The sequence below is a fragment of the Acomys minous genome (assembly GCF_964271855.1).
Source record: "Acomys minous genome assembly, chromosome: 11".
NCBI classification, from domain to species: Eukaryota; Metazoa; Chordata; class Mammalia; order Rodentia; family Muridae; genus Acomys; species Acomys minous.
In genome coordinates, this window is record NC_140492.1 from 61,317,870 (window position 1) to 61,389,261 (window position 71,392).

Consider the following 71,392-nt stretch of genomic DNA (forward strand, 5'->3'; position numbering starts at 1 on the left):
CCACCTTTGGGCCTGAGAAGTGAGGCTATGTACCCCACCTACTCTTTACAGATGTACGAAGGCTCATGTCCCAGTGTAGGGAGAGGCAGAGGGTGCCCACCCTGCAAGATAAGCTTCCAAATGGATTCCTTGCCTGCAGGGAGGGAGGGGGGCTCTAGAGCAGGCTGGAAAGAGAGGACCCTGGTGACCCCTGTGCTTGCCTGTGGAGAGGACTCAGCTGAGTCTCTACCTGGGCAGCCATGACTGTGGTGATTCTATCTTCCTATGACCCATTTTCACCATTGGAAGTGTCCATTCAATTCCTGTTAGAAGCCCCGTGAGCATCAGGACCAGGGATGATGGAAGGATGACCCGGTACCTTTCTCTGAGGGATGCGCGTGGAAACAACTACTATAAAATCTGTCTTCCCATTTGTCTTCTGAGTGGCTGCTGGATCCAGGCAGTAAGTAGAGGCCCGCTGTGGTCATGGGGCTCCCCAGAGTTAAAACCAAGCTGAGTTGCTGGCCCTTGCTCACAGTGGACGGTCCCCTCCCTCTCCCTCCACATAAGAAGCTCTGGGATGGGCCATTGGGGGTGGCTGGAGGGCAGGGGTTTTAACTTAGGCTTTTCAAGTCAGAGGGGCCCCGAGTTTGAATGCCAGCCCTGGAGTCAAGGAAATGTTCCCTCAGGGAAATATCTGCCCAGAAGGGGCTGCTGTGTTCAACCTCAGAAGATGTTTTCAGGGCGCCTGAGTCCCAGCACTTCCACTCCATCATAGTAGGAGAGGAGGATAAAAAATCTGTAGCCGGGCGTGGTAGCGCACGCCTTTAATCCCAGCACTCGGGAGGCAGAGGCAGGCAGATCGCTGTGAGTTCGAGGCCAGCCTGGTCTACAAAGGGAGTCCAGGACAACCAAGGTAACATAGAGAAACCCTGTCTCGAAAAATCAAAATAGAGAAATAAATACAATTTTAAAAATCATCTTTAAGGACTAGGAGGCAGCTGTTCATTCACCCTGCTTCCCAGTGAGGCTTCTGTGAGGTCCCAGGCCAAAAGGAAAGTGCTCTGTGGGAAGATGGGCAGTCCCCCTCCCCCCACCCTTCCTCTCCCTCCCCTCTGCTCCCCTCCCTCTGAGACCTTATGTGGCCTCAGGGAAGCTTCAGGGGAGAGGAGAGCAAAGGGTAGTACTGTGTTCCAGGTCCTGACTCTCTGGCCAGCACTGTGGGATTTTGGAAGGTCCCGATTTCCTTGTACAAAACTGGCGAATCTGGCAAAGGTCCATCTGAACGGTGTAGACACTGGGACCATTGTCATTGTCATTTACAGCATTTTCCTAAAAACATTTAAAAAGCTTAGCTGAATATCTTGCAACCCCCTTTTTACTAGCGGGGGCCAGGGGTGTGTGTGGGGAGGGGGAGGGGGAAATGGTGAGGGAAAGGTTAAATAGAAAAAGGGGCTCTGAGCCAGTAGCTCCAACTTGCTGCAGGCCAATGGGAGGGGAGGATGAGCAGCAGGGATTTCTTTCCAGAGAAGAGTGTATGTGTGTGTGTGTGTGTGTGTGTGTGTGTGTGTGTGTGTGTGTGTTGGGGCCAACTGAGCTGCTGCCAACCCTGCTGGGCCAGCAGCCAAGAGCTCAGGGAGGGGAGGCGACTGCTCTGTGCCCTCCAGGCCCTATGTCTCCCACTGTGTGCTGAGCAAGGATGCCCCTCTGCTGGGGGGGGGGGGCAAGGTGCCAGCGTTCCCCCTTGGGGCCTGGCTTCTTGAGGTTGGGTCAAGTTCTGCTTCTCCCTGGATACTCTCAGGGGAAAGACAGAGAGAGGGATATATAAGTCTTAATCAAGGACGATCCAGCAATGGCCAGCTGTTTGTCACTGTTGGGGTGAATGGGTAGCCAAGAGGAGGCCTTCATCTTGAAGGCAGGAGGCTTTATTTTATTTTATTTTAATATAATTTAATTTAATTTAATTTATTTGCTTTCTTGTCTGCCACAGAACTTGCAAGTGTTTCTTAATCCATCCTGTCTTTGTCTTTCTTGACTAGCCTTTATTTGTGACAGTTCTCAGCTGTCCCTGATGACAAAGGGGAAGTCTCTCAGCAGCTCCTCTCCCCCTCCCAGTGACCCATGTAGGCCCAGGCCATGACACCTGAAATCCTCCCATCCCTTATCCCCCACTGTGCATGGCAGAGGGGGCTCTGTCTGGTTAGAGTGGACTTCTGTATCTTCCTCGGGTTGCAGAGGTGCAAAGGGAGGGGGGCCTTGGCTGTGGGCATCCTGCCTTGTCAGGAAGTCCTGAGAGCCATCCAAGGCCAGCAAGGAAGGGAAGAGGCGGTGGGATTGGCGAGGTCTCCTGCCAGCCAGCCAACACTGTGAGCTCCTGGCAGTTGCTGATACTGTGCCTGGCCCAGTGAGCAGCATTGACAGGCAGGGCTGGCAGGAAGGGGCCTTCTCCCATCAAATACTCCCAGGTTCTCACCGATGAGCTCAGTGTCAGACACTGTCGCCTTCTTCTCCTCCCCCTCCTCCTCCTCCTCCCCCTCCTCCTCCTCCTCCTCCTTCTTCTTCAGTATGATATAAAGAGATGCATGGGGCTGTCAAAATGCCTGGCTCTGTAAGAGCAGGATGGTAGGAAGGCAGAGATAGGTTCCCACATGGCTGCAAGGAAAAGGTCAGAGGGACAAGGTTCCTTAAAACCAGCCATTCGTCCCCTTATTTGTACAGTTAGGAAACAGCCCGAGAGAGGAGGTGAAGACAACCCCCCCAGAGGCAGAGTCTGACCAGCCCCCAACCTTGAGCTCCTCTGTCAACTCTGCCATCCAGCCAAGCAAGGCCATGGGCATCTGCTGTAATTAGGACCCAGATCAAACCATTCAGCTGCTTGGAGAGAGGGTGCAGTTTCCCAAAGGAAGAAATGTATTCCTTGGTCAACTGTACCTCCCAGGGTAACAAGGGTCTTTTCCGTCCTTGGCTATTTAAGGGAAAGCAAGATGAGTGTCTCTTTAGAAGATTCTCTTGTCCAGTCAGTGTCCGGATGGAAGAATTCTGGGTGAAGGGATGGAGTCATTCTGGGCCTCCAGTAAGTGTGCGAATAGGCAGAGGAGGGAGGAATCTGTGTTCTAGGTGGGCTGCTCTGACACCCCTGTGTGTCACACACATACACACATGTGCACACCCACACATACCCACACATGCACACACACATACCAATAACCACACATACACACATACCCACACATGCACACATACACACACACACACACACACACACACACACACACACACACACACACACACGCACAGAGAGAGACAGACAGAGATAGAAACAGAGAGGAAAAGAGACAAAGAGACAGACAGACAGACAGACAGAAAGACAGACAGAAGCAAGCTCTCTGGCCTGACAACAATCTTAGTGGAAGTATGAATGGAGCTGATGATGATCTAGGCTTGGGAGAGCATGGGGAATTGGTCACAGAAGGGATTTGAAATGGGAGCTTTACAGTTCAGGGAGAGAGGCCTGGAAACAGCATTCCTCTATTACCATAGTTCCCAAGGCTGCCCCACCCTGACACTCTGCTCTAGCCCTTGGCACCTGTCCCTTCTCCTGGCACCAGCCCCCAAACTGGGTTTTCCCCTTGCCAACCTCTCCTTTCAGCCCAAGGATCTTCTGGCTCCCTAGCGCTTGCAGGGTCAAGTCTAAACTATAAATTCCAGCTCACCCTTGTCCCTAGCTGCCTGTTAGGACAGACCACTGCCCAGTCTGTGAGTACTCACCCAACCTTCTGCCTGCTGGCCCTGCCTGCCACATGCCACCTCACAGGTCTCCTTCTTCTGTTTCTCACTTACACAGCCTCCTTGCAGTCCTTGGGGCCTGGCAGCTCACATGCACCTCTATGCTGCTTGAAAACCCCTTCTGCCTGCGATCCCTTTCTCTTTTGCCCTAGCCTACCCTGCTTCTCCCTCCAGCTCTCCCCACTATTGCTGCCCACCTTGGCCCTCACCTGCCCCAGGCCCTTCACAAGACCTAACACAGAGCATCAAAACTGTCAGTAATTTATCCCTCATTCACAGTAGGGCTCCTAGGGTTTAGCATTTAGTAGAGACTTCATAAAACATCTACTTAGTCAAAATGATGTTTCTTACTGGCCTGAGGAGAGTTACTCAGAGGCAGGGCCCACCCCCGCATCGCAGGCATGCCTGGCACGGTGCCTGGCACACAGGCTCTGTCCATAAATACTCAATTGACAGGATCTCAGCAACACTCAATTGGGAAGTCATCTGTATTTTCTTCTCTCTAAAGAAGACCCTGCTTTGGGAAAAAAAAATCTCACAAGTTGTCTTGCTTAGGGATCATTTTTGCTTTTCATATTTGAAATGTCACCTGTGAAAGCCGAGATTGCTAGGAGCAGAGAGGTTGCCGGGGTGGGACAGGAAGCAAGGCGGCGGGAACAGCGGTAGGAGGGGGAAGGGCAGCATATTTCTGAGCAGGCTTTCTGTAGTGGGACAGTAAACACGGCCTGGGTTGGGGGTGTGGGGATGGCTGATCTTTCAGGGACCAGAGCAGTACTTTCGTCTTCCTGTCCTTGGCAGGGTCTGTGAGCATGGGCGAGTTTAGGTCATTCTGGGAGAACCCACGGCATTCCAATGGAAGGACTGACATCTCTATCAATACTCATTACCAACCCTCGTGGTTTGCAACTGAAATAAGGGGGGGGGGGGGAGAGGGGAAGAACATAAAGTTGGGTGGGTAAGCAGGCTCTGGGAGGAGCCGGGGGGAGGGCAAACATGATCAAAATAATTTATGTGAAAATGTTTTTCAGTTAAAAAAAAAAATTAAAATGGCAGAACACAGCCCATAGAATCAAGTGATCAGGGCTCATGGGGACTTGCAAAGATCGGGGAGCCTGCGGGAGCCTGGCCTAGGTCCTCTGCTTATGTGTTCTGGGTGTGTTCTTATGGGATTCCTAACAGTGGGAGTAGGGGGGCTGTCTCTGACTCTATTGCCTACTTGTGGGACCCCTTTTTCTCTTGCTGGGTTGTGGCGGTATGTGCCGGGTCTTATTGTAGCTTGTTCTGATGTGTTTGATTGAAGTCCCGAAGAGGCCTGCTCTTCTCTGAGGGGAGGGGCGGAGTTGGGTCTTGGGGAGAAGGAGTGAGGGGAGGGAAAGGAAACTGCAGTCAGGATGTAATAATATATGAACAAAGTGTTAAAAAAAAGTATTTAAAAATTAAAATCGAAATAAGAAAAATCTCACTCTTTGCCAGTTGTATTTGTTGAGTCCCAACCACAGTCTGTTTTTACTGACATTTAAATGTTAAAAGGAAGAAACAGAAACATATGTATGTGTGCACAGACACACATGTGTACCCTACACACACACACACACACACACACACACACACACACACACACACGATGACACTATAAGGGAATACACTAGGTAATGACACAGAAAGTAGGGAAGGCCTCCCGGTGATTACCCTGGAGCTGAGGAAAGACTCACAGCCTGACTGAAGAAGGAAGAAAAAGGAGGCTAGCTAGAGGGATAGCATGAACAATCACATCTTTCCTTGTTGCCAAGCAACAGGATTGCTGGGTCGAGCAGCACTGGAAGAGAGAAAGAGAAGGCTATGCCAGGTGGGTCCGCATAACAGCAGGTGGCACGCCATGCCTATCTCACCTGTGAAGTGGGGCTTTGTGGGGAGATTCCTGTGATGGAAGGGTGTTGATCTAGTCTGACCTGCTACAGGTCAGGCCTCAGACAAGATGCTTTCCGCCTCTGGGAAGCTACTTCCTGTCTGGCTCTCTGCTGCTCCTCTTCTGCGTGATGTCCGATCACCACAGCCTCTAAAAAGCATGGCCACTCCAATGCCTGGCCATTATGAGTTAGATGAAAACAAGATACAGCATATTCTGGCTGTCGAGATTAATTTGCCTGAAGGAACCCAGTGCCTTTTTCTATGTGAGCTGCACTTTCCTGGGGGGGTCTGGGCCTGGCCCCCCTCTTAGACGAAGACTGTGTTTCCATGTCACGGCTCTTGCTCGCTGGTTTTCCGCACGCCAACAGCTGGACTGCAGCTGCCCATCTGCCTGGTTCCAGGCTGATAGGGATGGCTTGAGGATAGACATCCCCGCCGCAGCCATGGGATTGTAGCCTCCCCCAAATCCCACAGTGTCTCCCCAGAAACCGACCACCACTTCGCACCTTCCCTCACTGATGTAACATGACTGGAGTGTGGATTTTGGCAGGTGAGCACCATGCCTCAAACTCATGTGTGGCAACCAGGGGACCACCCAGTCCTGGAAAGCTGGCCCTGCCACACTTCAGGGTGAGTTCTCTTCATGCGTGGACTTGTTTTTCCTGGCACTGTGAGGGTCACATGCTTTGTGGCCTTAAGCGTGAGGCGCCTACGTGGGCTCCTTTTACACAGCAAGGGGAGAGAGATAGACAGAGGGCTACGTGGGAACAGAACCATTTATAACCCATTAAACTGCCTGTCCTGATAGATACCCGGCCCCTCCCACACAGAATAATGTGTACAAGATGTGTAACGCTTCAGGCGGTCCCGGCAGTGGGATCTGGCCAAGCGCTCGTGTTCCGAATAACCTCTTAGGCAGTGCTTGCTAATTAATAACAGGGATGGCCTCTCAACGCATGGAGAACAGAGAAGCCAGGAGTCTCCCGGACAAGGGGAGGATTCGTTAACGCCCTTGACTCACCATCTCTTTGCCAACGCACCCCACCACCATCATCACAGATCCAGACAGACGCTCCTAGTGACTGGAAGTGCACTGCCTATGAACTCCCTCTAGTCTGTGGGAAATGAGCTTCTAGAAAGTTCTTCTCCTGAGGACTCCAGACCTGGCCTCTCTACAAATCTTCACTTTACAGCTTTTGCCATGTCAGCCATAGTGTAGTCCCTCTTACACGAGACCCCTTTGCAGTTGGAAGACAGTCCTCCTGAGCTGGCTCTAACTACTTGAGACCCTCAAACCTTCATCTCCTGAGACCTTCATAAATAAGTAACTTGTGCGTGCTGAGTGGCCCAGTGAAGAATCCAGGTGAATTCCAAAAGACTCACCCATGCTGTGTCCTTAGTGGTTAAGGACACCTGCTAGGGCAGCTACCAGGAACTGGGAGGTCTCCTCCTCCACTTCCTCCTCCTCCTTTTCCTCCTCTTCCTCCTTGTCAGGGTCCCATACAAGTACCTGCCAAGAGCCCAAGCCTGTGTTTGGGAGCTCACACCCATCTTTATCTTCATTTCCCCTAATGGGCTAATAAAACATCATTAAATTCTTTGACAATAAGAAACTGCAGCTCTCACAGAACTGTGCTTCAGGGGCATCAAGGTACATTGCATTGTAGGCTCTTACCAGGAAGGTGAGCACATCCGGGAAACTGAGGCTGGGATTAGGAGAAATGACATATGCTCACGAGTGCACAGCATATTATCTTTTTTATTTTGAGACAGGGTTTCCCTGTGTAGCCCTGACTGTCCTTCCTGGAACTCACTCTGTAGACCAGGCTGGCCTCGAACTCACAGAGACCCACCTGCCTCTGCCTCCCGAGTGCTGGGATTAAAGGCGTGCGCAGCTACCACCATCCTGCTCTGAGGCCAAAACAAAAGCGTCTTCCTTGCCCTCAGACAGCTCAGCCAGGCAAAGGAGATAGGATTCACTCAGGATCGGCCAGCAAAGACCTACACTTGGTGTGTTCTGTGCTGGCTGGCGTGGCTCTGCGCCTTCATCGGTGTCCCTCCTCCCCTTGAGAGCAAGGAGCTGGGCGTTTATGGACCTCTGCGGAGGCTCCCTGGCACCAAACGCAGGGTGTGCCCCCACTCAGCCTGGACTCGAGGGAGCTGAGGCGGCCAGTGCCGGCTCTACCACTCTCCTCAGTGCCCGGAAGCCTGAGGGCACAAGGACTGGCTGACTTCCCAGAAAACACAGCTCTCTGACTGCCTGTTCTGTCCTTGAGCTCAGGCCCAGTGCTACCCCGCGACGGGATCCCAGTTGGGGATGGTGGGCAGCGGACCTTCTTCCCTCTGTGGTTTCTAAGAGCCTCCAAGCTAGAGTCTCCATCCCAGACCTCCTGGGCTGGTCCCCAGGACACAGACCTGCAGGGCAGCACGCGTCTTCACTCAGTTTGGGAGGCCTGTTTCTGGAAGACAGGACAAAGGTCATGTGCCCTCCTTGATAAGGCAGTTACTCCAAAATGCCCTCTCTCCAGTATGAGGCAGTAGTGTTGTGTGTGTGTGTGTGTGTGTGTGTGTGTGTGTGTGTGTGTGTGTGTGTGTGTGTGTGTGTGTGTGTGTTACTTGGAGGCTTTCCATTGGACAGCCTGAAGCTGGAGGGAGGGCTGGACGTAGTCCCCGCTCACCGTTGCATGTGAGCCAGGCTTAGTAGCCGGTGTGTGGTAGAGTTATTCAGGGGCAACTTTTTGAACTACTGTCCTTATAGTGAGCAGAAAGCCCCTTTGCCGCTGAGAGGTGGGATGGGGCCCCGCTGGTGTTGCCATCCATCACTTATCACGTAAGCCTGGACCTTTCCCTTGACTCTAGCTGCCCAGAGGAGGGCCGTAAGCCCGGGTCGCTCATCTTTCCTTCCCCACTAGGAGGAGCACTCGGCACTTGCTGAGATGCTTGTGCGTGGCCTGTTAGGAGGGCGGGAGGAGCGCCCGGGCCCGCTGCCCGGTCCTGCCCTCCCCGCGGAGCTGGACCTCGCGTCTCCAGGGCCTGCTCTCCTCCCGGGTGCTGGCAGGCTTTCAGAGAAGGAGGAGGAGGAGGTCTGGCTGCCAGGAAGGGTGGGGCTGCCAGACACTGCAGAGCCACACTGTGACCCAGCCGTCCCGGAAACGCTCCCAACCTTGGCCCTGAGCGCGCACATCCGGCCGGGAGGGGTGTCGGCCAGGCTGTCAGCGGACAGAGGGTGCGCGTGGGATGCCTCCGAGGTCAGGCTGCTGAAGATCGCCAAAATGGGAACGAACAGGCTTTTTTTTTTTTTTTTAAATCTTATTCTGGGGTGAGGGGCTTTGCTTGGTGTTAACAGAAGCAGTTCTTTACACTCTGGAGGCTTTCCCAGGCTTGTGTGCGTCCTCAATTTATTAACTAAAAGAAAATAGACAATGAATATTAAAGTGTTCATTCTGTGCCAAGTTGGTTACCTACATGAAACCTTTATCAATTTTGCTGTTTATTTTGTGCATTTTATGCACGAGACTGCAGAGACGGCAAGAGTCACATGACCAAAGTCATAGCAGTCTGGGCTGCTGGATGCAGGATTCTTAGACACCCCCCTACCAGGCCCCCACCCCCACCCCCAGAAAGCAGAACCTAAGGTTACCCACCTCTGCAAGCTGCTAGCAACTGGAAGGCATGCAGTACGAAGTACAGATGTGCTGACCATGAACCCATGGGCACGTGGGAGTGTCTCTTTAGCACTATAAAAGGGGGAAATTACGTGACACACAATAGCTTAGTGGCGGCCATGTCATGGGGGCCACATGAACCTTCACCTAGGGACTAGCTTTCTTCTTTTGATGTGCTTTTCCTTTTTCTACAGACCATGCCATGACAAGGCTGTTCCCAAGCAGACCCCCTCACCCTGGTGAGGAAAGGGGGTACCTTGCTGTGGGAGAGGAGGAGGCAGAACTGGGAGTCCCTTCTGTGTCCCTGATACTCCAGGCTTGGGGGAAAGGGTTGAGTGGAAAGACACCTGTTTCCTTTGCTGGCATCACTGTGGGAGGCTTTCTCACCAACTCCTGATGGAGGAGGTGACGTGGACCTGGAAGCTTGGCTTGCCCAGAGCCCTGAGTCACAGGGTCTGGCCTACGTACTGAGAATCTTGTGTCATAGCTTCCAAGGATGCCAGGGCTGGCTCAGCCTTATGCAGCTAGGTGTGAGAGGGGAGCGGGTACGAGTGGGGCTGATAGTGAGGATCCTGACTCCAACATACACCTCACCTACAAGCTACAAGGGTAGCCTCAACTTTCCCTCTCCTGCCCTCCCCGTCCCCGCCCTGTGCTTATCTTTTTGTCAAGCCGGAATAGCCCCCCTTCTTCCCATCCTCTCGCCTCTTTCTGAGCTGGGGTTCAACAGGCCACATGGGTTTAGATCCAGAAGGGATCCATGTGGAAAACATAGCCCATCCCAGAAACCCTAGCCCAGGGAGAGAAGTCATGCAGGTGTGGGAAGTGATGAAGGGTACACGTGGGCACAGCAGCCCGAAGACAGAAAAGGCAGGAAGTTGTTGTCACTCCAGGATACTGGCCAGAGAGACAGTGGCATTGCCACAAGTCTGAGGGAGACTGGGACCTTGGTGCAGATTTCTTGATAGGAGTTGGGGCTCTGAGGTGGAGTGGTTGTCAGGCAAAAGGAAAGAGACTGATCCTCCTCCTCTTTCTCCTCCTCCTCCCCCTCCTCTTCCTCTTCTTCCACCACCACCACCAGCACCACCACCAGCACCACCACCTCCCTGAGTTTCCTGGCAGTGATAATTGGCAAGAAAGAAGCCAGGTCTCAGAAGGGAGGAATGGAGGATGGGCAGGTAGGGCCTAGATCTGAGACAGAACAGGTCACAGAGCCATTAACCAAGCATCTCTAGGACCAAGAGAATTGAAAAGCATGGCTGCCTTTGAAGATTGGCCCAGGGAGTTAACCACTAATAACACAAACATTAACTCTGTCCTGAGCGAGGTGGGAAGGAACGGAGCATTGACCTGTTGCCTGCATTTTTCCCCCCAGGAGATAAAGCAGTGTCTGGGGCCTAACCGAACACCAGATGTTTTGGTAGACCATCACAGCAAGACCTGTGGAGGCGGTAAGGCAGCCTGACAGACGTGCACATCTGGATGATGCCCGACTCCATCAGGAGGCTTAGCAGCCAGCTCAGATACATTACTGAACTTCCGCACTCACGGCCCTGTGTCTTCTTCATTCAAATGGGGACACGGCCATTTTCAGGGTTCTGTCGAAATGAATAGCAAAATGTGGCAGAGAGCGTAGAGGTAGAGAGCTTGTGCCTGTAAACGGGCTGCCTGGCCTCACTCATGGTTGTCACCATGATGCCCTCTGGGTGGGCACCTGCAATCTTCATCCCTTCACTGCAGAAACAACAAACGGTGTTCAAGAGCCAGCTTGCCCACCATCTCCCTGAAAGGAGGAGTTGACTCTCCAAAATCTTCAAACCTCCTCCTTCTGTATCTCTCTTTCACCTCCCTCCCCTTGTTTCGAAGACATTTTTGAGTATTTTGTCAGGAGCTGTTGGGATGCTGGCGCTACTGGTGCTGGGTCTGGGCTCCTCTGCCAGTGTCCCCAGTACTTTTGGAACAGTTTGTGAACACCCGACGGGTGGGTAGCTCTAGTAACAGGAGGCTCACCGCTTTATGGGACACCATGATTTTCCTCATTAAAAAGCTCTGCCTTCCTGCCATGCTTGTCCGGACTCCTTGGCTCTTTGTGGGATGTGTACGGCCCCATCTTCTATGCCGTAGCTCTTGGGATATGAGGAAATAAACACGGTAGGCCCAGAAAATATTTTCACTCTCTGCTTTCCGCTTGGGACAAAGGTAGCTGATTTTCCATGGCATCAAATCGCTTAAGACGGTGAAATCTGAGCTAGTATGGGCTGTTGTCTGGGTCCCTGGACTCTGTCCCCAGTGTCCCTAAGGCAAAAGGAAGCTGTATAGTGTGCCCACAAAGGAGCACAGGTGGAGGTTTACAGGTGACGAGGCTGGTGGGCTTCTGTGGAACATAGGGGTCCATCCATCTGGAGTGTGGCATGGCTGGGAGGCATACTGTGCCTGGCTGCCTGGGGCAAGCCTGAGCTGCAGTTTGGGGGGTCTTATTCGTGGCTTCATCTGTTCCCAAAGGATCCTTTTTCTTTTTCTTTTTTTTTTTTTTTTTACAGCTCTCACAGCCTGACCCCAGCGTTCCTGGGAATGCCGACTGACAGCTGCATGGAGGGTGCCAGCTGGACGTGCCTGGCCGCCACCCGGGGATGTCAGAGCAGAGCTGCAGGCCACCCTTCCGCCAGCAGGAAGCCCAGCCGCAAACACTTGGACAGGAAGCCTGTGCGCTGGCCAGCTGAGCCAGCTCTGGTTTCTCTTGTGTCTGAGGGTTTGGCCTCTGAGTAGAGGAAAACGAGCCAGGTGCTGCGGCCTGTGCTGATGGGGCCATGGACTCCCCCCTTGAGCTTGGGTTGTGGGTTCAAGGGTGTAAGTCGAAAAGCATCCTCCAAGCTGGGGCAGAAGGGGGTGTTTCCTGGAGGAAGGGCCAGGCAGCAGGGAACAGAGTGTTTACCAGGACTGGGCCAGCTGGCTGACGCTATGCTGTGATCCCTTTGTGATGGCTCCAAGGAAGATGTGGCTGATGATTCAAGTCCTTCAGTGCAAACCCCGGCTGGCTCCCAAGTCCCAGCAGCTTCTGCCTCTGGGAACACACACTGCACTCCCAGAGGGTTGGATGTCCGCATGTTCCTGGCTTTCAGGGTGAACTCCCCAAGGGTGCCAAGCTGTGTTGTGAGCATGCTTGGCTAGGGACGAAGATGATTTTTGCATGCAGGGCTGACTTTTTTTTTTTTTTTAAATAACTCCCAACTATATATATGTACATATCTTGAAGGCAGCCTGTGCTTCCTATAACGGTCACAAGGACGGCCAGGATCATAGGACACTTAGACTTTTCACAAATCCCCTCCCAGCCTGATTGCCTAGTAAGAGACGTCTGGTGTCAGGTACCCAGGGAAGCAGATTGGCTTAAAGTCGCACAACTTGGCAGTGACAGAGCCTGGGTGACCACAGTGACTTCTTCCATTCTAGAAAGAGAATGGAGAAGTTTCTTTCCAAAATACATGAGCATCTATCTGAGCATGATCAGCTGGGGATATGTTCTGGGCTGGGAACCGCTGCTCACGTCCCAAGGGGGAGTCTGTTTGTGGCTTTAGTCACTGTTGGGCTTCTTCACAGCTCTTTCCTTTTGTTGTTTGAATAATCTGGGTTTTCTTCTACTTCATGGCCTCTGTGGTTCTGACTCTACACCAGGGGTGGGCAACTTTTTCTACAAAGGCTACCTGGTAATCATGCTAAGCTTTGTGGGATATCTGTCATTGGTGGCCAGGACTCAATTCTTGCTACGGAGATGTAAAATTAGCTGTATATGACACATACATAGTCTAATGGTCCTATCTGTGTCCCAATAAAGTTTTACCCACCAAACAGGCAGTGGGCCAGAAATGGTCCCCAGGCCATAGTTTGTTGGCCTTCAAGCCAAAACAATTTTGTTTTGTTTTGTTTGGTTTGGTTTGGTTTGGTTTGGTTTAGTTGAGTCTTATGTAGCCCGGGCTGGCTTTGAACTCACTATGTTAAGAGTCAGAATCAACCCAATGACTGAACAAATGAATAAATTGGTTTTGCAGCATGGTTGTTTTCGGTATTACTCCCTGTGCTCCCTGTGCTCCCTGTGCTCCCTGTGCTCTGATCCCCGTGAAATCCTACGCCTGCCACTAGAGCCTGTTTGGACGATTTCATACAAATGAGACTGTGCTGTCTATGGTCTCTGGGATCTAGCTTCTTTCACTTGGCCTACTATCTTCATGACTCGCCATCTGTTGCCTTTATCAATACCTTCGCTCTCTTTTAAGGACTGAATAGCGTTCCTTGGTATAGATTAATGACATTTTACTTGTCCATTCACAAGCTGTAAAATGTTAATGCATCTTTCAAAAAGGAAGAGAAAAGCATGGAGGGGCTCGAGGAATCACAGCCCCTGTGGGACTTGTTACAATAAAAACTGGATGGAGTTTAACAACCGTGCATTGCTTTGGTATCCAGGTAAAGCGCCGTGACAAAGGAGGGGAAGACCGTCTTCCCAGGCTCCTCCACACCAGGGCACTGGGGCGAGGACCTATGTTGTCCTGATCTCCAATCCTGTTACATTTTCAACTACTTTATACTACAGAGTGTGGACATCAGATAAGGTTCCGAATGAGTGTGTATTGTTGACATGTGGCCATGTTATGAAGCCAATGCCTCAGACTCATGGGAATGGCAAGGCTTTCTTTTGGTCCTAGTTTTAAGGTTGACCTTTGGTTAAAAATAGAAGGTTGACTTTTGGCTAAAAAAAAAAGAGATATTAAATAACAACAACGACAACCAGGCTGCAGGCTCACACCCCGAGACTGCTCCCCAGAGACTCTCCCCTGAGATTAGCTAACCCATCTTCTCGTCCATGCTGAATGTAACAAACATCCTGAGTATCCTGGCAGCTGGCGTGTCTTCATCTGGGTGCATGGCCCGCTTAGGTCTCTCTTTCTTAATCTCCACTTGGTCTCAGCCAGGTTTCCAGGACCCTGCCTCATGGACAGAAGCACCAGCGCTTTCAGGATAGATATAGAAACAGGTAGACAGAAACAACAGGGAACGCATAAACCTGTTCACCTTGGTTTTAATCTGTGTCTTAGAAAAGACAGATCTTAAAATCCCAAGGTAGGCCTGGAATTACTGTTAGAGAAAGGTGTTTGGTTGTTTGTTTGTTTTAAAGATTTATTTATTTATTATTACAGATACAGTGCTCTGCTTACATGTACACCTGCAGGCCAGAAGAGGGTATCAGATCACATTATAGATGGTTGTGAGCCACCATGTGGTTGCTGGGAGTTGAACTCAGTACCTCTGGAAGAGCAGACAGTGCTCTTAACCTCTGAGCCATCTCTCCAGCCCCAGAGAAAGATTTTTAAAGACTGGAAGCCACCTTCTGTCTCAGTACCAGACAGCCTGGGATTGTCACCTGTCGGGCTGGAAAGACTGCTTCCGTCAGAGCTCTGGAGGTTTTGGCCTCCGATGGGCAGCTGTTGCCTTTGAGTATGTCATGGTGGGAGCAAGCAGCTGAACAAAACCACTCACACTGTAGCCAAGGAGAGGAAGTTGACAACTGGAATCTTACAGTCTCCTCTGAGAGTGCGTGTCCAGTGTGCAGTAGGCATCTCCTCAGACTCCACCTCTGAAAGACGAAGGAGCTGAGGAGGAAGGTCAGGTGGGTGCTTTCTCTGCCTCTCTGACCTAGTAGGCTTTCACCCCAACATCTGGCTCCTGAGCCATTATTGGTAAAAAATCAAAGAATTGTGACTTAAAAAAATAATAAGTATGACATTTTGGCATCCTCTCCAAAGACTCATCCCTGGAGAGCAACTTTTCCCCCCATGTGATTTTGGGGGGACACTTAGGAGCCAGACCATAACAAACTACTATTATTCTGCTCGTCTCATATTCTGCATCTCATTCCACTTTACCTTCAGATTCCTATCTCAATCAGCAGGAAAAATGTGTTTTTAAAAACTCAGCAATCAAATGTCTTATGGCTGGAATATACCCCAGGACACCTATTCTTAGCAGGGCTCATAGAAGGAAGAAGGCTGTCCAAGAAGTGCCTATGGCAGGGGCAGGTAGCATTTGCAGAGCCTCATCTGTCTGTGGTTTTCTAACAAACCACAGAAGCCGCCTCTGTGCCCGATGCCACCACTCCAGCCAGGGTCCTAGCTGCCTCTCCGTTGGAACTTTGGTTCTGCCACCATCATAAATGGCTATGCAGTCTCCCTGCCTTTGTACGGTCCTGTTGGCCTCACACTGTCTGACAGAAGCACGTGATTGGCAGGCTGTGAAGTGTGGCAAGCAAAAGCCTGCTCTCCTTAGGTCGCCGTGCCAGCGGGAGGGCTGTGCTCTCACCTATTTTGGGATTCTTCTAAAACAGGGAAAGTCTTTGGAAATTGAATGCGCGCGCACGCACACACACACACACACACACACACACACACACACACACACACACATACACACACACACACACACACACACACACACAGAGCCAGGTGTCCATGGTGGTTCTAAATATAGTGTTCTCAAGAAAGCAAAAACACAAAGCTTTGTCCTATCAACAATGCCAGTGTTGGGCATTGAGTCAGAGAACTGGCTGGCAGGCAGGTATGATGGGTGACAGGCTCTTTAAAAATGTGTCCTAGTGGGGTGTCTCATTTTGCCTGCATCTCAGAGGGAGGGCAGGGTAGGCTAGATGGGGGCCTGGGGCTAAGCAAGGGGTGAGATGTTTCTAGTAGCCAGGGATGTGCCCCACAAGGAAACGGGCAGATTGAAGAGGTGGGGAAGGGACGATGCCTGGAGGTCCTCGGTGAACATTGGTAAGGGGACCAGTGTGGTGGGCTTGTGTATCGACTATAGCAGCCACTCTCCCATGTGACATTTGGGGGTCCTATTAGATGATGCAGTTCTCACATGGGGTTGGTGAGATGGATCCGAGGTTAGGACAACTAGTTGCTCATCAGAGAACCCAAGTTCAGTTCTTAGCACCCATGCTGGGCTGGTGTGTCATATTCTTGGGGAATGTCCGCATCTCAAAACTGCTTGCTGGTATCTGTCCCTTTGGGGCCACAACAGCTGTACATATTGTCGAGGTCCTAATGAATCCAGTGAAAAGCAAACGTTTTGGCTTTCTAAGTGTAGAAGTAACTTCAAGGAAGGATGATGTTGACTGAACTGAGGAAAGCAAGGCTTCAGGTGGGAGGCCACACAGCCTTCCTCACACAGCCTCTAGAATGGATAGCCTTTCTTCCCTGCCAGGGTCTTGTGCAGAAGGCCAACTGTGGGCTTCCCTCAAGGGAAGGCTGGACCAGGGCAGCTGATGTTGCAAGGATGTGAGAGGCAGCAGGTGTGGTTTCTTCTTCCCAAGTCAAATCAGCCATTCTGCTCTTGAGGAAAAACTTATTTCTCCCAGTGCTAACAGTGTAGGTGTTGAATGCCTTCAATCCCAGCATTTGGGAGGCAGAGGCAGGTGGATCATTGTGAATTCAAGGCCAGTCTGGTCTACAAAGTGAGTCCAGGACAGCCAAGATAACACAGAGAAACCCTGTCTTGAAAAAAGAAAACAAAACAAAAACAAAAACAACAACAAAAAACAAAACACACACACACACAAAATCCCAAAGGAACCCAAAAAACCAGCAAAACAAACAAACAAAACCCCAAAACAAAACAAACAAAAAACCTAAACAAACAAACAAACAAACAAACCAAAAACAGTATAGGTGGAGCTTGGGAGGTACAAGAGTCAGACCTACCCGGCCCTTTAAGGCTCCAGAAACATCCCAGTGTCTAGTGTGGAAAGATGCAAAGCCCGGGACAGGGATTGGACACAGGTGTCATCACTTGGACCAGTTACTCAGCTGCTTAAGCTCTGTCCCTTCATCAGTGTTGACAACAGCCCCTTGGGCATCACATGGCAGTGTGGCGGAAGACACTACCTTGCTGAGTTCGGGCCATGTGCTCAGCTCCTGCTCAGTGTGTATTTCAGGTCGCATCGCCCAAGCTGCAGGCTGGGGCTTGGGTTTTCCTCTCTCTCACCAGCTGGATTTATATCTGAATTGTAGCCTTGTGGGGTTTCAGAGCCGTTAGGGAGTCAGATACCATCGAGCCTTACTGCAGATTAGGTAACTGGTTTATAAGGGTAGGAGGGAAGGGCAGCTAGGAAGAGGCCGTGTAGGGGTCGTGATTGACGTGTGGGACTTCTCCACCCTCTCCACCCACTGTCACCATTACATCCCAGGCCTAGTCATCCAGGAAGGCAGGTCCAGTCCATCTAACCGGAAGCCAGGAGGCCAGCAGGGGGCCCCTCCCATCCTGGTGCTCAGGCTCCCCTTCCTAGGAACCACACTGCCTGGAGGTGCCTCGGCCATGGTCCACTAGTGTTTCCAGCACACCATGACTTCCTGCTTTGGCCTGGCTCAGGAACTTGAGATCTCAGTTGCTCTGTTTTCTTCCTGTTTTATAGCATAATTGCAACCTCAGGCCATCTGCAATTTCAGGGGGCCTGTCCCAACCCAGCGCCTGGAAAGAGATAAGGGTGTGTGTGTGTGTGTGTGTGTGTGTGTGTGTGTGTGTGTGTGTGTGTGAGATAGTTATTATTCATATGTTCCAATTTTATTGCTATTAAATAAAAAATATTAAATTTACTAATTTAATGCAAGCTAATCCTAAATCAAAATATTTTATGATTTAAAAAAAAAGTTACCTCTCTTACATTTTTAGGAAGGTCAAACCACAAAGGATATATTGCAACATCAATTTTTATCTTAAAGTAAATAGAAACAAGCCAAAGTTTCACTTGGCATTGACCAGTCCTTTCACCAGTGGACACCCACGCCTGTGTGTACGAGAGCACAAAACACACTGTAGCCATTCACTCCAGATCCACGTGCTTTGGGAAACTTGCTTTCTATTAAGCTTGATGACAAGAAAGCAAGGAATGCTCTTCTGGAAGAGAATACAGGCAGGCCAGGTGGAGTTCACTCACAGCTCCTGTTCACGTCACGTGTGGAGACCGGTAACAGGACACAAGGCAGAGACCTCGCTTCTTACCTCAGCTCAGCTTCGGCCTCACCGAAACCGTGGTGAAGGCACTTTTCTCTTGGCTGCTTCTCTCCAACCTTTGGGGGAATCTATCCAGCTGAGCCCTGTCACACAGGATTGCCCTGGGGTTACAGAAAAGACCTCTGCCCGGGTATCCTGGGCCAACATGAAGCACATGGGTGGCCACTCAGAGGTCGTGGCCCTGGGTACCGTCACTTGTCGCACTGTGAAGTGGGCAGTCTGTGCCTCTGAGCCTGCAGCCAGACAGCCACGACCCTCTGTCCAGTCAAGTGAGGTCTTCATGTTAGCAGCTTCCAACGGCTTTTGCTTTGTTCTGCTGATGAGTCAAGGTCTCATTTTGGGCTTCAAGTCCCAGACCCTCTTGCCTCTGCTTCCTGAGCACTAGGGCTATAGATGGGTCCCACACCAGCCTCCACGGCTTTTCAGTGAGAAAAATTCTGGTCCAATCACTTGCTTTGCATGTTGCCTTATGTATTGAGCCAAAGCCTTTCTTTGGCATGCACTTCTGAAACTCACCTATGCAAATGAGGTCCTTCTTGAGGGGGCAATGCAACTGTCCCCTTCCCTCTTTGGTTGTCTGCCTGTTCTTATTTATTGCAGGCTCCAACTTTCAGCCTGGTTTGTGGAGTCTGTCTGTTTGTTCTGAACAAAAGGAATCTGGATTTGATAAAATGGCGGTATCGCAGAGAAAACATCCTAAGGTTAAAGTCTCGGGTTTCGGGGCTTAGATCCGAGCCTCCGGCCTGAGCTCCCCAGGCATAGAAGTTGGTGCCTTTAAAGCTGTTGTCTTGGGGGAAGATCGACTCTAATCCATCACCCCTCATCTGTGGGGTGGGGCGGGGCATACACTCTAAGAACCCCAGGAGATGAGTGACACCAAAGGGAACACAAAACAGCACGCACATGCCGAGCTTTCTGTACAGACGCACCTATACAATAGAGTGTAATTTCTAAGCGAGGCAAACAGTAAGAGGTGAACCACAGCCCACACCTGAGTGGAAGACCAGTAACAATGGAAAGCGCCATAGAACCCACGGTGCACACCCAGCTACACAGCTGCACTAGAAGTCAGGTGAATGTGTCCAGTCTTGTGTTGTACCCCAGCTGCTCATCTTCCTGTGATGATGTGAGACAGTGATGGAAGGAAGTGCTCCCCAGCCTCTGTGCTATCTCTGAATGGTCAAGATTCTTCTTCCCAGCTTTTGGAGTCTTTTCTAAGTAAGTAGGGGTCATGTGAATTGAAGTGCTGGGGTGCTCCGAGTCAGTGTAACGACTGAGATCACCAGGAAAGTGACCACAGCAGCTATGGCGTACATTGTGAAGAGTATTTTCCTACCTGAGGTGCAACAGTATGGGGCTGCCTCACATCATTCAGAACTTGTGAATTGTGGCCAGCTGTGGTGACCGATGCTTGACAGTGTTTGGGAGATTGGGAACAGGAAGATCAGGAATTCAAGGTTACCCTCAACTACATAAGCAATCCAAAGCAATCCAAGACCACCCTGGGTTTCAGGAGACCCTGTCTCAAAATAAAACGAAAACTCCACAAAATTAAAACATTTATGTTTGTTTCTGGGCTTTTTCTACTTTATATTTTGAGATCATGGTTGGCTGTAGATAATAATAGTCCTTGGAGTTGAGGGCTACAGACAACAGGGGACCATTTGCTGCAAATGAGACTTCCTTATTGTGTAGTCAAAGAGGCTAGTAGCTCCAATTCAATCCAGAAAACAAACAAAAACAAAAAGAAAAAACCTTCATGTGGCCACATAAGGCATGGCTCATCACTGGAGTCTCTCAGCATTGGCCAAGGGTCTGCACCCAGGAGGGTATTTATTGAGTACTTACTAGCTGACAAGATTTGTGACAAAGTGCTATGGGTGTCTCACGGGGACAAACCCAGCACATGGAAAGCTAGATCCTGTGGTTGAAGGTGGCTCTCTCCCCAGCGCCACTCGCTGTGTGCCCTCCATGCCGGTTTCTTGCAGCCAGGCCTGACTACTCCCCTGGCATGGGGGTTGGCTTTAAGTCAACTTGTCGAAAGTTAGAATCACCTGAGCAGCGAGCCTCAGCCGAAGAACCAAACTTCCTCATCGCCTTCATGTGGGAAGGTCCCCCTCGACTATGGGCAACATTTTTTGGGTAGCAGCCTGGGTTGAAAAAAAAAAAAAGAAGAAAGAAAGAAAGAAAAGGGTATTTCAGAAGGGTCTGCAACCAGTGATGCCAAACCTTCATTGTAGCTTAGGGATCAGTGGCTGTCCAGAAGCCTTCCTGGCTCCTGGTGTCAGACTAGGACTACTGAGGCACCCCGCCTTGTGGACTGAGTAACTAACTACAAATTGCTTCTCACTCTCACCCCAGGGAGAGACAGCAATTGGGGTGCTACTTCCTACTGTTCAGGCGTTTAACCGTGTAACCTCAAGGACCCAGTAATTACCAGGTTCTCAGCTGCTGGGGTGTGAGTCTGCTGCTGTTCCTAGTTTAAAACTGACTTAGCAAATTCATATGCGCACCTGCTTGTGCACATGCGTGCACACATATGCATGTTTGTGTGTATATGTGTGTATGTGTGTATATATGTGTGTATGTGTGTGTATGTGTGTATATATGTGTGTGTATGTGTGTGTATATGTGTGTATGTGTGTATATGTGTGTGTATGTGTGTGTATGTGTGTGTATGTGTGTGTGTGTTCGTTCGCTCCCTGGAGTTTCTGCCTTGAGTGCTCCAGTCGCCATCTACAGCTGTGCCCCAAACCATGCTTTTCTAGCTGGGAGCCTGTCACCTGCTGGAGACTGCTCTGAGCTGCTCCAGTCTGGATAGCCACCAGCTCCCACCTGACTCAGCTGTCCCATTCTACCTTCCATTGGGCCACCTTGGCATTTCCTGTCCCCGAAAGACAACCCCTACATCCAAGCCCCCAACTGAAGATCCAAGAATCAAGAATCATCTTTATTTCTGCCCTCCTGGCGCCCCCCTTCCTCCAATTAAAGGCAGACAGCCATCTCTCTGTTGTGTAGAATTCTCTCCTTTTTCCTTTACTACACAGACCAGGGCCCTCTGCCCTATGTGGCCTGGGGTGGCAAAGAACAGGACGGGCAGTTCCAGTGCTCAAGACAGCCAGCCGTGTAGAGCTAGCTGGTCTTGAGCCATGGGCAGCAGGACTCCCCTGAGTGACCAGTGCCAGAATCAACGTGTACTGGAATGCAAAGCAACACACGAGAGTAAAAGGATTTAGACACAGAATCGGGACCTTCTACATTTGCACACTGACCGTGGTGACCTCAGACCTGGCACAGGATCCATTAAGTAGCTTAGTGACGCATGTGGGACCCACGGATATGATCATGAGTAAGCCAGCTGCAGGGACCTTCCTTCCCTGGTGACCTGGCCCTTCCTTACCTCCTGATCTCTACCTCTCTAATCCTCTCAGCATTTTTAAATTGGCAATTTCTGAATACCTTGCAGCTCTGTGTACATCCTGCGCCCTCCCTACCCCTCTAGAAGCCCCCACCTCTGTGTTCATGCATGGCTCCCCTGCTCTCTGTTCTCTAGAGAACATTCTCTCTTGGTTTGTTTGTTTCCTTTTCAAGACAGGGTTTCTGCCCTGGAGTTCACTCTGTAGACCAGCCTGGCCTTGAACTCACTTGACTCCAGAAGTTGTGGGATTAAAGGTGTGCACCACCACCACCCGGCACTATAGAGACTATTCTTAGGGATCTATTGGTCTTGCCTGTTCTCACCTTGGTTGTTATTTTTGCTGTTGTTGTTTTTACAGTGATTGGTCTTGCTGGGAAATGGGATCTGGGGTTCCCAGTCACTGTGCGACTCAGCAATGAGCTTCCTAAGAATCTGTTGTCTAATGACGGTGTAGAAGGTCCCGATTCGGTGTCTAGATCCTTTCACTGTCTCATGTTGCTCCCCACTACCGTCCATCTTGACTCTGGCGCTGGTCACTCGGAGGTGTCCTGCTGCCTCGTGGCCTTAAGACCAGCTCTACACAGCTGGCTGCCTGTCAGCGCTGGAATTGCCCGTCCTGTTCCTTGCCACACCAGGCCATGCAGGGCAGAGTGCCCTGATCTGTGTGGTAAGATCTGGCTTACTGTCCTTTGACCTCCTAGGGTGTGTGCAATGTTCCTGCCTTCCCGCTGTGCCCTAAGTGTTTCTCCCATGGGGCTCTGTGTTTTGAAAGGTTCACTGGCTTGTGAACTCCCCTAGGGGAAGAGTGACATCAGTTCGCCTCAACCCCCTCCCCGGCCCCAGAACACCCAGAACAAAAGCATGTGTGTACCAAATCGGTTCCTGGGAAAGGGCAGCTGGTTCTGCTGAGTTGCTCTGAAGGCCGAGGGGAGGGAAAGAAGTGAAGGACTCTGGGAATTAGGCCAGCAGGAGGGAGGCCATCAAGTTAAGGGCAGAAGAAGGGACGTACTCCTCACCAGAACTGGGGTGAAAAAGGAAAACATGTTGAAGACTGGGCAGAAATCGCTAGCACAACACCATTGAGAGAACCGTGTGGGGAGCAGAGCCTGAACCACATGGCCCTTACTTGGCAACATAAAGAATGCATCTCAGATAGCAAAAGCCCAGGGCTCAGCAAGGCACAGGTCCCTCGGGGTCACGAGGGCAGGGCTGATAGGAGCGGGTGCCATAATTCCCCACCCCTCTTATCCGTGGATGTGTGTGCCTTCTATTCATTTTATCAAATCGAGAGCCAAGCCAGTGGAGCATTCTCTGTCGGCTCCAGAAAGGGTGTGGCCATCGTCCTCTGCCCGTACCGCCACCGCCACCATCACCGTCACCATCACCATCATCACCACCATCACCAGCACATCTCCCCTTCTTTCACTTCTCACATCAAAAGCTGCATCATTTCCCGACACTCCCCTTTGTTTTTCATTCCGGCCATCACAGCTGCTGTGGTTTGTACAGGTTCAGAGAGGTCAAAAGGCTAACCCAAGGTCAAGCAACTCCCATTCAGTCTTCTCCCAGGAGTAGGACTAAAACTTGCTCTGGGGGGGCTAGGGGGTGGGGGGAGTGAAGAACACGTATGGTGCTAGTGTGCATGCCTCAGGTCAGACCAGAGCACCCATGGACAAAGCTCAGCGTGGGCCATGAGTGCCTGTAACTCCAGAGCTGGAGGTGGGGGTGGGGGTCGGGGGGTGGAGAAGAGGATTGCTGAGGCTTGCTGGCTGCCAGCCTAGCTCCACACTCAGTAAGAGACCCACTCACCCACCCACCCCCATTTCAAGGGAATAGGGAGAGTGGCTGAACAGGGCACTCCAAAGTCTCGGCACACATGGGTTTGTATTCCTACATATGTATATGTACATGCATACCATATGCCCGCCCCCCCCCCCCAGAGACACAGAGATATAGAGACAGGGAGAGGGAGGGAAGGGTGGAGGGAGGGGAAAGGAAAGTGAGGGAGGAGAGAGAGAGAGAGAGAGAGAGAGAGAGAGAGAGAGAGAGAGAGACAGACAGACAGACAGACAGACAGACAGACAGACAGACAGACAGACAGACAGACACTTCTCCTACAAAGTGTTGCTGTGTATAGGCTAAGCCTGCCAGTGTATCTGTCCTGGTTCTCGGCATGTGCACCTGTGTCTTCTAAACCCTGTATGTTGGCAGTTAGTAAGTGTACTGGGAGTGTCCTGAGGTCAAGCATGTCACATGTGGCCTGTGCGAGAATATGCACTCCCACACAGGGGCACGCCATCCCCTTCTCAGATGTCTTGGCTGAGGCTCTGACAACTGAAACCCAGCTGTGCTCTGGCTGGGGTAAGATCCGCTGTGGAAACCTAGCGGCTGACAGTCCCTAAAGAGGGGTTCCACATGCTGCCAGCGAGCGCGCCTGGCCCTCCGCCTAACTCCCTGCAAATGCTCCTTAAATCTGTTTCTAATTTGGACTGTGCCTCCTCCCACGCTCACCGGGCCTTCTCACTCTCCCAACTTGCCCCAGCCAGTCAAATTATGCTGAATAATGGCTGGAGAGAGGAGGTGAACGCTAAAGGTCATCCATGGACAGTTGGAGCGTGTAATAATGTCTATTATTATTATTATTATTATTATTATTATTATTATTATTATTATTATTATTGTTGTTGTTGTTATTATTATTACTATTATACAGAGAATGTTTCAGGAATCAGAAGTAATAAATAATTTTGCCTAACACTACAGGTCATGCCACTTTGGGGAAGAACTCAGTGACTGCTATACCCCACCATCCTCCCTGTACAGATGCACAACCAGGGTCTTTCATCCAAAGGAGATGCGCATCATCAGCAAGGATTTCCAGGTGTCTGAGCAGCATAGAGATGTCCTGGGTATAAAGGTTCTAAAACAAAGTCCGCCTTCCATTATTTTGCAGTTGTGACAGGCTCAGCGCCTGGAAGCCCCGGCTCATGGGAAAGTATATACAAAGCTGGAGGAGGAGGAAGGGAGCGGAGCTGTTATGTACATAACACTGTACACTGACAGCGGCTTGGAAAAGCTCATCCAAATAGAGAACGGTAGAGTGGGTGCCAGAGACGTTGATCGGAGCTTGTTCCTGTTGGGGGTTGGGAAGCCACTCGAGATAGAGTTGTTTTGAGGACTAGTGTGCCCATGGAAAGAATGTATGTGTTCTCTAAGGCGGGGGGGGGGGGGGGGGGGGGGGGGGTTGTGAGGGGGGGGGAAGGGCCTTGCCCTGCTGAGCACCTTTGTGAGGGGGGGGGAAGGGCCTTGCCCTGCTGAGCACCTTTGGTACCTTGCAGACTAGTGAGCTGGGAAGATGCCAGAGAGGGCTCGTCTGTGCTTTGTGGCCAAGGAGCTGAGGAAGCCTAGCGGAGGACCAACTCATGTGTCTGGCCTTTGCAGGAGGATTCTGTGAATGAGTACCATGTGCCTCCCCTCCCCCCACCCTGAGCATCTGCAGCTGGTATGTGCTGGAGGTGAGGTGTGTGTGTGTGTGTGTGCTCGCATGTGCACTCTCAGAGGTGTGTGATATGATGTATGTGTGTGTGTGTGTGTGTGTATGCTCACATGTGTGCTCTCAGGGGTGTGTGATATGGTGTGTGTGTATATGTGTGTGTGTGTGTGTACTCGCATGTGTGCTCTCAGGGGTGTATGATATGATGTGTGTGTGTGTGTGTGTGTGTGTGTGTGTGTGTGTGTGTGTGTGAGCACTTGCGGGTGTTGCCGGACTTGGCGTGTTGCCTGTCCCTCAGCTGGCTTGGCAATTGTGGGAAGGTGGGGTTTACAGCCTTGAGGCCACCAGGGAAGCTGTGAGGCTGTCAAGACCCAGAGCCACACGCTTCTCCATCTGGCTGCCAAGGAAGCAGGGAAGAAGCCGTGCTGAGCTCAATGACACCCTGAGGACTTTGCTTTCCTTTCCCCACCACATGGCAGACAAGGCCACCGGGAAGCCTTGGAAGGAAAGGGGCGGATGTGGCCACCCTTCTGTGTGCCCAGGACCTGTCTCCTATTTCACCCACCAGACACTTCCCCCTCCTGTCTTTCCCATTTTTAAACTGTTGCCACTTATTTAGTTATGTGCAGTGCTAAAGAGCTCTACAGACGTCCAAACCCATGTTTAGTGCCAAGAGCACATCCGGAGGTTCAATTAGCAGAGAAGGCTAGCTGGCTGAGACTGGTCATCCCCATGCCTGTCCCCATCCCCCCTTCTGCACCATGCACCGGAATTAGCTGTTCCTTCACAGTTCCCAACCCTACAGTGACTCCCGGGATGTGGTCCTGACTCATGCCTTTGAATAGAGGAGAGGGCTATGGCTCCTAGAAACTGCCCAGGAAGTGTTCTCTAAGCTTTGTCCTCTTCTGCCCAGATGGGACAAGGACAGACTGGCCTTGGGGGACACAAATTAAAATGGCAAAGCCGTTCTGGCGCTCAGGTCTTCTGAGACCCCTATCAATAATGGACAACAGAAGCATGTCCTTCAAGTCAGTCTGAGCAACAAACGAACCACTCTCCCATGTGCAAAAGACGTCCTGCTGGTGTTGGCTATAGCTGCGGACTAGCCCCTAAGTGACTAATTAGGAATCTTCACGTCTCTTTCACAAATGAGGAAAACCAGTTGCCAAAGTTGTATATTCACTAAATAGCGAGGACAGGACCACTGCCCCTTATTCCCACACTGGGTTCAGTCATCCCCTCTCTCTCACAAAGGTTGTATAACCCGCCAGTCAAAAAACAGCTTCACAGAGTAATGTTAAGAGCACCCACCACCCCGATCTCCCTACCACTAACTTCCAATAGGTTTGGGACACGTCAGCTTTACGTCAGCGGGTTTCTTTGCTCAGCCCTCTTTTGGATGTGACTAGACTGTGAGGGCACAGTGACCACCAGCCCTGGGGTTTTTCCTGATACCTCAGGAGAGAGCAGTGTTTTCTCTCAGAGCTTCTGGTAATGCTAGCATTCAGGGGGAGAGGTTTCTATCTCCAGCTTTCTGTCTGTTGCGGTGTGATTCACCTACCCTTGCGGCACCCCAAGAACGTTCATCAAAGCCCAAGCCCCCAGGACATTGGTTCAGAAGAGGTCCTAAGTCAGTGCAACAGGTGTCGGTGTACAAGAGAGCATTCAGATGGGGCCAGGCATGGGTTGAAGAAGATGACGTGGAGACACACTTCGAAAATGTCATGTGGACATCGAGTATCGGGGCAAAGGGTGTCTGTGCCAAGATATGTCAAAGATGGGCAGCAAATACTGGGATCTGGAGAAAGACACCACCAGCACCAGCACCAGCACCAGCACCAGCACCAGCACCAGCACCAGCACCACCACTACAACCACCAAAAAGCCATTAACTCAGCACATGGCCCTGCCAGCACCATAATTTGGTCTTCTAGCCTTCAAAACTGCCTCCCTCTCTTCAAGGACGGTCATATGCCAAGAGCAGTGAACCGCTGTGGCTTGTGCGAGGGCCTGCTGGACTCCTCCTCTGTGTCCTGGGCTCATCACTTCCTCTCTCCAAAAGGCTTTCTTCTCTGTAAAAGGGGCTGCTGACATTTCACAGAGCAGGGGGGGGAGGGTTAGATGAAGTAAGTGCTGTATCTAAAATGCCCAGGCTAGTAGCTAGCAGGTAGCTAGTACCTGTTGCTTTGCTGTGACCCAGTATCACATGCTAAGGCTCAGGCAGGTGGTGAGACCTACCTTGAACCTGAAATGTTGGAGTTTACCACTACTATTGTTATGGATGATTGGCAGCCATCCATGCAAGAGATCAAAGCCAGGAGCTCGCCCATGTAGGTGAGCGCTCTACCATTGTCACACACCCCAAGCTCTTTCTTTGAGACAGGGCCTCATGTAGGTTAGGTTGGCCTTGAACTCTCACTCTTCCCCGCCTCAACCACCACATCTGACTAAAATATTTTTTTTCCTTAAAGCAAAACCATGACCCTGAAAAGGACAAAATGAACATGCGTTATTATCATGATTGAACCAGATGATGTTGTATCTAGGTCAGGAACACTGATTTTCCCTGACTTGATTTCAGAGAGCCACAACACTCTGTCTTTTGCTCAGGGCGAGGGGGTTGCCGGAGCTCATTTGCAGGTCCATGGCTGTGAGTTCCTGTGTGGTCTCCGTTCCCCAAATGCTACAGAGCTGTAAAATGAGGTTCGAAGGCTTGAATCAACTAACCAGAAAGGACAGGCTCCAGGTAGCACAATGTTTTTTCTTGCAGGCATCCAGTAATCCTGTTGCTTAACTGCAGATTTCCTGAGAGTTGCACACGTGTTTCTACGTGTGGAGTTGGAAAAAGATGGATGGACACACGAGAAAAAGCAAGTCACTTCCTTAGGTACGATCAGGTTTTCATAAAGACAATCAAGCTGTGTTTGTATAAATACACACACACACACACACACACACACACACACACACACGAGTGGGTGTGCATCTATAACGTTGATTAAATATAGACAGCTGTCAGGAGGCGTACACAAAGACTGTAAACAGTGATGACCTCACAAGGGCAAGATTAGTGAGGGTGGTGGTAGTGGAGGGAGCCTTTCATGACTTATTTTCTAAACTTTGGAATTGTTTAAATCAAAACACGCCTTCCTGTGTGTGGAGATGAGACTACCTCTGTGTGGAAAACGTCCAGAGTGTCGAGCAACACTCGTAACATTCGTTATGATTAATTACCTACACTCAAAGAGTCTAGAACCCCTTAGGCCTGTTCTGAGGAAGTAAATTGCCAGCAAGAGGCATCCCATTGAGGCCCAAGGCCTGCTCTCTCGGCGAGAAGCTCATTTGGCCTTCTTCCTGTGTTAAGCAAGCTCATTTGGCCTTCTTCCTGTGTTAAGCATTGGGTTGTTCAATTTGTTGTTCCCTCAGCCCCACCAACAATCCCACCCTCAAGCTTACCCCGTGTTTAGCTGATACAAACTTCTCAACTAATGGGCGCCAAATCCCTAGACAGGAGGGCTGTCTACCCTTAATGTTATTCCCCTGCCCAGACTGGGGCCAAGAGACACTCATTAACTTGAAGAATCTTGTTAGCACCTGTGATGGTTTGACTAAGAATGACCCTCATAGGTTCATATATTTGAACGCTTGGTTATCTGGGAGTGGCACTATTAGGAGGCGTGGCCTTATTGAGGTAGGTGTGGCCTTGTTGGAGGAAGTGTGTCACTGGGGGGTGGGCCTTGAAGTTTCAAATACTCAAGCCAGGCTCAATGTCTCTCTCTCTCTCTCTCTCTCTCTCTCTCTCTCTCTCTCTCTCTCTCTCTCTCTCTCTTCCTGCTGCCTGCCAATTTGGATGTAAGAACTCTCAACTCCCTCTTCAGCGCCATGTCTGCCTGGACACTGCCATGCTTCCTACGATGACAATAATGGCCAAATCTTCTGAATGTAAGGCAGCTGTGGTCATGGCTTCTCTTCACAGCAAGAACAAGGACTAAGACAGCATCCTAACCATGGAGGAGGCATGAGGCACAAAAGGGCAAAGAGATACCTAGTTGTCTGGTTGCTTTGTTTTGGAGACAGGGTTTTTCTGGGTAGTCCTGTCTGTCCTGGAACTAGCTCTGAGGACCAGGCTGGCCTCAAACTCACAGATATCTGCCTGCCTCTGCTTCCTGAGTGCTGGCATTAAAAGCGTGTGCCGCCGCCACCACCCTGCTAGAGACATCTAGTTTTTGATCATGCTAAACTGTGGGTCAGTTTTAGCCTCTGACTAGTGAACTGGGTCCATTGGAGAGGACTTAGCGTGGAGGTAAGGGGGCGCTTACTGAGTGGACATAGTCACCAACTGTGCCTCTGTAGACTGTGCCTGTTTTGCCATTTGCCCCATGACTGTAGCAATATTGTCAACATCATTAAGGGGTACCGTGATGTTCTAAAGGGGTGATGCCCAGGAAGATTCCTTAAGACCTATGCAGATTTGTAGAGATTTTACTTTGATGAAGCTAATAACTCAGGGTATTTAATGCACTATTATATATTGCACTGAAAACAAACACATGGCTCCTTCCTACACAAGGCTCCTGTTCCTGATGTGAAGGAAAATAACTGACATTTATACACACACACAGACACACACACACACACACACACACACACATTTGTGTTTTTCAAAACTGTTATAAACATTTATGGGCTCCAAGAGAGTTTTTTATTTTTTATTTATTTTATTTTATTTTATTTTGGTTTTTTGAGACAGGGTTTCTCTGTGTAGCCTTGGCTGTCCTGGACTCGCTCTGTAGACCAGGCTGGCCTTGAACTCACAGCGATCCGCCTGCCCCAAGAGAGTTTTTTAAATCTTTTTTTTTTTTAGAAACAATTCTTTTTTCTTTTTTAAAAGATTAATTAATTAATTTATTTATTATTTATACAGTGTTCTGCCCACATGTGTGCCTGCAGGCTGGAAGAAGGCACCAGATCTCATTATAGATGGTTGTGAGCCACCGTGTGGTAGCTGGGAATTGAACTCAGGACGTTTGGAGGAACAGACAATGCCCTTAACCTCTGAGCCATCTCTCCAGCCCTCTTTTGGATTTTTTTTTTTTTACATGAACAATTATGTTATCAGTGGACAAAGACAATTTTATTGATTGTTTTCTTCCCCTAATAAGTATACCTTTTATTTCCTTTTCGTTTTAAGAGTTCCAGGGAGATGCTGGAACAGGTGAGGAAGGGGGATGCCCTTGCCTTGTTTCAGATATGAATGGGTAGGGTCATCAGGGAAGGGTCATCACGCTGACTCAAGTGTGAGCTTTATGTTTCTGAAGACATAAAGTTTTATCAAGTTGAGGATGTTCCTCTCTGTTCGGCTCTTTGAAGGCTTTCCTTACTATCAGTGGCTGTACTTTGTCAAATGATTTTTAAAATATTTTTTATCCATTTAGTCCTTTATTGTGTGAATGCATTTACCACAGCCCACACACCTACAATGTGGAGGTCAGATGACAGTGGCGAGAGTCAGTTCTTCTCGTCCACCACGTGGGGGAATTAAACTCAGGTCACCAAGCTTGGTGGCAAGTGTTTTTGCCCACCGAGCTATCAGACAGGCCCCCAAACAGTTTTTCTCTATCTATTGATATGATAATGTGATTTTCTTCTTCAGCCTGTTGATTTAATTGGTTACATTATATTGTATTATATTATATGATTTTTCAAACTGATGGATAATTGTCGATAGGTTGTTGGGTTTGACTTGCTGATATTTTTATTGAGGATTGTTTCGTATATGTACAGGGGAAATATTAGTTTTCCTTTCTTGTAATATTTTTGTTTAGTTTGTCTAGATATCAAACCAGTATCTATAATATTAGAATAGTGCTGACCTTGTAGAATGAGTCAGAAAGCATTAATATTGATATTTTCTATCTTCTGAGGTTGTAGAGTGGGGGCACACTTTCTTCCTTCGGTGTGTGGTAAGAGTCACCAGCGAACACATTTGAGTCAGTGTTTTCCTTTATGGGAGGCATTGATTCCATTTCTTAAATAAATTTAGGTCCATTTAGATTGTCTTGTTGCTTGAGTTTTAGCAAACTGTGTCCTTCAAGAAATAGGCCTATTGGCATGGACATGGTGGCAGGTGCCTCTAGTCCCAGTACTCGGGGGATAGCCTGGGCTGCACAATCAGGCCATGCCTCAAGAAATAAAGGCAGGGGAGACGGGAGAGAGAGGAGGGGGAGAAAGGTTATCAACTTCATGGAATAATCTTGTATTCCTTTCTATCTTTCTAATGTCCATAGGATCCAGAGTGATGTCTTTTTCTCTTTCATTTAAAATGTTATGCCCCTTCTCTGTTTTCTTAGTTAGTCTTTAGACATTTATTCACTTATCTTTTAAAAACTCAGCCTTTGGTTTCTCTGTTTTTGATTTCTGTGTTTGTGTGTTTGTTTGTTTGCTTTGTCAACTTGACATAAGCTAGAGGCATCTGGGAAATAGAAATGCCTCCAACCCCTCAGATTGGCATGTAAACATGTACTTTGAACATTTTCTGGATTGATGATTGACGTGGAGGGCCCAGCCCATTATGGATGGTGCTACCTCTGGGCAGTTGGTCCTGGGTAAAGTAAGAAAGCAGGCTTTCCTGGGAGAGCAAGCCAGTAAGCAGTGTTCTTTCATGACCTCTGCTCCAGTCCCTGCCCTGACTTCTCTCAGTAAGGTATTATAACCCATAAAGTGAAATAAACCCTTTCCTCCCCAGGTTGCTTTTGGCTGTGGTGTTTAACACAGGAACAGAAAGCAGACTGGGACATGTTCCAAGGTGGCAGTTTAGCTGCCCGAGGTTAGATTTTTCTAATGTACATTAAATGCTGTAAATCCCCCCATTGAGCACCCTTTTCAGTGCATCCCAAGGCTTTTGATATTTTTATATGTTATTTTAATTTTAATTTAGTTCAAAATATTTTAAAAATTCTTTTAGACGTCTTCTTTGATGCATGTGTCCTTTGGAAATGTACTTGTTAACCCTCACATACGTACCTGCACATTTTCTAGATCAGTTTGCTATTGAGTCTAGTTAGAGTCCACTGAGGCTGGAGAGCAGGTTTTGTATGCTTTTCTGTCCTTTTACATTTGTTTAGGTTTGATTTATGGTCCTCACTGTGATCTGTCGAGGTGGTGGTCCCTGCATCCTTGAGAATGTGTGTGTGTGTGTGCTCGCGCGTGTGTGCGCGTGAGACAGAGACAGAGACAGAGACAGAGACAGAGAGAGACAGACAGACAGATAGAGACACAGTGACAGAGACAGAGAGAGAGAGAGAGAGAGAGAGAGAGAGAGAGAGAGAGAGAGAGAAAGAGAGAGAGACAGACAGAGACAGAGACAGAGACAGAGAGAGAGAGACAGAGACAGACAGACAGACAGACAGAGACACAGAGACAGAGACAGACAGAGAGAGATAGACAGAGAGAGAGAGAGAGAGAGAGAGAGAGAGAGAGAGAGACAGACAGACAGACAGACAGACAGGCAGGCAGGCAGGCAGGCAGGCAGACAGAGAAAGAAAGAGGAGGGTGCATGCCCCGGTGCACATGTGGAAATCAGGAGACAGTTCTGTGGCGTCTCTTCTTTCCTTCCATATTAGCATGGGTTCTGGGATCAAACACAGGGCATCAGGCGTGCGTAGGCAGCGGCCAGGACCTTTGTCCACTGAGCAAGGTGAATCTACCTTTTTGTTTTTTGTTCAGGGTTTATGCCCTTTTAACTTGTATTTGTCCACGTCACCCAGGATTTAGCACTATCCAATACAACGCATCCATTTCACTTGTTAAGGGACTGCTCTGCTTTGCATGTCCTGCAGGGACCTAAAATAACCAAGTCCAGGACTCCCTCACTCTTCCCACACATCGCTGCTGTCCCTCGTTCTATTGAGAAATAACCAAGTCCAGGACTCCCTCACTCTTCCCACACATCGCTGCTGTCCCTCGTTCTATTGAGAATGATTGAACAGGTTGTTTCTGCATTCTGTTACCTCAATTAAGTGCAGGAAAAAAAAATAACAAAAGCTTTTATTTTTTATCATTACTTATTCTTTCTCTAGTATTTTTACTTTTGTAGATCTAAGTTTCTCATCTACAGCATTTGCCTTCTCTATGAAAAAAACATTAAAAAAAATTTTTTTTTTGTTTTGTTTTGATGCAGGTCTTACTCCGTAGCCCTGGCTGGCCTAGAACTCATTTATACACCAGCCTGGTCTTAAGATGACCAAGCTCTGCCCATCTCTACCTCCCAACTGCTAAGATTAAAGATGTGTGCCACCACACCCGGCCTGTATGAAGTTTTTTAAGTGTGGTCTATTGGCAACAAATGTTTCTAATTTTAGAGTATCTGAGGCAGTCTTTCTTTCTCCTTCAATGTTGAAGAATTTTTTTCAGAGCACAGACAGCTGTGCTTTGTTTCCCCCTTTGTTTCTTTCTTTCTCTCTCTCTTTCTCTCTCTCTCCACACACACCTTGTGTGCCTGTGTGGCTTCTTTTCTGAGGACTTGGAGGAGAGCCTTCCTCTTCCTCCAAGGAACAGAACAAAAGCTTAGAGGTGAAAACGTAAACCAAAGAGAATGCCTTTATTAGACTATTTTAGGAGACTAGACACACCAAGAAAAAAAAAATCTCTGAATTTTAAGATGTCCCAATGAAACCTTCTAACCTGGAAACTCTAAAAGAAAAAGGTCCAAATCAAACCACATCATGATTCTAAAAAACCATGGGACAGCTGTGAATGGTCCAATGTATATACATACATACATACATACATACATACATACATACATACATACATACATACAATGGGAATGTCAGAAGAAGAGAGAGAAGAGAATTCCCCTTTGACTTATTTCAGGAATATTTTCCCTTTGTTTCTGTAGTTTAAAAATAACATGCACAGATGTGGCTTTTTTTTTTTTATCATTGTGTTTGTTCGTTGGTGCTTATCCTTCACAGTGCCTGCTGTGCTTGTTGTATACAAGGCTTTGTATATAACACTAATTTCAGGGAAAGGCTCAGTCATTAACTCCTTTGCAGCTAGGAAATGGAAGTTCTTCCATTCTTTGCCCTGCTTACCCAGTGACTCACTCTTTCCTGGTCTTGGAAGAGCTGTTGTGTTTTCAGACAGTTCAGTTTTATACTTTTTAGGTGGAACTGTGGCTTCCAAGCTCCCCATCTGCTGTACTCAAAGCTGGACATCCTCTGTAGCCTTGCTTTATTGACAGAGCAGATGGATCTCTGTGAGTTCGAGGCTAGTCTGGTATACAGAGCGAGTTCTAAGACAGCCAGGGCTACACAGAACAACTCTGTGGCAAAAACAAAAACAAAAACAAACAAACAAAAAAACCCCATAACCAACCAACCAAACAAATAGGCAAAGCAAACCCTGTTAAAGTTACTTTTATAAAACTGTGTTTGTTCCTCTGTTTCTCTTAACCCAGCTATCACACAAATAACTGAGAGTCTTTCATATTTGTTTAATAGTAAGTTTCACGGCACAAGAACCTGGCAGTTAGTTATGAATCTAATCTTAACTCTCTAAGCTAATATGGTTACCTGCCAACGTACATTCCAGCGATACGTGCACTTTGTTGCTTTCCTGCTCCAGCTCCTCTCTCCTGATGTCTCCTGGACCTCTGACCAGGGCTGAATCCCCTACTTCCTCCTTTAACTCCTCCTTCCCTGGCTGGCAGGAAGTCCAGCCCTATTCTCTCCCTTGCTTAGTAATTGGCTATAAGCTGCTTTATTGGCATACCAGGGGTCAATTGGAGAGCACTGCTTATACAACATTGGACCGGAGATTCTCAGAACAACTGCCACCAGATATGGCAGGTACAGACATCAGCATTGAGTTACACAATAACCTTATGCCCACCAAACCAAGAATACACCACAGATAGAAGCCACTTCCTCTCTCAGACTCTTCACTGTTAGTTCTCTTGTTCTCAGTATTTGTGATGCCATTGTAAAAGAATGTACCCCAGGATCAGGGTAACGGGGACCTAACTGGTGGACAAAACAAAAGAGGAAAATGGGGAGCTAGAGAGATGGCTCAGTTAAGAGCACTGGCTGCTCTTTCAGAGGACCCAGGTTCGCTTCCTAGCACCAACAGAATGCCTCCCAAACATCTGTATGTCTAGTCTCAGGGGATCCAAACCCCTCCTTTGGCCCCTATGACTACCAGGCACACATGTGGCTTAAGACAACATGTGGAAAACTTAAGATCTTTATGTCTTCCCATGATTTAGACAGCGAGACTCCCCTTTATAGTACTATTACTAGTACTTTGGGCCTGGGGGTGTTACAGTGTAGAGTGCATATGTAACATATCCTAGGGCCTGGGGGTCCATCCCAGCATTTGGGGAGGTTGAGACAAGGAGGGTTCAGGAGTTCAAAGTCATCTTTGGTTACACAGTGAGTTCAAGGCCAACCTGGACTAAGTGAAACACCGTCTCTTTAAAAAACAAAACAAAACAAAAACAAAAAACAAAACAAAAAACTTCTGGAGACCATACAATATTGCAGGTACTGTTTTAAATTTATTTTCAACAAGGCTGTGTAATTAATGTTTAGGAATGAGGAACCAGGTCAATGAGACTACAGCACTGTAGTGCCACCACTGTGCTGGCCAGAGAGAATGGTCTTATCTTGGGGAGTCCTTCACTCCCCAGGATTATTTAGTCATCAACATGTTGAAATGCTGCTGTCTCACTCCTTTCAGCCTCGCACATCTCAGCATGGAGCATAACCTAAGAATTCCTCTTTTATCTTTTGGAGTGGGTGGGGAGTGGGATGGGAGTGGAGTGGGAGTGGGGTGGGGGTGGGAGTGGGGTGGGGGTGGGAGTGGGGTGGGGGTGGGAGTGGGGTGGGAGTGGGAGTGGGGTGGGGGGTGGGAGTGGGGTGGGGGTGGGAGTGGGGTGGGGGGTGGGGTGGGGTGGGAGTGGGGTGGGGTGGGAGTGGGGTGGGGGTGGGAGTGGGGTGGAGGGTGGGAGTGGGGTGGGGGTGGGAGTGGGGTGGGGGGTGGGAGTGGGGTGGGGGTGGGGGTGGGGAGTGGGGTGGGGGGTGGGATGGGGTGGGGTGGTGGAGGGTGGGAGTGGGGTGGGGTGGGAGTGGGGTGGGGTGGGAGTGGGGTGGGGTGGTGGGTGGGGTGGGAGTGGGGTGGGGGGGGGAGTGGGGGTGGGGGTGGGGTGGGGTGGGGGGTGGGGGTGGGGTGGGGGTGGGGGTGGGGGTGGGGGGTGGGGGGGTGGGAGTGGGGTGGGGGGTGGGGGTGGGGTGGGGTGGGGGTGGGGGGGTGGGGGTGGGAGTGGGGTGGGGTGGGAGTGGGGTGGGGGTGGGGTAGGGTGGGGTGGGAGTGGGGTGGGAGTAGGGTGGGGGTGGGAGTAGGGTGGGGGTGGGAGTAGGGTGGGGGTGGGAGTGGGGTGGCAGTTTGCCTGCCAAGGCACTAGTCTCATCCAGGTCCTCATCTCAAAATTTCCTCATAGCCTAAGAATTACGCTTTCTCACCAGGCAGCTTTCCTGAGATAGATTCAGTGGAGGAGCCCCTTGTGAAAGGTGATAGCTGCCTACTTTTCCTCTGATGTTAGAAACACAGTGTTGCCTTCTTATCAAGGCGTTCTGGAAAAGCCTATCTAGTTTGGCTGATTCGCCAACCAATGACTCTTTCCCACCATCGACTCCTACCTCAAAACGGAATGAACCAATAGCTCACCCTCCCGTGCGTCCTGCGTGATTAGCTGTTGAGCTGCTCCCAAAGCCACACATCTGCAGAACGAGGAAATGACCCTGTGCCTCCTGAGGATGCCACTGCTTACAATTCAGAGAGGGGGGCGGGGGAGGAGAGGGAGAGGGAGAGAGGGAGAATGAGAATGACTGATAAGCTTTGAGAATCAACCCTCAAGGTTCTGTTGGAACTCAAACCTCTCTGCTCTCAGAAATGAGGGACAGGAGGAAGGTAGGAGAGGGGACAGGAGAGTGGGGGACAGGAGGAAGGTGGGCAAGGGCACTGGAGAGTGGCATTAGAAGCCTCGGCAGTTGAGACTCCTCACTGGTTCTCTGAGACCCTTCAGAACACTTCTATTATGGTTAGGATGTTATTAAATGAGACCCAGGCAGGCCGGATGCTTTTGCTGTCATTTTTAATTGTGGCTTAACTAACTGAACCATGAGACACTCTATCTAGACAGAGGCCCAGATCTGAAGGAAAGGTTTGTGGTTGTTAGAGCTGGGGACGACCGCTTCACCGTAGCAATAGCCCAGTGACTTCTGCTTGATGACCATCCAGGGCAGTGTGAGGAAAGAGTAGCAGGTACACTTATTGAGTGGTACAAACCGCAGAAAACAAGCACCTCCTGGTGTAATCAAAATAAAGACACAGAAGAGGGGGAGAGAGCGGGTGGGCGAGCATTGTTTTGAGGCTCACAGAAGGTTGAGAAGCTAGTTGTACCTCAGCTTCTTGCAAACAGTACTGTCTGGTAGATGTCTACCAGCGTGAAGGAAGTCTGGATGTGCCAAAGTGCAGGTGAGATTTCTCTGAGTGAACCCCCTGCCTCACCAACTTCTGTGGCAGAAGGCAGGTGATCACCATACAGACAGCCGTACTCTTAAATTGGGCCTGAGATGTCTGGGTGTGTGCACCAGGCAGTTGTTCTTGGGTGTTGCTGCACGCTCTCAGAGACACTTCTCCCAGAGCACCATGGGACAGAAACCCCCATTGCACAGCATTGGAGGAGGCAGGCACGTTCTGTTCTGGACAGGAGCTGTGCTCCAAGGTGCCTGTCACACTGAGGCCACACACGCTCCTCTCACAGGCAGCTAAAGCATCTACAAAATGGTGGGTTTGCCACTGGTGGTGTGGGACCTTTGTCAGTAGAAGGGTCCTCCACACTCTGTGTCCTTGTATCTCTGCCATGGTGATGCTGAAGGCAATGAGGGACAGACACTGCAAATTTCTGCCTAGTAAGACTTTGTCGGCAGGGGAAACAGTCTGCGGCAAAATTACGCTGACTCCAGAGACCAAACTTGATTTTCTGAGAAGTTACAAATATGGTTCCAAGATTCACTCAACCCTCGTCTCCTGCAGCAGCCTTTCCCTTGGCCTTGTGTGCCAACTCCCTAGGATTGCAAATGAAAGGCTGGAATTACTATGGTCCCGCCTCTGTCAACCCTAGCTATGTGAACTTCAAGGAATATTTCATCTCCTGGTGTCCCCATTTATTCATCTGTAAAAGAGGCCACGATACTAGATTGGTTGAGAGAATTGTGCGACCTCCTTAGAGAAGCATCTCTGTCCTGTAATGCGTCATCACGTTTATTAAATGAGAACCATCAACCATCGTTAGTGAATTAAATATGCATAGGCAGCCATCAAGAGAGAGAGCAGGCCTGGCTGGTTTCTTGGTAGCACCAGTGCCCTTGTGGTTGCCTATGGTCTGGTCCATGGCTGATGTACAGAGCATCTCTGAAAGCAATACTCGGATGACACACACACTTTGAGGTACTTCGTCTCCAGATGGGTAGGCTCGTTCCTGCCTCCAAAGAAAAGTGTGTGTGTGAGGGGGGAGACCCATTTCATCTGTGCCTTGGACGCTTTCCAGAACTGCACAGCCACGCTTTGACTGGGTGCCGGATGAACTGTTGGCAGAGACCCTGACAGGCTGAGGCTGCTGGGATGTTAAAAGTAAAATGATAGAAAATGAAGACAATTCAGCTGCGAGTTTCCACAGGGGATTTTGATCTGAACAGAATTCTTTCCGGAGCAAACTGAGAGCAAGCAGGGCGAACTAGTGGCTATAACAGCGTAGTTCACGTTACTGAAGGGCAGCCGCTGGGAGGCCGAAAGGAAATAAGTAGTTGAGGACTGGCAGACAAAGGAGACACATGGATCTGGGGACAGAGTCTCCTCCTGGGGCCACTTTGGAAATGACTGTGGAGTCTGCTAAAAACCTAGCACATCTGAAACAGGAAAAAGGCTCCCTGCTTCTAAAGGCAGCATTCCCCCCGGGCCCGGGAAGGTCTGAAGCCCCATCTGAAGAGCTGGGCGTCACCCACCTTAACCTCTGTTCTGTTTTGCTTTAGGACAGTGGATCCCAAGGGACTCAGCATTAGGGCCCATACCAAGGGAAGCGTGGCCTGACCTTCATCAAACTAGAAGCAAAAATACAGTACAAACTGAAGAGTTTGGGAGGTAGCTCAGTTGGTTGAGTGCTTGCTTGGAATGCGGGAAACTCTGGGTTCAATACCTGGCATTGCACAAATCAGGCAGGGTGATGCATGCTCATAATCCCAGCACTCAGCAGATGAGGCGGGAGTTCAAGGTCATCTTCAGCTACACATTTGGGTTTGAGAGCAGTCTGGGAAACAGGAGACCTGTGATTTGAATAAAACTTAAGAACTAGCTGGGCATGGTGGCGCACACCTTTAATCCCAACACTCGGGAGGAAGAGGCAGGCAGATCACTATGAGTTCGAGGCCAGCTTGGTCTACAAAGTGAGTCCAGGACAGCCAAGGCTAACACAGAGAGACCTTGTCTTGAAAAACCAAACAAAACTTAAGAACTATAGATTACCTACTGTCAGTACCTATAGACAACATGTGTTAAAAAGATGGCACTCAAAGAAAGAATACGCAGGCTACCAAGATGAGACTTGATAGTCTATGACCATATAGTGGGGGAGGAGGCCCCCCTCGGTCATAGACCTAGAGGAGGGGAATAGGGTGAAAGCGGGAGGGAGAGAGGAACAGGAGGATATAAGGGATGGGATAACAATTGAGTTGTGATCTGAATAAATTAATTAAAAAAAAAAGTTCAGTGTGCTTCCTTTAGAATTTAGGGAAAATGCTAGAGTGATATTGTCCTGGCTAGCGCTTTGTCAACTTGAAACAAACTAGTGTCATTTGAGGAGAAGGAACCTCCGTTAAGACATGCTCCCTCCAGAATAGCCTGTGGGCAAGCCTGTGCACAATTCTTGGTAAGTGACTGATATAGGTATGGCCATCCCACAGTGGGCTGATGGCATCCCTGGGCCGGTAGTCCTGAGTTGTGTAAGAAAGCAGGCTGAGCAAGCCAGTAAGCAGCATTCCTCCACGGCCTCTGCATCAGTTCCTGCTTCTAAGTTCTAGCCTGGACTTCCTTGGGTGGACTGTGATGTGGAAGGGGAAGTGAACCAAACCCTTTCTTCCCCAAGTTGCTTTTGGTCATGGTGTTTGGATCGCAACAATAAAAACATAAGAGCCAGGCGGTGGTGGCACATCCCAGCACTAGAGAGGCAGAGGCAGGAAGATCTCTGAGTTCAAGGCCAGCCTGGTCTACAGAGTGAGTTCCAGGACAGCCAGGGCTATACACAGAGAAACCCCGTCTCGGGAAAGCAAACAAACAAACAAGCCCCCAAACTAATTAAGATGAATATAATTTTAAAAATATATGTAGTGGTAACTAGATCATTCTTAATATTATTTTATGTTTATTCTATATAGAATAACAATATTTTGTAAATATGATTGAATCTCTATATATTATATCAAATAGGTTTATTATTGGTGAATTCTTCTTTTATATAAAGACATTTTGAATAGTTCATTCTTTACTAATATAAATAATACCACATGGATGTTTCTCAAATAACTCATTGGGCTGTAATTCACATATCATAAAGTTCATGCATTAAAAATGTATAGTATCAGAGGGCTAGAGAGATGTCTCAGTGGTTAAGAGCACTGACTGCTCTTCCAGAGGACCCAGGTTCAATCTGCAGCACCCACATGGGCAGCTCACAACTGTCTGTAACTCCTGTACCAGGGCAGCTGACACCCTCACATTGACATGCATGCAATCAGAACACCAATGTACATAAAATCAAAAGAAATAAATTAATTTTAAAAGTGTATAATGTGGGGCTGGAAGGCAGTTCATGGCAAAGTGCTAGCCTTGCAAGCATGAAGATCTGAGTTCAGCCCCTAGAGCTGGTTGTCAAAGCTCACTTGTAATCCCAGCTCTGGGGAGGTGGAGACAGGTGCCCAGTGTCCAGGGCAGTGAGAGACCCGGCCTCAAAAAAAAAAAAAAAAAAAAAAAAGCCAACAACAACATAAAGGTCTCCCAAGAGTGACATCTCAGATTGTGCAAATACATACACACCCCTTAGACATACACGTGCCTCTGCACATTAAGTGTACAAGACTAAAATTTTGAACGTAGCAATAGTTGGGCAAGCAATAGCACTTGTTACGTCTAGAGCCTTTTTTATCAGGCTGCAGAGGAATTGCCTCTAAATTCCTTGACATACATATACGAGATAAATGTAAGGTAAATAAACAGTTGTCATTTAGGGAATAATGACAAAGAAAAGGCCTGTACATGTTCATTACAGATAACACACACACACACACACACACACACACACACACACACACACACACACACACACTCCAATCCATAATTGATTGATTCCCCCAGATGAGGAAATGGTGACTATGGAGGGGTGAATAGTGTTTCACTATATAGATGTACCTGCCTGTGATGGTGGTAGGAGGGGCCCTGATATGGACATTTCAGACAGCCAATAGCAGCTCAAGCCTCAAGAGCAAGGTGCCGTGGCTACAGGCTGCTGATTGACAATCTGCCTTCCAGACCCAAGCTGCTGCAGCTGGAACCAAGTAAAACAACCCTAGCTAAACAAAAATGGACAGGGAAAGCGCTACAAGTAATGGGGCTGGGAAACAGGCTGTCACTCATAACGGAGAAGTTGATTGGATCCAGCTGTGACAGCTGGACGGCTCCTGGCTGAGAGCGTGGCGGTGGCTCTGGTGCAGAGGTGATCCGAGCAGCTCCTTAGCAACCAGAAACGGATGGGTACCAGCTCACGGAGGCGGAAGTGGGGCCTGACACCTGATGGGGGAAACATCTGGCCAGCCCAGAAATTCTTCCCCCATCTCTGTCAGCTCTTCCCCACCTCTGGTTAGTCCCGTTTTTGCACTTTACTGGCATGCACATGCATCCAGCCAACCAGAGCCCATCCGGCTGTGTGTAACTGACCGAGCGTGGTGACGGAGGAAGAAGAGGAACCTAGCTCCTCTCCAGAGTCCAGCTCCCAGACTTGCTGGAGGCTCTCAGTGGCCAAGCATGTGGCCTCAGGCAGGGAACTGGCACCGGTGTCCAGCCTCCAGCTCCAAGACGCTTGGGCGCAGATGGGAACAGCTTCTGCAGCTCCCTTTATTCTATTTAGTGTCAGGCTTTTCTTTAACCCTTTTATCTCCCCGAGAACTGGCCTTAGCTCCATTACAATTAGCACTATTCCTTTTCTTAACGAGCTACGTTTCGTCTTTCTCTTTGTCCAGCTTGCCTTGGCTTTTTTTTTTTTTAATTATAGATCTGTGTAAGGTTGGTTACTAGTAACTGCACACAGTCAATACTAGGCTGTCGTGAGAAGTTTGAAATTTTTGTTTCTTTAAGTACACAGAAATACTATAAGGCTATGTTGTTGTTTTACTCCCAGGTGTCGGGGATACGGGGGCGGGGCGTCTTCGCAGCAGCTGCTTGTGATTTGCCTCGTCCTCTAGCTGCAGACAGTTTCTGCAGTCAGGCGATGTTTGAAATCCTGGGGACTTTTCAGAGAGTTATATAAATACTAGGGCCTGAGTGGTGGAGCGGGTTGTTAGCTGGTTGTTGGTTGCTGTCGGTTTGTGTCTGTTAAGTAGTTGTAGGCAAGGAAGAAACAGGAAGAAGAAATTAGATATCCTGAGAGTGAAGATCAAAGCGGCCCCAAGGAGCTTGATGCCCCTAGTCAGGAAGTAATCGAATGGTAACATTGCACTCTCTCTGTGTCTCTCCCCTGTGTCTCTCTCTGTCTCTGTCTGTCTCTCTGTCTCTCTGTCTCTCTGTCTCTCTCTCTCCCTCCCTCCCTCCCTCTCTCTCTCCAAAACAGGATTTCTCTGTGTAACAGAACCCTGGCTGTTCTGGACTCACTTATGTAGACCAGGTCGGCCTCAAACTCAGAGATCTACCTACCTCTACCTCCCAAATCCTGGGATTAAAAGCATGCAGCACTACACCCAGCCTCGTTGCTCCATTTTCAATCCTTGACTTTATTTAGGGATTCCTTTTCCTCCATCTCTCTATCCTTCTTTCTCTTTTATCTAGGAAGTTGAAAGGGTGGAAGAAAAGAGAACCCATAAAATACTAAAAGCCCACCATTTATACTAACTAGGCTTTCTTTAAATCTCCTCTGCCAATGTGATCAATCTAGAACTTTTCAATTTGGCCTCAAGCAGACTTTTAGGACAAGGCCACCATACTCATTGATGAAATATCACAAGAATGGTCTCTAGGCCGCCTACTAATATTCTCCCCCTCTGAAAGTTACTGAGGCAGACTTATAATTTACACTGCTCTCAGCACCACTGACTTCCATGCTCTTACTAGGATGTCCCATTAAGACCCACTTAAAGTGTTCAACTGCTTTCCTAATCCAAAGTCCCAAAGGCCACATCCCACCAACAAGCAGCATGGTCAGGCCTGTCATAGAAAAACCCTGCTCCCTGATACCAATCCCACAGCTAAGGAAAGCCGCTGAGGCCAGGTGTATGTCAGGTGTATCCCTTGAGGGAGGCCCAGAGAGGCCATAGTGGGAAGCGGTGAAGGCGAAATCTCTATTTTATAGGATAACTTGAGATATTGGAGGTGCCAGAGTCGTGGGATATCTGCTGAGGAGAGCTGCAAACCAGCATTGGGACCAGGCCAAGAGAGAGAAGTATATTGCAGTCAACACAGCTGAAGGGAATTGGAGATCTGAAGAGTGCTTTGACATCAGACACGGGGATGCAGAGTTTGGAGTGTGCCCTGCTGGGTTTTGGATGTGCTTTGGTCCAGTATTTCCTCACTGTGCTCCCTTCCTCACCTTTTGGGATGTATATTCTGGTGCTGTTGTGTGTTGGAAGTATTCAGTCTGCTTTTTCAAGTTTTACTTTAGGGAGATGTTACAGTTAACTGGTTGCGTGGGGTCTCAGAAGAGACCTTGGACTTTGTTCTTTTAAACAGTGTTGATACTGTGATAGACTAGGAGGTCTTTTAAAGATGGACTATATGCATTTAGCATCATGATATGGATACAGACCTACGAGGGCCAGGGAGTGGAATGTGGTGGTGTGAACCGGAATGGCTCCATAGACTCATAGATTTGAATATTTGGTCACCAGGAAGTGGCACTATTTTGAAAGGGGGTGTGGCCTTGTTGGAGGAAGTGTGTCACTGCAGGTGGGCCCTCAGGTTTTAAAAAGCCCATAGCGAATCCAAAGTCTTACTCTTCCTCCTGCCTGGGGATCTAGGTGTAGAACTCTCAGCTCCTTCGCCAGCATCATGTCTGCCTGCACGCTGCCGTGCTTCCCACCATGATGGTACCAAACTAAACCTCTGAAACCATAAGCAAAGCCCAGTTAAATGCTTTCCTTTATAAGAGCTGCCATGGTCATGGTGTCTCCTTACAGCAGTTGAACTGTGACTAAGACACTAAGTCCTGTGAGTGTCCCTCTTCCTTCCAGGAGGGATGGTTTCAAGTTAGAGGAAGGCGCTGCAAAACACCAACAGTAAAGAGACACTTCATGATGTGAGTGAGGGAATACAGTGTTACCTAGAGTTCCTAGGAAGGGGAGGGGTTGGGGGAGGTAGCGAAGAGGTGGAGTGGACGGGGCAGGTAGGAAGTCCCACAGAGCCAGGGGGCTGGAGGCCAGTGGTACAGTTCCATTTTGAGTATGACGCCTGAGCTGTGGCTGAGTTCCACTCCTACAGTGGGCAGATTTGAGACCCCAAAATTCCCCATGCTACAGTTGAAGACTGAAGGCCTGGACGATGGCCCAGCTCAGGAAGTCAGGTGGGAAGTGCTCTCTCCTACTTTAGGGACAGTTGGTCTCTTAGTTCTGTATAGACCTTCAACTACTGAATAAATATCTCTCTCTCTCCCTCCGCCCCCTCTCTCCCTCCCTCCACCCCCCTCTCTCTCCCTCCCTCTCCCTCTCCCCTCTCCCTTCCTCTCCCTCTTCTTTCTTCTTCCTCCCTCTTTCCCTCCCTCTTTCCCTCCTCCCCCTCCCCCTTCTTCCCCTCCTCTCTCCTTCCTCCCACTCCCCTTTGAGGCTGAAGGCTGGTTCCTTGTTTATGTAAGCCATGATCTACCACCGAATGACACCTCTAGTCCAAGCCACATTAGGGAAGGCAACATTTTTTACTCAAGTCTACTAACTCACATCCTAGTTTCACCCCAAATATCTTTCCAGACATATTCAGGATACTGTTTCACCAAATATCAGGGCACCTTAGAGCCCAGTGAAGTGAACACAAACTCGATCGTCACGGGTCAGCTTGGCAAAGGCCTCACTAAAGTAGGGGTGTGTGAGCTAAGAGGCAGAGCCTTCTATGTAAAAGGGATAGGAAATCCAGAACTGAGAGCCAACTTGAGGATTTCAGGAACGGAGAGACCTACGTGTTTGGAAGGAGGTAAGCAAGTGACGTATTTATACGGAGGAAGTTAGAAAGCCTATGTTGTAGGGAGCTGTAAATTGTGAATAGACATTGTATTTTATTCTAAGGTATGTGGAGAGATATTGGAGTGACATCAAGAAGACTGCAGTGTGGAAACAAGAAAAGTGTCCATTTGTGTTTGCTGGGGGAGGAGAGCCAGCTGTAAGCTCAAGCTATGGGGCTGTAAAGACGGTGACGATAGATGCATGTACTTCCATAGCAGAGCTTGTAGAGCCTGTTAGTGGACTTCAAGACTAAAAGATGAATCGAATATCATTCCTGGATTCTGGTCTGAGCAAGCATTTGCATATTGGTGCTACTTATCAAGTTAGCAGGTGTTTGCTGGGACAAGAATAACATTTCAGAAATGATCAGAGTTCTATTTGGGCATTAACTCTGAGCAGAACCGAGGTTTAGTTCTTTTAGACTGCTGTGACAAAACAGCAGACTAGGTGACTTAAAAACAACAGAGCTTTCTTACCGTCCTGGGGTCAGGCAAGGCAGCCATAGAGCCAGTGTCTGTCAAGATCCACTTCCTTGTAGATAGGCTTCTGGCCCCACTTTCATGTGTCAGAAGGGCTAGGGAGCTTTCTTTAGCATCCTTTATAAAAACAGCACCAGTGTCACTGATGGGAGCTCAATCTTCATAGCTATTTCTCCAGAGCCCTGTATTCTAATACAATCACTTTGGGAGCTAGTGTATTAGTGAGGGTTCTCTAGAGGAACAGAATTTATAAAATGATTCATCTATCTATTTGTCTATCTATCTATCTATCTATCTACATATCATCTATCTGTGGGATTTATTAGAAGAATGGCTTACATGCTGTGGTCTGGCTAGTCCAAAAATGGTTGTCTATCAATGGCCCAAGAATCTAGCAGGTTTTTAGTCCATGAGATTGGAAGTCTCAGCTGGTCTTTGGTACACTCTGGAGTCCCAAAGAAGTAGGCTCTAATGCCAGTGAGGAATGGACTTTCCAATGAAAGAGAGCAAGCAGGCAAAGAGAAAGCAAGATTTCTTCTCCTCCTTCTCCTTCTCCTCCTCTTCCTCCTTTTTCTTCTATGTCCTTTATGTAGGCTCCTAGCAGAAGGTGGAGCCCAGATTAAAGGTGGATCTTTCCACTTCAAATAATTTAATTAAGAGGGAAAAAATCCCTCACAGGTGTGCCTAGCCATTTGGGCATTAGTTAATTCCAGATACAGTCAAGTTGACAACCAAGAACAGCCATCACAGTTAGCATTGCAACATTTGAATCAGGATGGAACATCAGTGTCTTGGCCAGCACTGGGCTTCCCCTACTTTTTATACTACTTATCCATTAAAAATATGCTTACTGAGAACCTGCTATGCGTGGTGCTCTGGGAGAGCAGCACAGGATAAACAAGACATAGAAAGGATACTGTTTCTAGCAATGTTCCAAGTCAGAGCCAGAAGCTCTAGCGAGGTTCTCCTGCGTGTTCGGCACACTCACAACAGCCCAGGCGCATCCCCAGAACTGCAGTGTTTTCAGCTTAAACGGAGAGCGTAGGCAGAGAACTGAGAGCCATAAACTCATTCAAGACGCACTTCATGGATGTCTCCATATTCCAGGGCCTGTGCTCAGCATGGTGCATGCTAAATGGACAGAGACAAAAAAGCATTTTTGTCTTCCCCAAGCTCTTCTTCACATGGAGAGGTGGGCGAGCAAAGGCATCCATCCCAGCATTGTGGAGGAGGGACCCTACGGAAACAGACATGTATGCTTAGGAAGGGCTGCTGTCCCCACCAGGGGAGGCCACTTAGAAGAGCTCCTCCTGACTTGGTTGTGTCTTGAAGGATGAAGCTGATCAATGATTGATGATGATATGGTGGTGGTGGTGAAGGTGATGATGATGGTGGCGGTGGTGAAGGTGATGATGATGGTGGCAGTGACAACGATGGTGGTGACGACAACGATGAAACCATTCCTGGTCAAGGGGACAGCAGAAACAGATCGGGGGGCGGGGGGGGGGGGGAGAGTTGGGAGAGAACAGAGCTGGAGGGCTTGCGGGAGAGCGAGCCCCTTAGTGTTCAGTGAGGAATCAGTGTCAGGACTTGCATTTCATAGCTCCACGCATGTAGCTTTAGCTGGTTGCTGAGATGGATGTGCACATGCATGCATGTGGTGTGTGTAGGGGTGTGGAGTGGAGGCTGACAAGGAAGAGAGAGGAAATGGGAGCCTGAAAGGAAGGACAAGGCTGAGGCCGGGGTTCTGCCACCCTGCAGACCTGTTTGGTCAAGAACATTTCCCTAGAGAGAGACGAAAGGAGAAGTCTCACCTAAGGAGGGCTGTGGTCCATGACCGGAACCACTAGAAGCAGAGCAGCCCTTCAGTGTAGCCTTTAATCCTCCCAGTGCCAGTGAGCTAGGCACACACTCACCTTCACTTTCTTTATTATTAGTTATTATTTTATGTGTGTGTGATGTGAGTTGTGTGTGTGGTGCATGTACATGAGTGGGTGGGCGCACGCGCCTGTGCACACACACGTGGAGGCCACAGTAGGATATCGGCTCTCCTCCTCTATTGTGCCCTGCCTTATTGTGTGGAGACAAGGTCTCTCGCTGTCTGGGAAACTCATCGTTTTGGGCTAGGCTGGCTGGCTAGCCTAGCCAGTGAGCTTTAAGATTTGTCCAATGCTGGGGTTACAGCCATGTGTAGCCATGCTTGGCTTTTTATGCGGGGATGGGGATTTGAACTCTGGAACTCCTGCTTGTACAGCAAGCACTCATACCTATTAAGCATCTTCCCAGCCCCCACCAGCCTCATTTTAAGGCAAGGAAACAAAAGGCCAGAGCAGTTGGTTATGGTGGCTAGTAATGATGGATGGGCTTCTATACTTTATGCTTGGCTTATTTCCTATGGTCCTATATCTCTCCTGTGATGGGTTAGAACTCACACAACACCCTTTGCTTCCTATGCTGAAGCCCCTAGGGAACAGGAAAAAATGTCAGGCTAGGCCGCAGCTGGTGACAGGAAAGGTCCCTTTCCCAGCATAGCAATCCCTCCCTGAGCAGTGTAAGCCTTCCTTCCCTGAGACCTGTGGACTCATGGCTCCACCTTCCCCGTGCCCCAGCACGTCTGACAGCTGCTAAGCTCGTCACCTCTGAGATCAGAAAGGCTTGCAAGTAGACACTAGTGGTCTTGAGCTGGGGAAACACACAGAAGAGCAATTAAGGCTGCACGTGGCTGTGAGCCCGCCTCTAGTGGTTTGCAGCTGCAGAAAGTGCTGGCTCCCCTAAGCTCAGTGCTCACTGGGGCTGCCTGTCTGAACTTCCAATTAGATCCCCATGTGTGCTGCAGGCACTAAAAAAAAAGAAAAAGAAAAAGAAAAAGAAAGTGAGTAATCCTTCATTCGCCTCTGCGTGGCACAGAGCTTTGATCCCCCTGGTTCGGTGGCCCTGTTCCATCATAAAGTGCGTCTGTCTCGAGTTCTTTTCTTTTCTTTCTTTCTTTCTTTCTTTTTTTCCGTTAACCCAGTTTCTTTTTCTTAAAATGACACGAACTTCCACCCAGAGACCTGTGAAATGACCACCATCCATCTTCAGACCCTTCTGATCAAAGCTGGGGTGGATTTTTTTTTCCTTCCCCTTTGTCGTGTTTTTTAGACTTTTCACTATAGTCACTCCCTCCTAAGGTTGGTTTGCTGCCAGTGTTTCCAGGCTGAAATCAAAAGGGGATGGCCTATTAATATCAACCTTGGGCAACAAGGCAACCATTGTTTGCTTCATTTCAGGGTATCTCCCGGTCTGGGGTGGGGATGCAGGGGTGGAGGGAGAGAGATTAGATAAGCAGGCATAAGGGGCGTTGACTCTGGTGTCTTTCAGAGATGTGGATATTGGGGGAACTGTTTGATTTTGAAAGTGTTGCACTCCTAGAGGCCTGTTGAGTACGGAGGCCTATTTCCAACTTACAAATAAGGTGGTGTGCCACTTCTGCCTGCTCGTGGCACATGGCACTGGGTGGCAGAGGAGGCAGTAGAAGCCTGGGGGTGTTGCTGGAAATGGTTGTAGCAGATGACCTGGACTTAAGGGTAGCAGTGAGGGTGGTCTTGGTGGGTCAGTGCAGGGAGATGTGTCGGCACAGAAGTGGGGGAGGGTCAGCCGTGGCGGTGAGGAGTAGGGAAAATATGGACGGGTGCTGGTGACAGTGGGGGCCCAGAAGCAGTGATGGTGGTGGTGGTAGGAAGGTGACAGGGACATGGTTGGGGAGGGTATAGATGGCAATGGAGGACGCTCTGTAGACATGAAAAGGGATAAGGACTCACCGGATGAGGTTTGAGTGTGCTGGGAGGGTACACTGGTTACTTTCTGTTGGCGTGAAAAGACGCAGAGTGAAACTGGCTTGGGGGAAGAAATGGTTTCTTTGGCTTTCACTTCCATGTCACAGTCTATCACTGAGAGATCTAGGGACAGGAACTGAAGCAGGAACCTGATGACAGGAGCAGGGACTGTGGAGGAATGCTACTTACTGGCCTGTTTTCCATAGCTTGCTTTATTAGACAACCCAGGACCACATACCCAGGGATGCCACTACCATCCATGGTAGGGCCCTCTCGCATCAGTGATCAATCAAGGAAATGCCCACAGACATGCCCATAGGCCAGTCTGATGGAGGAGGCTTGTATTAGGTACTTCCCTATTGCTGGGTGATAAAACACCATGACTTATAAAGGAAAGCATTTAATGGGATTTATGGTTTCGGAGGGTTAGAATCCAAAATGGCAGAGTGAAGGCATGGTGACAGGAACAGCTGAGAGCTCAAGTCTGGAACTGCAAGCAGGAGGCAGAGAGCATACTGGGAAATGACAGGAGTCTTTGGAAACCTCAAAGCCCACCCCAGTGACACACCTCCTCCAGCACGATCACAGCTCCTCACCTGTATTCAAACGCAGGAGCCTCTAGGGGCCATTTTCATTCAAACCGCCACTTGGCAACTCCTCAGTCGAGATTTTTCTCTTTCCAGGTGACTCTGGTTTGTGTCAAGTTGACAGAAACCAGCACAAGGGGAAAAGGAAAGCGCCAGAAAAGTTACTGAAAACTGGAACAATTGCTGCCCCAGCTGCCTGGACAGTGGAGAAGAGTCCAAAGCTGAGCCCCATAGGGAAATACACATCTCATTTCTGGGACCACCGGGACCGGGTGTTGCCACACCAGTCTGAAGGTGATTTGGATAGCATTTGCTGGGGAGTCCCCCAGCAACCTACAGGCACGGGTTCATTCCACCCCAGCTTTGATTCACTCATTATGGTAAATTTCCCCGAGCGCGGGGTAGGATGGCACGAGAGTCACCCACACCATCCACCCTGAATATACTTGAGGGTCTCTGAGTAGCCCACCTGTGTGGTTTGAATAGGAATTCCCCTGCCCGCCTTAGGCTCATATATTTAAATGCTTGGTTACCTGGATTAGGGGTGTGGCCTTATTGGAGTAGGTGTGGCCTCGTTTAAGGAAGTGGTCACTGGGGGTGGGGTCTCAGATGGTCAAGCCACGCCCTGTATGGCAGTTCTTTTGAAGCTGCCTGAGGACCAAAATGCAGAACTCTCAGCTCCTTCTCCAGCACCATGTCTGCTTGCCTGCTACCATGTTTCCCGCCCTGGTAATAACGACTAAACCTCTGAAATTGTAAGCCAGCCCCAATGAAATGTTTTTCTTTATAAAAGTTGCCATGGTCATGGGGTCTCTTCACAGCAATAGGAAACCTAACTAAGACATACCAGTTGATCCGGTAAGAAACATGCGCTGGGAATCCTGGATGGGTGTTTTGGCCCTGCTTCTGCTAAGCTGACTGGCTTTGACTGGACCACTTTTCCTCTCAAACTCCCAGCCTCCATTGTGCAAAGTAAAGCCATTAACTCTGAGAGTTTTTATAAGCTCTGACACCCTGTTTTGGCTTTGGAGGATTTAATTACATCACTGGAGCTCTGCGTGAGGTCATTCCTCCTTTAACTACGGAGTTCTGGTTTCCTTTGTTTCTGTCCGGTCCTTTTCTGAAGGTCTCTATTTGCCTTTTGGCACTGTTGGATGGTGTGGGGTGGGAGCCATGGATCACGTCACCCAGTGCCCACTACACTCAGGTACAACAAGATCAGAAGCAAATAAATTCTTGCTTTAGAGGAAAAGGTTCAAGTTTTGAGCAAGGGCTCCAAAGTGGACTCTTAGCACCTGTGAACGCACACCGGCGAAGGTGAGGAATGCTGACAGGAGCCACAGAATAAAGGCAGGTGATCCATCAGAGAAAGCTGGGGAGTGGCTGGCATTAGAGCAGGGAAGCTGGCCGAGCAGAGGAAGGAGAGATCCTCCAGTGAGTGAGCTAGCTCCCTACTCTGTACCCCAACGCTGAGGAGAAGACTTTAGAGGATCAGGAAGATTTTTTCATCCCTTGGGACGAGAAACTGGTTCCAAGAAATTATGAGCAGAATTGCTGCTCATAAACATTTCCAAAGCATCTTTGCTTCTGCCGGGCGGCAGTGATGTGTTTTTAATTAGCGCTCGGGGCTGACGTGTAGCTTAGTGGTAGAGAGTGTACCTAGTGTGCGGCCAGGCTACCCTGCATGTGTCTGATCCCATATGATCTTGGAAGCTGAGCAGGGTCAGTTGGTTAGTACTTGGATCGGAGGGTGTGCCTAGCGTGTGCAAAGCCCTGGATTCTACTGTACCGGCAAGGAGGAGAAGAAGGGAAGGAGCTGTTTGGGCAGGCTTAGTGGGCGTGGCCTTGCTGGAGGAAGTACACCACTGGGGGGCAGGCTCTCAAGTTTCGAAAGCCAAGTGCTTCCGCAGTGCACTCTTTCCATTTCCTGCTTGTGGTTCAAGATGAGGAGCATGCGCAGCTGCGGCACCAGCTGCCTGTGTCCTGCCAGCTGCTCCCTCTACTCTGCCACCATGGACTATTATCTCTCTGGAACTGTATCCCCAAAACAAACTCTTTATTCTGTAAGTTGCCTTGCATGATGTTTTATGAAAAAAAAAAAAAGCCAAAACAAACAAGGAAACGAGCATCTTACTAAGGCAAGTTGAAGTCTTTCTATGATTGATTAAACGAGGACTTTATGATCTGCTCCTGGAGTGGACATTCCTGTTTTCAAGTCCATTTCTCCATCTTCTCCATCAGCCAAGGAGGACAGCAGGAGACATATGAGGGAATCCTTGGACACCCCTTCCCCCGAATTAATTCTCATCCCTTCCTGAGTCGGGGGAGGGGACGACCCTAAAGAATCCCAGAAAGGAAGGGACTTTGTTCTTTTCAGTATGATTTGCCTGAGGTCAGGGGCCCGGTTGCTCAAAAGCCTTGCTGACAGGATACGAGTGACAAGTGACAGTGTGTGCGTGCGTAGTGGGTACTCATGAAGACACCCAGGAGAAGCACCTTGGGGTGCTTAGTGAAGGAGCCGAGCTCTGTGCTCATTGGGTCTAGAGTGAACACCGCTCACTATAGGGAAGAAAGGCTCGTGGTGCTTTAGAGCTTTTCATTGACCAGGGAGTTGTAGAAAATAAAAATAAATCGCTAATAAAGTTTATTACTAACTCCCTATAAGTATTACGGCAGCTATTATTAACGTTCTACCATAATTAATAAAAGACACGGACACCTGATAGATTGTAGAATAAGTCTTATTTCACCTGGGGCAGGGCATTTATTAACCTCCTAAGCTACCCTTTACCTCCCAGCCCTACATCATATGCCCATTGCTCTAATCATCCCTATCTGGGCTACTTCATATTCATAATCTATAATCAAAAAAAAAAGGCTCTTCTCGTCTGGCCTGCTTTCCTCTACCCACGCCGATTCGGTCACGTGCTTCTCTCCGCGCCAACCCAGGGCGGCTCTGCTTCTTTCTCCCCTACTGGTCTCTCCTTTTCTCCTGTAGTCTCTCTATTTCTCCTGTGATCCTTCTGTTCTCAGAGATCGAGAACATTGGCCACGCCTCCCTAGCTCTGCCCTGCTAATCAGGAGTAACTTGGAGGCAAGGATTACAAATGATAATTTTGGGTTTTTCTGACACTCGGGTTGGATCTTGTCCTTTCCTTTCTGGGTCCTTCTCATTGAAAGGGTGGGGTTGGGGATTAAGCTCTGTGGTAGAGCCCTTGCCTAGCAATCGCAAGGCCCTGGGTTGGGTCCTCAACTCTGGTGGGGGGGTAGGGGGTAGGGCAGACATTGCTAACAGGCCCAGTCACCTGCAATCCCATCTGGAGTCACACGTAGCCCTCCCCTGGCACTGACTAATGCCAGTTAGAGTCACCTAGCCACAGATAGGATTCCCCTAGAAGCCTTTAAAAGAGCCTGCGAGCTCCTCCTCGTGGTCACCGCCATTTTGTATGGATGGCTGACCCCTGCAGGCAGGCTGTTTCTGCAGAACAAATGCTCTTTGTTTTTACACGCTATTTGAGTCTAGGGTCTTCCTTTAGCGATTTTCAGACACTTACACTCACATCTCAGGTCATAATTTATTTAGCAGTTTAGATCCTGGGAATCAAACTCAGGGTCTCACGCACATTAGGCAAGTACTCCCATTTATCTCTGCCCTTGAGTCTTACTGAAATGTTATCTCCTTAGAGAAGAGAGGACCAGCTCTATAGGCTGTTCTCTTTATCCTCATGACACACCACATCACTCTCCCCCCTTATAGGCACACTGGTCACAAGTTATAATATTTGTTGATTTCCCTGTGTGACATCTGTCTCCATAGGAGACCGCTGGACTTGTGAGCATTCTCACCACCAAGATACACTGGTGTCATCAACACAAGACAGTTGCCGTTCTAGTGGGTGTGGTGGCGCACGCCTTTAACACTAGCACTGGGGAGGCAGAGGCAGGTGGATCGCTATGAGCTCGAAGCCAGGCTGGTCCACAGAATGAGTTCCAGGACCACCAGAGCTACAGAGTGAGACCCTATCTTTTTTTTTTTTAAGATTTATTTATTTTATGTATATGAGTGCTCTATCTGAATGTCAGAAAAAGGGCATCAGGTCACATTATAGATGGTTGTGAGCCACCATGTGGTTGCTGAGAATTGAACTCAGGACCTCCGGAAGAGCAGATAGTGCTCTTAATTTCTGAGCCATCTCTCCAGCCCGAGACCCTATCCTTAAAAAATAAAATAAAATTAAAATTAAAAAGACTGCTGCTTGGTAGGATGGACAGACGTGGAGGGTGGGGAAAGGAAAAGAGTTTTTGTGTTTGCAGGATTAGCATCTGAGCTCTGAGGGCGGAGGGAAGTCTATAGGAAGAGGAGAGGCCTGAATTCCAACCAGCTCTAAAAATAAGGTCATTTATTCAGGACTCAGAGGAAGGTTTTTGGCTGGGCCTCCATGGTTGGCATAGAGATCTCTGATGTCTTTACAGATCTGCCTATTTCTTCTGCATTGCCACCCTCTGATCACACAGGGGGGAGGGGAGGGGCTGCTACCCTCCCAGGGGTGCGCTCTGACCAGTCTCACCCAGTGAAGGAGAGGACATGTGTGATCTCATCATCAGAGAGAAGGGGGGCTTGCTCCTGACTTCTCTGCTTGTAGATCCTCGGCCAAGTCTGGGTGCCCTTTCCCTGCACGATCCAGATCCAAACCGAAGCGACTCTGGATGTCTGTTGTGAAGTTAGCCCCATCTCCTCAAGCCAAGAGGTGATTAGACCTGGGTCCTTCTCCTTGGAAGACCACATTAAAGAAGCTCGCATGCTGGAATCATTACTGTGCCACTTGGTCAATGGCTAAATGAGACCACTTGGGGGGGGGAGTAGAAAGCCTCTCCCTCCCCATCTCCAGTCCCCAGCCAAGTCTTCCTATTAGACGCCACAGATCCCTCCATTATTGTATATTTCTTGGATTGCATATCTGGCTGTTTATAGCATTAGACTTAATGTCCCCAAACCATTTCTGGGCTTTTACTGCCTTCTACAAATTTGCTTCTTTCTAGTGTCCTCCCGAATAGCAAATGTACCACCACGCACCTCCCCACAAGCCCAAATCAAGGAATGGTCCTAGGTCTGAGAATCTGTCTTTATCTGATGCATCAGCAAGCACTTCCAACAGTAACCCCTAAGGCCTGGGCTAGGCCCAGCACTTCTCGGTGCTTCCTTGCCTAGTCCTTGGGTGCTCCGCTCTTGGCTACGTTACTCTGGTTGACTTGGGTTTGTCTCTCTGTTGCTATTCTTACTCCTCATAGGTCAGTTTTCACTTGCCTATCAGGATAGCCTTTCTGAAGAGTGAAACAGTCAAATCACCGCCTGCTTTAACATTTCTAGTGGGTTCTCAGAGCTCACAGAATGCAACGCAGCCTTCCTCGGTAGCCCCTCAGGAACCTCTGCCTCCACCCCCTTGCCCACACCATAGGCTTCCTACAAGCTTTGTTTGCCAGGCTCTAGTGGCGTGGGTTCTGTCCCTGGAAACGCAGCAGGCAGCCTTTTCTCACTTGGCCCTTTTGTTCCGCTGCTCCTGGGCATCGGCTGCTCGCTGAGCTTCGTTTTCTTCCTAGTAGTTGTCATTGTCTGGAGTTATTGAATTTACCGGCTGGACTTTATTTTGTCTTCCACTGAAGAATCTGTCCCCCTCATACGGGCACTCCTGGTGTCCCCGCTGTTCTCTGCACCGGAACCAGATCGTATGCTCAGACACCAGTGAGCTAGAAGGAATCTCCAGCATTCGGGAGGCAGAGGCAGGTGGAGCTCAGAGATCCAGCCTGATCTACAGAGCGAGTTCCAGGACAGCCGAGGCTACACAGAGAAACCCTGTCTTGAGAAAAACAAACAACAAAAACAAACAAACCAAACAAACAAAAACCCCAAGTAAACAAGAAGAATGACTCTCAAAGCCTTTAAATCTCATATTCAAGTACATGTTCTTTGAAAGAAAAGAGACGCCATCACTTCTTGGACATTGGAAGAACTGAGAAATGCTGAGGCACAGGGAGCCCTAGAAATAAGGGTAGCAGGCACCTAGGACAACACTGCACTGAGCAAGACAGGTCAGTGGTGGCTAAATGAACGGGTAGTCCTGGATTTGGTCTTGATTCATTCATGATCAATTTGGAGACTGAGATGTTACGACTGAGTAGAGATGTCAAGTCGAAGGCAGTTGTAGCTGCATTCCTGTTACTGTGGCAAAACACCCTGACAGAAGGCAACTTTAGTGTGTGGGGTGGAGGTGGGGGTGGGGAGTTTACTTTGACTTATAGTTCCAGAGAAAACAGACGATGACAATGACAGCAGAAGTGGGAAGCTAGCTGACCACACTTGTATCCTCACAGCGGAAGTAGATAGATAGATAGATAGATAGATAGATAGATAGATAGAAAGAAAGAAGGAAGGAAGGAAGGAAGGAAGGAATAGGAATTAGGGCAAGGCTATAAAGCCTCAAAGCCTGACCCCATTGGTGTGCTTCCTCCACCTCCTAAAGATGCCACAGCCTCCCCAAACAGCGTTTCCAACTGGGGACCAACCAAATGTTTAAATACTTGAGCCTATGGGGGACATGTTTTCATTCAAGTCATGACAAAAGTCATGCCAAGATTTGTCTGGGGCCTCTGTCATTTCCAGCTGTGGTGCTCCCCAACCCTCTAGGGGCTCAGGCAATCATCCAGCCTCTCTGAGTTCAACGCCCGGGACAGTGCGATGTATGTCCACTGAGCTTTGACCAACTGTGAAGGAGTGTAGCTTCATGGCCACTCAGTGCGCTCTGGTGAGCATTTAGTATCACCTGAGCATCTACTATGCTCCCAAATCATTGCCACGTGTAAGACAAAGTACCCTCCCGCCCCAGGCAACTCCTAACATTGAAGAGAGATTAAACAGTTCCACAGATAAATGTGTCACAAGAAGAAGAGGAAAAGAGGTACAGTGAGGGTGTGGGGATTGCAGCCCCAGACCTCCTGGGCAAAAGCAAAACACAAACTGACTTTTTTCTTTTTTAAAGTTTTATAGAGACTTGATCTTCTGGGAAGCACACAGGTGGCTTTGGGGAATTTCTAATGCCTAGCTGTCCCTTGGTCACATGCTTTCCTCACTACAGTATCTAATGATTCCCATCCTATGTGGCATGTCAGTCATTAGCAGAACCAAGAGGATGGCCTCTCAGGAGAATACTCCTGGGCTGGGTGGTGGGAAGCACCATTGTCCTCTGAGTAGCACAAGAAGATGAAACCAATAGGTGGTCACAGTCCTTGGGCTCAGGCAGCCAATAGAGGCTCAAAGTTGCCCTGCTCGCCTACTCAGGGTGTGGTTTTGGAGGGCACAGATCTCAGTGCATTGTTTTATTTGTACAGTAAATGCCACTTTATTTTCTCTTCCAGGACCTTCCTTCCAAATACAGGAAAGTCAATACCAGTCATGATGGGAACTCCCTCCTCTGCTCCCCACAGGCCCCCAGTCCCTCCCCTGCTCCCCCCACAGGTCCCCAGTCCCTCCCCTGCTCCCCCCACAGGTCCCCAGTCCCTCCCCTGCTCCCCCACAGGTCCCCAGTCCCTCCCCTGCTCCCCCCACAGGCCCCCAGTCCCTCCCCTGCTCCCCCACAGGTCCCCAGTCCCTCCCCTGCTCCCCCCACAGGTCCCCAGTCCCTCCCCTGCTCCCCCACAGGTCCCCAGTCCCTCCCCTGCTCCCCCCACAGGTCCCCAGTCCCTCCCCTGCTCCCCCCACAGGTCTCCAGTCCCTCCTCTGCTCCCCACAGGTCCCCAGTGCCTCCTCTGCTCCCCCCACAGGTCCCCAGTCCCTCCTCTGCTCCCCCCACAGGTCCCCAGTCCCTCCTCTGCTCCCCACAGGTCCCCAGTCCCTCCTCTGCTCCCCCCACAGGTCCCCAGTCCCTCCTCTGCTCCCCCCACAGGTCCCCAGTCCCTCCCCTGCTCCCCCACAGGTCCCCAGTCCCTCCCCTGCTCCCCCCACAGGTCCCCAGTCCCTCCCCTGCTCCCCCCACAGGTCCCCAGTCCCTCCTCTGCTCCCCCCACAGGCCCCCAGTCCCTCCCCTGCTCCCCCCACAGGCCCCCAGTCCCTCCCCTGCTCCCCCACAGGTCCCCAGTCCCTCCCCTGCTCCCCCCACAGGCCCCCAGTCCCTCCTCTGCTCCCCCCACAGGTCCCCAGTCCCTCCCCTGCTCCCCCACAGGTCCCCAGTCCCTCCCCTGCTCCCCCCACAGGTCCCCAGTCCCTCCCCTGCTCCCCCACAGGTCCCCAGTCCCTCCTCTGCTCCCCCCACAGGTCCCCAGTCCCTCCCCTGCTCCCCCCACAGGCCCCCAGTCCCTCCTCTGCTCCCCACAGGCCCCCAGTCCCTCCCCTGCTCCCCCCACAGGTCCCCAGTCCCTCCCCTGCTCCCCCACAGGTCCCCAGTCCCTCCCCTGCTCCCCCCACAGGCCCCCAGTCCCTCCCCTGCTCCCCCCACAGGTCCCCAGTCCCTCCCCTGCTCCCCCACAGGTCCCCAGTCCCTCCTCTGCTCCCCCCACAGGTCCCCAGTCCCTCCCCTGCTCCCCCACAGGTCCCCAGTCCCTCCTCTGCTCCCCACAGGTCCCCAGTCCCTCCCCTGCTCCCCCCACAGGTCCCCAGTCCCTCCGCTGCCCCCCCAGGTCCCCAGTCCCTCCTCTGCTCCCCCCCCAGGTCCCCAGTCCCTCCTCTGCTCCCCCCACACAGGTCCCCAGTCCCTCCTCTGCTCCCCACACAGGTCCCCAGTCCCTCCTCTGCTCCCCCCACAGGTCCCCAGTCCCTCCTCTGCTCCCCACAGGTCCCCAGTCCCTCCTCTGCTCCCCCCACAGGTCCCCAGTCCCTCCCCTGCTCCCCCCACAGGTCCCCAGTCCCTCCTCTGCTCCCCCCACAGGTCCCCAGTCCCTCCTCTGCTCCCCACAGGTCCCCAGTCCCTCCTCTGCTCCCCCCACAGGTCCCCAGTCCCTCCTCTGCTCCCCCCACAGGTCCCCAGTCCCTCCCCTGCTCCCCCCACAGGTCCCCAGTCCCTCCCCTGCTCCCCCCACAGGTCCCCAGTCCCTCCCCTGCTCCCCCCACAGGTCTCTGGGTCCAACAGCATTCGCTCCTTCCAGTGTAGCAGAGTCCCTGTTTTGGAGGATCTGACTTTCCAAAGGGCTGAGGCTCCCTGAAGGGCTCAGGATCCCTCCCAGGCTGGGAAACTTCTTATCTTGCTTCTGCTTCCAAGACACCTGGCCTCCTCCTTGTCTTTGGCTTGAAAATAGCACAATCAGACTTGATTTACAGGCAGTGCTTCTCGTATGGCCCTGCAAACCACCCCCCACCCCCGTCTACCCGCCCCACCTCTGGACAGGACTTTCTGCCTGTTTGGGCAGCTTTGAAAATTCTGGGAAAAGCCCACACATCAATACTTTATAAAAGTGATCTTGCCACTAAAGTGGGGCTCTCCACTCAGGCCCAAAAGGCGTCCATTGGGCTCTAGTTTCACCAGGATGAATTACTAGTTTAAGACTGGTATATGTATTTTTCCCTTATCTCCCACTCAATGACTCTCACAATAGAGACTCCTCCATGGAATTGCTATGAGAATTAAATACTTATTGCATGTAAAGTACTTAGCCAATGACTAGAACATGCCAAGGACACAATCAATAATGACTGTGGCTTTACCAACAGTTGTGCACATGTGTAAAGTACTTAGCCAATGACTAGAACATGCCAAGGACACAATCAATAATGACTGTGGCTTTACCAACAGTTGTGCACATGTGTGAGAGAGTGCGTTTGTGTCCTTGTGCCTTGTGGAAACCATGGACAGACATCAGGTGTCTTCCTTTATTCCTTTTCCATGGTATTTTCTGAGACAGGGCCTCTCCACTGGTTCACTGATTTGGCCAAGTTGGGTAATGCGTTCCAAGGATCCACCTGAGTGGGTTCTGAGTGTGAGCAGGTACTCATGGCATTTTACCCAGGCAGCTACTAATACAAGATTTTGACTACTGTTAAAAGATTAGCAATAAGACTGGTGATTTCGCTCAGCACGTTTATATACATTATCTAAAAATTGTCAGTTACTCTCACCTAGCTCAGCAATGCCACACGAAGGTTTAGTGGCAGGGTCGCAAAGCTGCTGAACCCTCCCAGCCTTCCACCTTGCCTGGCAAGGCTGATGGTGAACCTCCTGGAGAAGCGGGTGATGCAAGTCTCATCTTGATTCCTCTCCATCAGCCTTCTAGAACAACGCGTACAAAGTGATCTCCTTCTTAGAGGCAGCTTCTGAATCAAACCGCTCTTGTCCGGACATATCCCACCCTTCCTCTGCTCTCCCACACCCAGGCTTCCTCTCCAAAAATGTTACGAGAGAGTAAATATCATTTATATTGATTTTTAAAAGTTTTCCCTCTGGGGAACCTACTGCCACCCCCTGAAAGCCTGGGAGGCCTGCCTGTGATTATATTTTTTTTCCCTAAGCCCAAGTCCAATTTTTGTTTGTTATGGAAACATTCAATCTTTAAAAAAAAAAAAAAAAGCCTCACGTCTTAGAGACAGACACTAATGTGGGCCATGCACACACACACCCGAATAACAGGAGAAGTGGAGCAGAACTGGAGCCAGCATTTTCTGCTGAGAATGCTTATGGTGGGTGGGAGAAAACAACACAGGAAGGAGTAGTGGGAGGGCTGGAGGGAGGGAGGGAGGGAGGGAGGGAGAGAGGGAGGGAAGGAGGGAGGGAGGGAGGGAGGGAAGGAGGAAGGGAGGGAGGAGAGGATGAGGAAGGGAAGGAAGGAAGGAGACAGACAGGACATGGGGTGGGGATCTGGGGAAATAGGTTTTTTTTGTTTATTTTGTTTGTTTGTTTGTTTGTTTGAAGACAGGGCAGTGGTCTCTATAGTTCGCAAGCTTTCTGATGTAAAGAATGACGCAATACTGAAAGAGGAATGACTGTCAAGCCTATATGTGCATAAGCCTCGGCATGGCTTTAGGTTTTATTTTTACTACCCAGCTTTAGGTTGAAATTCTACACCCCCCCCCCCCATTTACTTATTTTGAATGTTTGGGGGAGGGGAGGCATAAGCATGTGGTGGCGTGGCACATGTGCTTTACATTTTAAACATGCAGTCAACCTCCCAGGTAAAAACCTAGCCAGGCTTAGTGGAGCATCCTTTCTGTTAGTCCCACCTGCTCAGGAAGCTTGTTTGAGTCTAGGAGTTCAAGACCGGTCTGGGCCAGATAACAAGACCCCTGTCTTTTAAAAAATAATTCTCTAGGGGCTGGAGAGATAGCTCAGCGGTTAAGAGCACTGACTGTTCTTCCAGAGGTCCTGAGTTCAATTCCCAGCAACCACGTGGTGGCTTACAACCATCTATAATGTGATCTGATACCCTCCTCTGGCCTTCAGATGTACATGCAGGCAGAGTTCTTTATACATAATAATAAATAATAAATATTAAAAAAATAAAATAAAAAATAATTCTCTAATCTGCTTCTTTCTTCAATTATTTCCTACATGGAGTCATCCTGAAGATTTGAATGGACCATTAATTGTTGTTGTTGTTGTTTTCTCCTACACGTTGAAGAAATAGGTAGCACCATAGACCTTGGTGCTGAGGGTGATTCTGCTGAGGGTGTATCTGAGGAGTGGCTTTTCCTCAGTGCCTGCCAAGGAGTTAGTAGGAGTAGTTTCATAAAGTTGAATCAACTATAGCAACCATCCTGTATGGTGGTGCTATGTTCTCTTTGGTAAACATGGAAAGCGAGGCTCTGAAGGGTAAAGACCGTATAGAGCAGCGGTTCTCAACCTGTGGGTCTCGACCCCATTGAAGACCACACATCAGATAGATAGTTACATTTCGGTTCATCACAATAGCAAAATTGCAGTTAGGAAGTGGCAATGGAATAATTTTTATGCGTTGGGGGTGGGGGGGAGGGTAGGTCAGCACAATGTGGGGCCAGCGTGTCCCAGGTAGACTTCAAATACTTTACAGAGTTACACCTGTGCACAACCTGGGGCGCTGAAGAGGTCTACAAAGTGAGTCCAGGACAGCCAAGGCTACACAGAGAGACCCTGTCTCAAAAAACCAAACCAAAACAAACCAAAACAAAAAACCAAAAACAACAACAACAACAACAACAAATTCTTGAATGCCCTCTGTGACAGACACGTTTCATTTTCATCCTGGGCCTTGGCCCCACCTTACATAAGCATGCCTTTCGCCCCTCACTCTCCCAACCTTGTTATATGCTAATTTAGCTTACCCAGCACTCCCGGTTTACATTATGGAAATATAAATTATGTTTATAATGGATCCTTGCCACAGAGCCACAGTTACTTTTTCTCTCCTGGGGTTAGTAACTCCGATTCCACCCCACCCCCACCCCCACCTCCACCCTCACGCCACCCCCACCCCCACCCTCATTTGTTTCATTTCCTTTGCATTGAGCGATAATTAAAATTTCAAACTCTAAATTCCTTCCGAGGTAGTTTAGATGACCAGCTTTTCTGTGAGCTTCACCTCTGGGCAGAAGCCTGAACTGGTCCCCACCCTGGTTACTTCTGAGCTCAGGGTGATGCTGCACTGGGGGGTGGGGGGCCCAGGACCCCCCCTCCCCCCCCCCCCCTGCCCTCTGCCAGGCATCCAGGACTCGATCTGCTCTTTTCTCTAGCTGGTGGCCTTCTTTTCCTTGGTTTATCCTCTCATTGGCAAGAAGCTCGCTCCCAGAAACTTCAGAAGACAGGGGTCAGGAGGAGGCGAGCCTTTTTTAACCTCACCACTCCCGGAACTTGGCATCACAGGCACTCCATAAATGCTTGCTACGGTAATGAATAAACTAAGAAAGCATCAGCAGAAATAAGCTTGCCAGAGACCTCAAAGGCTAAAGAGAGATTTGCATAAATCATAGTGAAATCTGAGAAGACGCCATTGTGGAGGAAACCATGGAGGGAAAAGACCCAGATGACCACATATCCTTTCCGGGACATGGTTTGTCTCTGCAGAAAAGACAGGAATGGCAACACCTACTTGGGAAAACGTCCTATGAAATGAGAAGTCAGTCGTGCTGAGCACCTCTGCGTGTCATCCTTCTAAAGTGGCATTTAGATTAATTCATGTATGCAAAATACCAGCACAAAGCCTGACTTTTGTAGTACTTACTAACCGGAAGCTCTTCGCTCTGGTCTTCGGATGGTGGGGCGCTCTGCACTGCCAAAATGTAGCAGCGAGGAACAATTACAGAAAATCAACATTGTTACAGAAAAAAACAACATCTGGGGTGTGGCTCCGAGCTAGAGCACTTGCCAGAGGTGCAAAGGCCCTTGGTTCAACTTCCAGTACTCAAGGAAAAAGTCACTTAGCGTTGAGATCAATGCAAGAGCGTAGAGGTCGTCGGGAGTTCTGATCGCGACTCCCACCGTCACTTTGCTGTGTGTTCTTACCCAGGTTTCTTCCCTCAGCCTGAGCACTTTCTTCAGTGAAACGTCTCAGGCCCCTTGCCCTACCACCACCCACCTCCCTTTTTTACTTTGCACAACATCGACTTGTGAAATGCCCTTCCAGAATCCCCACTTGCTGCTTTGGGCTAGCCTGCATTAGCTTGCTCCTGGCACCAGCTTCCTTTGGGTCTGGGGTTCAGGTTGCGGTGGTCTGAGGCAGAGCGGGAGATTAGCCCACAGTACAGTCTTCCGCGGTATAATGCAAAACAGAACTGCCCCCCCCCCGCCCCGTTCCCCCCACCCCGCGTTCCAGGCAACACCAGGGGGAAACGGACTTCATTGTAACAAGCCACCTTGTCAGCGTCAGCCCGGGGTGATTAATGACTCTTTAATCCCATAGCCCCAATACCTGACAAAATATGCTTGGCCAAAAAGGCAGAACAAACCTAATTAGCCTGGGCGACCCACTCCCAAGGTGTGGGTTGCTAAAAATCCCCAGGGCTTGAGAGAGCAAGCCTCTCCCTCCCCGGCCCTTTCAGGTTTGTGAAAGAATCAAGTGGCCACAAAGGGAAGGGGACTCCATTAAAAGGCGGGGGCCGGCCAATGAATAAACATGCAGGTTACCGTGTTGATATTGCACTGAATGCTGGTCTGAAGTGGGGTGCTTGGGGCCTCGGAGGCCGGCGCCCCGGGTATTGTGCTGGGGGAGGGACTGGCCATTTGAAGTCAAGGTGAGAACATACTGGGGGCAGATGGAACCTGCTTTGTTTGTGAAAGAGTTTTTCTGCTATTTATGCTAATGAGTGGGAAATACTCCTCAAGCATTTCAGATGGGTCTGTAATGAGGGGCCGGCAGAATGTGCCAACATTGTTGGCCCTAGACAATCTTAAACTCCCACTCGGCACATTAGCAGCCCCTTTCTTTACAGGAAGGCCCTCGGCTGGGTGAAAGAGGACAATGAAGGAAGAGTGAAAACATCACAAAGAGGGGCTTTTGTTTCCCGGTCCTTTGAACCCTCTCAAAGGCCCGGTTTCAAGGGATATGTTGGGCCTGCCTTTCAACGTCGCTGAACCCGGAATCCCCTGTTGTTTAGCAACATAGAAAGCTGACCTTAATTGACTCCACTTCTGAGCGGGCTTTGTAAATCACTCTGCCCAGACTGAAATTTCCTGATGGTGTCTGTGGATGAGAGAGAGAGAGAGAGAGAGAGAGAGAGAGAGAGAGAGAGAGAGAGAGGGAGGGAGGGAGAGAGAGACTGTTTGTACCCAGGACACCGGTGTGATTGTGTGTACATGCACAATAGTTTACAGTTAACCATTATTCATTTCTCCACTATCAATGAGGAATCACAATCCCCATTTTATAGGTAAGAAAAGTGAGGCTCGCAGAGGCTGGGAGATCTGACAGCCCTGCGTCATCTGGGATCACAGTCGGTCTGGGCTCTAGTGTGTGCATGGGTCAGAAGAGATATCTTCCATGACTGGTCTCTTTAAGAGCTCGTTTTGCAGAGAAAGAAGAGCACTGCAAGGCTATGGCAGAATACTGGGTTTCCCCTTTCACTTCTCGTCATGATGTTAGCACTTCCTTGATAAGACTTGCTTTCCTCTGTGCTCCGGCTGCTCGCTGCTGATTTCCACCCAGGCTTCCTCTTTGCATCCAGTGTCACTCAGCTACTGGGTCTCCAGTAGAGGTCTGGGGGCTCCACCTTCTGAGTGGGGGGCGATGCTTTATTGAGCCTCGGGGGATCCAGGGTGTGGTAAGGAAGGGAACCCTGGAGCTTACCTGAGACACCATGCCTACACCCTTAAAGTTTCTGGACCTGTAAGTGTCAAAGCTAAGCGACCATGAGGGCTTCCTGATAGGCTGGATGCTCAGAAGGAATCATGTATACATCAGTAACTCTGATAGCACAACCTTGATATTCTTGTTGATTTTTGTCTTTGTTTTGTGAATGAAGTCTAATAAGACAGTGGAGCAGAAGATATTGGAACAACTGCCATTGCTTGCTACTTCATCCTTGTAGAGCATCCTTCATGCCCAAGGAGTACAGGATGCAGGGACCTGAGATACACAAGAGGGTTTGATGGCCTCATTTGTGTAAATGGGGCACCGATGGTCTCAAGGGGTCATGTTTTCCGTTTAAACTAGTCTGAAGATTCCAGATTAGATGACAGTAGCGCTTTCAGAGACACCAGTGACCAAAGGATCTCATGATATCCCTTCTTATTCACGGGCCAACTTTTGACGCCAAGGACACTAAGGGGAAGAAGTTGCCTGGGTGAGGCCAACGGCTGTCTTTTCAGTGAGCCATATTCTTAAGAGGCTGCTGGCACCTGTGGATGTCACCAAGAGACACCACTGGCTCGTAGCACTTGTGTTCTAGTGAAAGCAAATGAGATATGCACGAACGGGCTGTCTAAAGAAAATTCAACTTGGAGGTGAATGCTCTTATATTTGCATGAAAGCTAGCATCAAAAAAAATTTTTTTAAAGATAAATAGTAAAGTTCATGGGAACCAACATGACACGCTGAGAAAAAGACCACGGGGTGGGGGCGGGGGGAGAGAGACAGAGAGAGAGCGAGAGAGCGAGAAAGAGAGAGAGAGAGAGAGAGAGAGAGAGAGAGAGAGAGAGAAGTTGCTTTTTAATGAGATTTTTCCTTTGTCTTGGTTTCTTTTCTGTCGTGATAAAACACCCTGACCAAAGCAACGTAAGGGAGAAAGGGCTGATTTCTGGCTCACAGTACAGGTTGCAGCTCCTTACGGTGGCGGGAAAGCCAAGGCATCAGGAGCTTGAAGCTGCTGTTTCGTTGTGATTAAAGGCAGAAGACGAGAGCCTCAAGTCAGCAGAGAGCTATGAGTGCACGCGCTCCGTGCCACTTACACAGTCCTGGTCCCCAAATCCAAGGGGGTAGTGCCACCCTAAGCGGGCGGGTGCTCACCCAGCCAGTTAACACAATTAAGATAATCCTTCTCAAAAGTCCTCCCCCACCCCCAAGACAGGGTTTCTCTGTGTAGCCCTGGCCATCTCAGAACTCACTTTGTAGACCAGAACTCACAGAGATCTACCCGACTCTGCCTCCCGAGGGCTGGGGTTAAAGGCGTGCGCCACCACCAAGCGGTACCTCTCACACGTTCTTAGGGGGCCTTGTCAAGAGATTCTAGATTGTGCCAAGTTGACAATTAAAAATAGCCCTCGTAGCCCCTGTGTTCATTTTTCTCCACAGCCCTGGGCCATGTTTTTCCTGCTTTTTCCCCTCTTACAGTGATCTTACATACTAAGTGCTCTCAACTCTGCTTCTATAAAAATAAATGTGACTTTTTTTTTTTTTTTACATCTTCTATGATTATAGATCTCAGGGCTGGAGAGATTGTTCAGTGGTTAAAAATGCTTGATGATAAACTGTGAGGACCTGAGTTCAGGTCACACACACACACACACACAGACAGACAGACACACAGACACACAAACAGAAACACAGACCGACATCACATTCATAGATGACACAACTAACTCAAAAAGAAGTGTGTTTTTTGGGACTATGCCATTGTCCACATTCTACTTAGGGTCTATATGGACATGATACAGCCCTAAATTGCTATGTAGGCCAAGGATGATGTGGGGGAGGGGGGTCAAAACAGACTTGGCAGCATGGCAACGGGCAAGGCCCTGGTTCACAGGCCTCTGTTTCCTCAATTGACACATGACTTACTCGGCATTTAAGTCCCTTAGAAGAATGTATATAAAAGTATTTTGAAAAATTAAAACCTTGCACATGTTTAAAGCGCTATATACAGTTTTATCAGCACTAAAATACTAAGGAGTCGTGAGCACAGCTATCGCTGCTGCCTCTGCTTTGCAGATTAATGTTGGAAGCACTCCTGCCAGACTTGCATGCACTGGAGTCGCGTTTTTTCTCTTTATTAAGAATGTTTAGAAGATAGAACAGAAATTCAAGGTGTTTACAACCTTCCTCCCCTGCCCTAATAGAGCAGGCATCAGTGTTGGTGAAGGCGATGGGCTGCCAAAAGGAAGGAGGTTTCACTCTAGAGGGAAAGAGAGAGAGAGAGAGAGAGAGAGAAATCTGAAGTTGTTTATAGTCTTCTGTGATTATACAGTTGTCAAGCCTGTGTATAGAAAACGACAAGGAAATAAACCAAAGCCAAACAGAAAAAGAAACAATATGCGCAGAGACGCATGCGCCATCATCACTCGGGGCCCTAGCACAGCACGCTGCTGCTACAGTCAGTCACACAGCTGGGGGTGATTCTGGATTAAAACATGTCTCCCCAAATGTGTAGCAGTTCACAGCAAATCTGAGTGGCCCACTGAGTGTGTCAGGATTGTTATAATCCAAACCCTAGACACTCGCACCACGCCGAGGTCTCTAGTGTATAAAAAGAGCTTTACTTGTTTTTGCATTTATCATCTATCTATCTATCTATCTATCTATCTATCTATCTATCTGTGTATATGGATCCCATGGTGGAATTCAAGCTGTCAGTCTTAGTGGCAGGAAGTACCTTTACTCACTGAGCCATCGCAATATTCTGAAACAACAGCAGCAGCAGCAGCAACAGTGACAGCAGACCCTTCATGATGCAGCACAGGCGACAGAGAGCACCAATGGTGAATTGAGAATGTAGCTTCTCTTAGTTCAAGCCTCCTTGACCACCCCCGCTCCACCCCTCCCCCCCCCCCACTTCAACACCAGCCTCCTGCGTTTTGATCTGGGTCACCTTCAAAGTCTCAATGCCAAAGTCTACCTCACGGCCACCTTGAGTGAGGTAATGGATGTACACGGGGACAGGTGGCTTAGCAGTGTTCTTGTGGTACAAATAGATCTGGGCTGTCAAATACATGGACCAAGACCACATCCGTCCAACCTGTCCTCTACCCCCACCCCTCTCCTTGAAAATGAACCCATTCTCCCAGGTGGGAGCTCGTTCCCCATTGTGCCAGCCCAGCGGGTGGCTCTTAAGTGTTTGTTGAAGACCGAAGATCAGTTCCAGACAAAATCATTTCTGCTCTCAGGCTTGCGTTCTGACCACACCGTGCCGGAAACATAGATGGGCATGCTAATATTTTTCCACTGTGCCAGAAGGTATTGAAGAAAATGTATTCATAAGCTCCTTGGTTGGGATTCATCAAGTAGTCTTGATTTTGCTTGATAGGGTAGCTGCTGGCAACCGAGACTTCTTTTATCCCAATCTTAATTACTAATCTTACCTCGCAGATGACACAGTGGCATATAGGTTTGAAAGGAGTTAGAGGCGGCAGGGTTCAGAAAGACCCATAGCCAAGGTGGGGACAGAAGGCTCATGTACATGCAAAGGGAACCACTGAGGGTGACCATGTTAAGGAATGCACCACTAAGCTATTGGGGGTTTACACCAACCCTGCAAGGGAAGGTGCCCTGCAGTCTGGTCTGGACCAAGGCTATTCACATGGGTGTGCCACACAGGGCAAAGGTCAGATGTAGGGTGGTGTCACTTAGTAGGTGACTCCGTGAGGAGTTGCATCGCTCGTTGGTATAGTACAGTGGTTCTCAACCTTCCCAATGCTGTGACCCTTTAATACAGTTCCTCATGTTGTGGTGAGCTCCCCAACCTTAAATTGTGCGTGCATCCGTGCGAGTGTGTTTGTTTCTGTGATCCTCAACATCAGAACAACAACAACAACAACAAAAAACCCCACCCTGTCTTGGGCACATTTGTGTTTCCCAGGCTGCCTATCACCAAGCCAAGAGTTGGGAAAGTGGAGGTCACACAAGCTCGGACTCCTCTGCTGGGGCTGTGGGGGTGGGGTGCTTTTCACATCTGTGAGACTGTCTGCCCATGCAGCCCCCCCTTTTTTTTTCCTTTCACCAATGCACTTTGCTAGATCTTGCCTCTCCCTAGATCCTCCTGGGGCCCAGGGGAAACATTCGTCTTTCTTGCCTTGGCTCTTAGCCTCTGGGCTTCTTGGTGCTCGCTTTTCCTAGACTTCCCACACGCTCCAGCAGGGCTGTTTCTGAACTTTCTCCATGCTCTCACTGGGATAAGCTCCAGCCGCACAAACAGAGCCACGGACAGGATTCTCTGAACACTGACGCTGGACAACTCCGCTTGCCTCCGAAGTGATTTTTAGCCAGAGGAGGCGGGCTGCGAGCCATTGTCTGAACCACCATCACCAGGTTAAACTTTTGTTAACAAAGGAAAGGAGACCCGGAAATGTGGTAGAATCCCACACAGGCCCCTGCCAATGATTGACACGTATTTAAGCAGACCCGGTCTTTGTGCAGTGCCATGGGCTGATACATTAATAGATATAATTTGTAGGCACCCGAGGAGAGGTTAAAGGGGAGAGCAGATTCCATTGAACACACTCGGTGTCCGTGTCATCTGTCCCCGGCTTAATCAAGTTATCATATCAACACGGGGTCTCCTGGACCTCAGCTCTGTGTCTGAATGAGGGAAAAAAAATTGCAAACAAATTTCTAGCAGCAGGGAGTTGAAGCTGCCCTGCAAGGCTGGAGGAAAAGCACCTGTAAACTAGCGAGTTCCATTCAAGTGGTCCTCTTATCTAATGAGGTCGCTTGGCCACCAACAGCTCTCTCCCAAGCAGCAAATTGCACTGTTTTGTGTGATTATGAATTAGTGGAGTAGGCCAGGCACATTTGTGTGTACGTGCTAGGTGTGTCTGTTAAGAAACATGCACGCACGTCAGAAGAATGCTACATGTTGGCTGATGCGGCATTGATTTATTTATATTGGCCTCTCCTCTGTCCACAGAATGACTTAAGACCCTCTGCTCAGATGTAATAGCTAGGCAGGGCAGGCTCTTTGTGGGTCGCATAATATGGGAGCAGGAGCTACCTTTGTCATGGACTCTCACCCCCACCGTTGATCGCTGGAGGGGCCCTCCTTGCCAGGCCACAGAGGAAGAGGCTACAGGCAGTCCAGACTTGATAGGCTGAGGTCAGATGTTAGGGGAGGAGGGCTCCCCTTTTTGAGGACTAAGGGAGGGAGGGAGAGGGTATGAGGGAGGGAGGGAGCTACAAATAGGATTTTAACATTTAATTTTTTTTTTAATCCAGGAGAAAGATGCTTGCGTTGAGTGCTATATATTTATTATATTTTTAAAAAAGAGTTTGCAAGCCTGGCATGGTGGTGCACTCAGGGAGGCCGAGGCAAGTGGATCTCTGTGTAGACCAGTCTGGTCTACAAAGCAAGACCATGACAGCC

At 49.4% G+C, this 71,392-nt stretch overlaps 2 long non-coding RNA genes across 3 annotated transcripts; one reads left to right on the forward strand and one right to left on the reverse strand.

Annotated features, from left to right (window-relative positions):
• The first annotated feature begins 8,658 nt into the window (after nt 1–8,658).
• Nucleotides 8,659–12,551, forward strand: LOC311609043. 2 transcript variants are annotated; one of them, XR_014783244.1, is made up of 4 exons: nt 8,659–8,921; nt 9,533–9,577; nt 10,714–10,789; nt 11,879–12,551. It is a non-coding gene; the product is annotated as an uncharacterized lncRNA (long non-coding RNA). The 2 variants fall into 2 exon arrangements; XR_014783245.1 differs by lacking the exon at nt 9,533–9,577.
• A 5,590-nt stretch (nt 12,552–18,141) lies between these two features.
• Nucleotides 18,142–34,963, reverse strand: LOC311609047. The gene is made up of 3 exons (XR_014783250.1): nt 34,900–34,963; nt 22,691–22,840; nt 18,142–20,551 (listed from the first exon to the last, which is right to left on the reverse strand). It is a non-coding gene; the product is annotated as an uncharacterized lncRNA (long non-coding RNA).
• Between the last annotated feature and the right edge of the window lie 36,429 nt (nt 34,964–71,392).